The sequence below is a fragment of the Anomaloglossus baeobatrachus genome, chromosome 1, assembly GCF_048569485.1.
Source record: "Anomaloglossus baeobatrachus isolate aAnoBae1 chromosome 1, aAnoBae1.hap1, whole genome shotgun sequence".
NCBI lineage: Eukaryota > Metazoa > Chordata > Amphibia > Anura > Aromobatidae > Anomaloglossus > Anomaloglossus baeobatrachus.
The window spans coordinates 969,993,430-970,065,518 of NC_134353.1; the positions used below are offsets into that span (position 1 = coordinate 969,993,430).

At 47.1% G+C, this 72,089-nt stretch overlaps 1 protein-coding gene across 1 annotated transcript; it reads right to left on the reverse strand.

The window, feature by feature from the left end:
- Positions 1–20,615: 20,615 nt before the first annotated feature.
- Positions 20,616–44,319, reverse strand: LOC142302898 (chymotrypsinogen A-like). The gene is made up of 7 exons (XM_075344006.1): positions 44,268–44,319; positions 43,486–43,589; positions 21,939–22,018; positions 21,762–21,840; positions 21,464–21,644; positions 20,960–21,093; positions 20,616–20,777 (listed from the first exon to the last, which is right to left on the reverse strand). Exons 1-7 carry the CDS (start codon positions 44,317–44,319, stop codon positions 20,616–20,618), a joined length of 792 nt encoding a protein of 263 aa, XP_075200121.1.
- Between the last annotated feature and the right edge of the window lie 27,770 nt (positions 44,320–72,089).

The window sequence follows — 72,089 nt, forward strand, 5'->3', positions numbered from 1 at the left end:
GGGGGCGGGGATGTAAAAAAAAAAAAAAAAAAAAAAAAAAAAAAAAAATTATATATATTTTTTTTTTTTTTTTTTTTTTTGCTGCCAGAAAGTGCCGCCCCCCGCAACGTGCCGCCCTAGGCACGGGACCACGGGTGCCTAGTGGCAAATACGGCCCTGTGTGTAGGGAGGGGAGCAGACCTCCTACAGCTGTGTTCAATAATGAAGACCTCGGGATTCATTAGTTGTTGTGTGTAGGGAGGGGAGCAGACCTCCTACAGCTGTGTTCAATAATGAAGACCTCGGGATTCATTAGTTGTTGTGTATAGGGAGGGGAGCAGACCTCCTACAGCTGTGTTCAATAATGAAGACCTCGGGATTCATTAGTTGTGTGTAGGGAGGGGAGCAGAGCTCCTACAGCTGTGTTCAATAATGAAGACCTCGGGATTCATTTTTTGTTGTGTGTAGGGAGGGGAGCAGACCTCCTACAGCTGTGTTCAATAATGAAGACCTCGGGATTCATTAGTTGTGTGTAGGGAGGGGCGCAGACCTCCTACAGCTGTGCTCAATAATGAAGACCTCGGGATTCATTAGTTGTTGTGTGTAGGGAGGGGCGCAGACCTCCTACAGTTGTGTTCAATAATGAAGACCTCAGGATTCATTAGTTATGTGTAGGGAGGGGAGCAGACCTCCTACAGCTGTGCTCAATAATGAAGACCTCGGGATTCATTAGTTGTGTGTAGGGAGGGGCGCAGACCTCCTACAGCTGTGTTCAATAATGAAGACCTTGGGATTCATTAGTTGTTGTGTGTAGGGAGGGGAGCAGACCTCCTACAGCTGTGTTCAATAATGAAGACCTTGGGATTCATTAGTTGTTGTGTGTAGGGAGGGGGGCAGACCTCCTACAGCTGTGTTCAATAATGAAGACCTCGGGATTCATTAGTTGTTGTGTGTAGGGAGGGGAGCAGACCTCCTACAGCTGTGTTCAATAATGAAGACCTCGGGATTCATTAGTTGTTGTGTGTAGGGAGGGGGGCAGACCTCCTACAGCTGTGTTCAATAATGAAGACCTCGGGATTCATTAGTTGTTGTGTGTAGGGAGGGGAGCAGACCTCCTACAGCTGTGTTCAATAATGAAGACCTCGGGATTCATTAGTTGTTGTGTGTAGGGAGGGGAGCAGACCTCCTACAGCTGTGTTCAATAATGAAGACCTCGGGATTCATTAGTTGTTGTGTGTAGGGAGGGGAGCAGACCTCCTACAGCTGTGTTCAATAATGAAGACCTTGGGATTCATTAGTTGTTGTGTGTAGGGAGGGGAGCAGACCTCCTACAGCTGTGTTCAATAATGAAGACCTTGGGATTCATTAGTTGTTGTGTGTAGGGAGGGGGGCAGACCTCCTACAGCTGTGTTCAATAATGAAGACCTCGGGATTCATTAGTTGTTGTGTGTAGGGAGGGGAGCAGACCTCCTACAGCTGTGTTCAATAATGAAGACCTCGGGATTCATTAGTTGTTGTGTGTAGGGAGGGGGGCAGACCTCCTACAGCTGTGTTCAATAATGAAGACCTCGGGATTCATTAGTTGTTGTGTGTAGGGAGGGGAGCAAACCTCCTACAGCTGTGTTCAATAATGAAGACCTTGGGATTCATTAGTTGTTGTGTGTAGGGAGGGGAGCAGACCTCCTACAGCTGTGTTCAATAATGAAGACCTCGGGATTCATTAGTTGTTGTGTGTAGGGAGGGGAGCAGACCTCCTACAGCTGTGTTCAATAATGAAGACCTCGGGATTCATTAGTTGTTGTGTGTAGGGAGGGGAGCAGACCTCCTACAGCTGTGTTCAATAATGAAGACCTCGGGATTCATTAGTTGTTGTGTGTAGGGAGGGGTGCAGACCTCCTACAGCTGTGTTCAATAATGAAGACCTCGGGATTCATTAGTTGTTGTGTGTAGGGAGGGGAGCAGACCTCCTACAGCTGTGTTCAATAATGAAGACCTCGGGATTCATTAGTTGTTGTGTGTAGGGAGGGGAGCAGACCTCCTACAGCTGTGTTCAATAATGAAGACCTTGGGATTCATTAGTTGTGTGTAGGGAGGGGAGCATACCTCCTACAGCTGTGTTCAATGATGAAGACCTTGGGATTCATTAGTTGTGTGTAGGGAGGGGAGCAGACCTCCTAGAGCTGTGCTCAATAATGAAGACCTCGGGATTCATTAGTTGTGTGTAGGGAGGGGAGCAGACCTCCTACAGCTGTGTTCAATAATGAAGATCTCGGGATTCATTAGTTGTTGTGTGTAGGGAGGGGAGCAGACCTCCTACAGCTGTGTTCAATAATGAAGACCTCGGGATTCATTAGTTGTTGTGTGTAGGGAGGGGAGCAGACCTCCTACAGCTGTGTTCAATAATGAAGACCTCGGGATTCATTAGTTGTTGTGTGTAGGGAGGGGAGCAGACCTCCTACAGCTGTGTTCAATAATGAAGACCTCGGGATTCATTAGTTGTGTGTAGGGAGGGGAGCAGACCTCCTACAGCTGTGTTCAATAATGAAGACCTCGGGATTCATTTTTTGTTGTGTGTAGGGAGGGGAGCAGACCTCCTAGAGCTGTGCTCAATAATGAAGACCTCGGGTTTCATTAGTTGTTGTGTGTAGGGAGGGGAGCAGACCTCCTACAGCTGTGCTCAATAATGAAGACCTCGGGATTCATTAGTTGTGTGTAGGGAGGGGCGCAGACCTCCTACAGCTGTGTTCAATAATGAAGACCTTGGGATTCATTAGTTGTTGTGTGTAGGGAGGGGAGCAGACCTCCTACAGCTGTGTTCAATAATGAAGACCTTGGGATTCATTAGTTTTTGTGTGTAGGGAGGGGAGCAGACCTCCTACAGCTGTGTTCAATAATGAAGACCTTGGGATTCATTAGTTGTTGTGTGTAGGGAGGGGAGCAGACCTCCTACAGCTGTGTTCAATAATGAAGACCTTGGGATTCATTAGTTGTTGTGTGTAGGGAGGGGAGCAAACCTCCTACAGCTGTGTTCAATAATGAAGACCTCGGGATTCATTAGTTGTTGTGTGTAGGGAGGGGAGCAGACCTCCTACAGCTGTGCTCAATAATGAAGACCTCGGGATTCATTAGTTGTTTTGTGTAGGGAGGGGAGCAGACCTCCTACAGCTGTGTTCAATAATGAAGACCTCGGGATTCATTAGTTGTTGTGTGTAGGGAGGGGAGCAGACCTCCTACAGCTGTGTTCAATGATGAAGACCTCAGGATTCATTAGTTGTTGTGTGTAGGGAGGGGAGCAGACCTCCTACAGCTGTGCTCAAAAATGAAGACCTCGGGATTCATTAGTTGTTGTGTGTAGGGAGGGGAGCAGACCTCCTACAGCTGTGTTCAATAATGAAGACCTCGGGATTCATTAGTTGTTGTGTGTAGGGAGGGGAGCAGACCTCCTACAGCTGTGTTCAATGATGAAGACCTCGGGATTCATTAGTTGTGTGTAGGGAGGGGAGCAGACCTCCTACAGCTGTGTTCAATAATGAAGACCTCGGGATTCATTAGTTGTTGTGTGTAGGGAGGGGGGCAGACCTCCTACAGCTGTGTTCAATAATGAAGACCTCGGGATTCATTAGTTGTTGTGTGTAGGGAGGGGAGCAGACCTCCTACAGCTGTGTTCAATAATGAAGACCTTGTGATTCATTAGTTGTTGTGTGTAGGGAGGGGAGCAGACCTCCTACAGCTGTGTTCAATAATGAAGACCTCGGGATTCATTAGTTGTTGTGTGTAGGGAGGGGAGCAGACCTCCTACAGCTGTGTTCAATAATGAAGACCTCGGGATTCATTAGTTGTTGTGTGTAGGGAGGGGAGCAGACCTCCTACAGCTGTGTTCAATAATGAAGACCTCGGGATTCATTAGTTGTTGTGTGTAGGGAGGGGTGCAGACCTCCTACAGCTGTGTTCAATAATGAAGACCTCGGGATTCATTAGTTGTTGTGTGTAGGGAGGGGAGCAGACCTCCTACAGCTGTGTTCAATAATGAAGACCTCGGGATTCATTAGTTGTTGTGTGTAGGGAGGGGAGCAGACCTCCTACAGCTGTGTTCAATAATGAAGACCTTGGGATTCATTAGTTGTTGTGTGTAGGGAGGGGTGCATACCTCCTACAGCTGTGTTCAATGATGAAGACCTTGGGATTCATTAGTTGTGTGTAGGGAGGGGAGCAGACCTCCTACAGCTGTGTTCAATAATGAAGAGCTCGGGATTCATTAGTTGTTGTGTGTAGGGAGGGGAGCAGACCTCCTACAGCTGTGCTCAATAATGAAGACCTCGGGATTCATTAGTTGTTGTGTATAGGGAGGGGAGCAGACCTCCTACAGCTGTGTTCAGTAATGAAGACTTCGGGATTCATTAGTTGTGTGTAGGGAGGAGAGCAGACCTCCTACAGCTGTGTTCAATAATGAAGACCTCGGGATTAATTAGTTGTTGTGTGTAGGGAGGGGCGCAGACCTCCTACAGCTGTGTTCAATAATGAAGACCTCGGGATTCATTAGTTGTTGTGTGTAGTGAGGGGAGCAGACCTCCTACAGCTGTGTTCAATAATGAAGACCTCGGGATTCATTAGTTGTTGTGTGTAGGGAGGGGAGCAGACCTCCTACAGCTGTGTTCAATAATGAAGACCTCGGGATTCATTAGTTGTTGTGTGTAGGGAGGGGAGCAGACCTCCTACAGCTGTGTTCAATGATGAAGACCTCGGGATTCATTAGTTGTTGTGTGTAGGGAGGGGAGCAGACCTCCTACAGCTGTGTTCAATAATGAAGACCTCGGGATTCATTAGTTGTTGTGTGTAGGGAGGGGAGCAGACCTCCTACAGCTGTGCTCAATACTGAAGACCTCGGGATTCATTAGTTGTTGTGTGTAGGGAGGGGAGCAGACCTCCTACAGCTGTGTTCAATAATGAAGACCTCGGGATTCATTAGTTGTGTGTAGGGAGGGGAGCAGACCTCCTACAGCTGTGTTCAGTAATGAAGACCTCGGGATTCATTAGTTGTTGTGTGTAGGGAGGGGAGCAGACCTCCTACAGCTGTGTTCAATAATGAAGACCTCGGGATTCATTAGTTGTTGTGTGTAGGGAGGGGAGCAGACCTCCTACAGCTGTGTTCAGTAATGAAGAATTTGGGTTTCATTAGTTTTGTGTAGGGAGGGGAGCAGACCTCCTACAGCTGTGTTCAATAATGAAGACCTCGGGATTCATTAGTTGTTGTGTGTAGGGAGGGGAGCAGACCTCCTACAGCTGTGTTCAGTAATGAAGACCTCGGGATTCATTAGTTGTTGTATGTAGGGAGGGGAGCAGACCTCCTACAGCTGTGTTCAATAATGAAGACCTCGGGATTCATTAGTTGTTGTGTGTAGGGAGGGGAGCAGACCTCCTACAGCTGTGCTCAATAATGAAGATCTCGGGATTCATTAGTTGTTGTGTATAGGGAGGGGAGCAGACCTCCTACAGCTGTGTTCAGTAATGAAGACCTCGGGATTCATTAGTTGTTGTGTGTAGGGAGGGGAGCAGACCTCCTACAGCTGTGTTCAATAATGAAAACCTCGGGATTCATTAGTTGTTGTGTGTAGGGAGGGGAGCAGACCTCCTACAGCTGTGCTCAATACTGAAGACCTCGGGATTCATTAGTTGTTGTGTATAGGGAGGGGAGCAGAACTCCTACAGCTGTGTTCAGTAATGAAGACCTCGGGATTCATTAGTTGTTGTGTGTAGGGAGGGGCGCAGACCTCCTACAGCTGTGTTCAATAATGAAGACCTCGGGATTCATTAGTTGTTGTGTGTAGGGAGGGGAGCAGACCTCCTACAGCTGTGTTCAGTAATGAAGACCTCGGGATTCATTAGTTGTTGTGTGTAGGGAGGGGCGCAGACCTCCTACAGCTGTGTTCAATAATGAAGACCTCGGGATTCATTAGTTGTGTGTAGGGAAGGGAGCAGACCTCCTAGAGCTGTGCTCAATAATGAAGACCTCGGGATTCATTAGTTGTTGTGTGTAGGGAGGGGAGCAGACCTCCTACAGCTGTGTTCAGTAATGAAGACCTCGAGATTCATTAGTTGTTGTGTGTAGGGAGGGGAGCAGACCTCCTACAGCTGTGTTCAATAATGAAGACCTCGGGATTCATTAGTTGTTGTGCGTAGGGAGGGGAGCAGACCTCCTACAGCTGTGTTCAATAATGAAGACCTCGGGATTCATTAGTTGTTGTGTGTAGGGAGGGGAGCAGACCTCCTACAGCTGTGTTCAATAATGAAGACCTCGGGATTCATTAGTTGTTGTGTGTAGGGAGGGGTGCAGACCTCCTACAGCTGTGTTCAATAATGAAGACCTCGGGATTCATTAGTTGTTGTGTGTAGGGAGGGGAGCAGACCTCCTACAGCTGTGTTCAATAATGAAGACCTCGGGATTCATTAGTTGTTGTGTGTAGGGAGGGGAGCAGACCTCCTACAGCTGTGTTCAGTAATGAAGACCTCGGGATTCATTAGTTGTTGTGTGTAGGGAGGGGAGCAGACCTCCTACAGCTGTGTTCAATAATGAAAACCTCGGGATTCATTAGTTGTTGTGTGTAGGGAGGGGAGCAGACCTCCTACAGCTGTGCTCAATACTGAAGACCTCGGGATTCATTAGTTGTTGTGTATAGGGAGGGGAGCAGAACTCCTACAGCTGTGTTCAGTAATGAAGACCTCGGGATTCATTAGTTGTTGTGTGTAGGGAGGGGCGCAGACCTCCTACAGCTGTGTTCAATAATGAAGACCTCGGGATTCATTAGTTGTTGTGTGTAGGGAGGGGAGCAGACCTCCTACAGCTGTGTTCAGTAATGAAGACCTCGGGATTCATTAGTTGTTGTGTGTAGGGAGGGGCGCAGACCTCCTACAGCTGTGTTCAATAATGAAGACCTCGGGATTCATTAGTTGTGTGTAGGGAAGGGAGCAGACCTCCTAGAGCTGTGCTCAATAATGAAGACCTCGGGATTCATTAGTTGTTGTGTGTAGGGAGGGGAGCAGACCTCCTACAGCTGTGTTCAGTAATGAAGACCTCGAGATTCATTAGTTGTTGTGTGTAGGGAGGGGAGCAGACCTCCTACAGCTGTGTTCAATAATGAAGACCTCGGGATTCATTAGTTGTTGTGCGTAGGGAGGGGAGCAGACCTCCTACAGCTGTGTTCAATAATGAAGACCTCGGGATTCATTAGTTGTTGTGTGTAGGGAGGGGAGCAGACCTCCTACAGCTGTGTTCAATAATGAAGACCTCGGGATTCATTAGTTGTTGTGTGTAGGGAGGGGTGCAGACCTCCTACAGCTGTGTTCAATAATGAAGACCTCGGGATTCATTAGTTGTTGTGTGTAGGGAGGGGAGCAGACCTCCTACAGCTGTGTTCAATAATGAAGACCTCGGGATTCATTAGTTGTTGTGTGTAGGGAGGGGAGCAGACCTCCTACAGCTGTGTTCAATAATGAAGACCTCGGGATTCATTAGTTGTTGTGTGTAGGGAGGGGAGCAGACCTCCTACAGCTGTGTTCAATAATGAAGACCTTGGGATTCATTAGCTGTTGTGTGTAGGGAGGGGTGCATACCTCCTACAGCTATGTTCAATGATGAAGACCTTGGGATTCATTAGTTGTGTGTAGGGAGGGGAGCAGACCTCCTACAGCTGTGTTCAATAATGAAGACCTCAGGATTCATTAGTTGTTGTGTGTAGAGAGGGGAGCAGACCTCCTACAGCTGTGTTCAATAATGAAGACCTCGGGATTCATTAGTTATGTGTAGGGAGGGGAGTAGACCACCTACAGCTGTGTTCAATGATGAAGACCTCGGGATTCATTAGTTGTTGTGTGTAGGGAGGGGAGCAGACCTCCTACAGCTGTGTTCAATGATGAAGACCTCGGGATTCATTAGTTGTTGTGTGTAGGGAGGGGAGCAGACCTCCTACAGCTGTGTTCAATGATGAAGACCTCGGGATTCATTAGTTGTTGTGTGTAGGGAGGGGAGCAGACCTCCTACAGCTGTGTTCAATGATGAAGACCTCGGGATTCATTAGTTGTTGTGTGTAGGGAGGGGTGCAGACCTCCTACAGCTGTGTTCAATGATGAAGACCTCGGGATTCATTAGTTGTTGTGTGTTGGGAGGGGAGCAGACCTCCTACAGCTGTGTTCAATGATGAAGACTTTGGGTTTCATTAGTTGTGTGTAGAGAGGGGAGCAGACCTCCTACAGCTGTGTTCAATAATGAAGACCTCGGGATTCATTAGTTGTGTGTAGGGAGGGGAGCAGAGCTCCTACAGCTGTGTTCAATAATGAAGACCTCGGGATTCATTAGTTGTTGTGTGTAGGGAGGGGAGCAAACCTCCTACAGCTGTGTTCAATAATGAAGACCTTGGGATTCATTAGTTGTTGTGTGTAGGGAGGGGAGCAAACCTCCTACAGCTGTGTTCAATAATGAAGACCTCGGGATTCATTAGTTGTTGTGTGTAGGGAGGGGCGCAGACCTCCTACAGCTGTGTTCAATAATGAAGACCTTGGGATTCATTAGTTGTTGTGCGTAGGGAGGGGAGCAAACCTCCTACAGCTGTGTTCAATAATGAAGACCTTGGGATTCATTAGTTGTTGTGTGTAGGGAGGGGAGCAAACCTCCTACAGCTGTGTTCAATAATGAAGACCTCGGGATTCATTAGTTGTTGTGTGTAGGAAGGGGCCCAGACCTCCTACAGCTGTGTTCAATAATGAAGACCTTGGGATTCATTAGTTGTTGTGTGTAGGGAGGGGAGCAGACCTCCTACAGCTGTGTTCAATAATGAAGACCTTGGGATTCATTAGTTGTTGTGTGTAGGGAGGGGAGCAAACCTCCTACAGCTGTGTTCAATAATGAAGACCTCGGGATTCATTAGTTGTTGTGTGTAGGGAGGGGAGCAGACCTCCTACAGCTGTGCTCAATAATGAGGACCTCGGGATTCATTAGTTGTTGTGTGTAGGGAGGGGAGCAGACCTCCTACAGCTGTGCTCAATAATGAAGACCTCGGGATTCATTAGTTGTGTGTAGGGAGGGGCGCAGACCTCCTACAGCTGTGTTCAATAATGAAGACCTTGGGATTCATTAGTTGTTGTGTGTAGGGAGGGGAGCAGACCTCCTACAGCTGTGTTCAATAATGAAGACCTTGGGATTCATTAGTTTTTGTGTGTAGGGAGGGGAGCAGACCTCCTACAGCTGTGTTCAATAATGAAGACCTTGGGATTCATTAGTTGTTGTGTGTAGGGAGGGGAGCAGACCTCCTACAGCTGTGTTCAATAATGAAGACCTTGGGATTCATTAGTTATTGTGTGTAGGGAGGGGAGCAGACCTCCTACAGCTGTGTTCAATAAGGAAGACCTCGGGATTCATTAGTTGTTGTGTGTAGGGAGGGGAGCAGACCTCCTACAGCTGTGCTCAATAATGAAGACCTCGGGATTCATTAGTTGTTGTGTGTAGGGAGGGGAGCAGACCTCCTACAGCTGTGTTCAATAATGAAGACCTCTGGATTCATTAGTTGTTGTGTGTAGGGAGGGGAGCAGACCTCCTACAGCTGTGTTCAATGATGAAGACCTCGGAATTCATTAGTTGTGTGTAGGGAGGGGAGCAGACCTCCTACAGCTGTGTTCAATAATGAAGATCTCGGGATTCATTAGTTGTTGTGTGTAGGGAGGGGAGCAGACCTCCTACAGCTGTGTTCAATAATGAAGACCTCGGGATTCATTAGTTGTTGTGTGTAGGGAGGGGAGCAGACCTCCTACAGCTGTGTTCAATAATGAAGACCTCGGGATTCATTAGTTGTTGTGTGTAGGGAGGGGAGCAGACCTCCTACAGCTGTGTTCAATAATGAAGACCTCGGGATTCATTAGTTGTTGTGTGTAGGGAGGGGAGCAGACCTCCTACAGCTGTGTTCAATAATGAAGACCTCAGGATTCATTAGTTGTTGTGTGTAGGGAGGGGAGCAGACCTCCTACAGCTGTGTTCAATAATGAAGACCTCGGGATTCATTTTTTGTTGTGTGTAGGGAGGGGAGCAGACCTCCTAGAGCTGTGCTCAATAATGAAGACCTCGGGATTCATTAGTTGTTGTGTGTAGGGAGGGGAGCAGACCTCCTACAGCTGTGCTCAATAATGAAGACCTCGGGATTCATTAGTTGTGTGTAGGGAGGGGCGCAGACCTCCTACAGCTGTGTTCAATAATGAAGACCTTGGGATTCATTAGTTGTTGCGTGTAGGGAGGGGAGCAGACCTCCTAGAGCTGTGTTCAATAATGAAGACCTTGGGATTCATTAGTTTTTGTGTGTAGGGAGGGGAGCAGACCTCCTACAGCTGTGTTCAATAATGAAGACCTTGGGATTCATTAGTTGTTGTGTGTAGGGAGGGGAGCAGACCTCCTACAGCTGTGTTCAATAATGAAGACCTTGGGATTCATTAGTTGTTGTGTGTAGGGAGGGGAGCAGACCTCCTACAGCTGTGTTCAATAATGAAGACCTTGGGATTCATTAGTTGTTGTGTGTAGGGAGGGGAGCAGACCTCCTACAGCTGTGCTCAATAATGAAGACCTTGGGATTCATTAGTTGTTGTGTGTAGGGAGGGGAGCAGACCTCCTACAGCTGTGTTCAATAATGAAGACCTTGGGATTCATTAGTTGTTGTGTGTAAGGAGGGGAGCAGACCTCCTACAGCTGTGTTCAATAATGAAGACCTTGGGATTCATTAGTTGTTGTGTGTAGGGAGGGGAGCAGACCTCCTACAGCTGTGTTCAATAAGGAAGACCTCGGGATTCATTAGTTGTTGTGTGTAGGGAGGGGAGCAGACCTCCTACAGCTGTGCTCAATAATGAAGACCTCGGGATTCATTAGTTGTTGTGTGTAGGGAGGGGAGCAGACCTCCTACAGCTGTGTTCAATAATGAAGACCTCGGGATTCATTAGTTGTTGTGTGTAGGGAGGGGAGCAGACCTACTACAGCTGTGTTCAATGATGAAGACTTCGGGATTCATTAGTTGTGTGTAGGGAGGGGAGCAGACCTCCTACAGCTGTGTTCAATAATGAAGACCTCGGGATTCATTAGTTGTTGTGTGTAGGGAGGGGGGCAGACCTCCTACAGCTGTGTTCAATAATGAAGACCTCGGGATTCATTAGTTGTTGTGTGTAGGGAGGGGAGCAGACCTCCTACAGCTGTGTTCAATAATGAAGACCTTGGGATTCATTAGTTGTTGTGTGTAGGGAGGGGAGCAGACCTGCTACAGCTGTGTTCAATAATGAAGTCCTCGGGATTCATTAGTTGTTGTGTATAGGGAGGGGAGCAGACCTCCTACAGCTGTGTTCAATAATGAAGACCTCGGGATTCATTAGTTGTTGTGTGTAGGGAGGGGAGCAGAGCTCCTACAGCTGTGTTCAATAATGAAGACCTCGGGATTCATTAGTTGTTGTGTGTAGGGAGGGGAGCAGACCTCCTACAGCTGTGTTCAATAATGAAGACCTCGGGATTCATTAGTTGTTGTGTGTAGGGAGGGCTGCAGACCTCCTACAGCTGTGTTCAATAATGAAGACCTCGGGATTCATTAGTTGTTGTGTGTAGGGAGGGGAGCAGACCTCCTACAGCTGTGTTCAATAATGAAGACCTCGGGATTCATTAGTTGTTGTGTGTAGGGAGGGGAGCAGACCTCCTACAGCTGTGTTCAATAATGAAGACCTTGGGATTCATTAGTTGTTGTGTGTAGGGAGGGGAGCAGACCTCCTACAGCTGTGTTCAATAATGAAGACCTTGGGATTCATTAGTTGTTGTGTGTAGGGAGGGGAGCAAACCTCCTACAGCTGTGTTCAATAATGAAGACCTCGGGATTCATTAGTTGTTGTGTGTAGGGAGGGGAGCAGACCTCCTACAGCTGTGCTCAATAATGAAGACCTCGGGATTCATTAGTTGTTGTGTGTAGGGAGGGGAGCAGACCTCCTACAGCTGTGCTCAATAATGAAGACCTCGGGATTCATTAGTTGTGTGTAGGGAGGGGCGCAGACCTCCTACAGCTGTGTTCAATAATGAAGACCTTGGGATTCATTAGTTGTTGTGTGTAGGGAGGGGAGCAGACCTCCTACAGCTGTGTTCAATAATGAAGACCTTGGGATTCATTAGTTTTTGTGTGTAGGGAGGGGAGCAGACCTCCTACAGCTGTGTTCAATAATGAAGACCTTGGGATTCATTAGTTGTTGTGTGTAGGGAGGGGAGCAGACCTCCTACAGCTGTGTTCAATAATGAAGACCTTGGGATTCATTAGTTATTGTGTGTAGGGAGGGGAGCAGACCTCCTACAGCTGTGTTCAATAAGGAAGACCTCGGGATTCATTAGTTGTTGTGTGTAGGGAGGGGAGCAGACCTCCTACAGCTGTGCTCAATAATGAAGACCTCGGGATTCATTAGTTGTTGTGTGTAGGGAGGGGAGCAGACCTCCCACAGCTGTGTTCAATAATGAAGACCTTGGGATTCATTAGTTGTTGTGTGTAGGGAGGGGAGCAGACCTCCTACAGCTGTGTTCAATAATGAAGACCTTGGGATTCATTAGTTGTTGTGTGTAGGGAGGGGTGCATACCTCCTACAGCTGTGTTCAATGATGAAGACCTTGGGATTCATTAGTTGTGTGTAGGGAGGGGAGCAGACCTCCTACAGCTGTGTTCAATAATGAAGACCTCAGGATTCATTAGTTGTTGTGTGTAGGGAGGGGAGCAGACCTCCTACAGCTGTGTTCAATAATGAAGACCTCGGGATTCATTAGTTATGTGTAGGGAGGGGAGTAGACCACCTACAGCTGTGTTCAATGATGAAGACCTCGGGATTCATTAGTTGTTGTGTGTAGGGAGGGGAGCAGACCTCCTACAGCTGTGTTCAATGATGAAGACCTCGGGATTCATTAGTTGTTGTGTGTAGGGAGGGGAGCAGACCTCCTACAGCTGTGTTCAATGATGAAGACCTCGGGATTCATTAGTTGTTGTGTGTAGGGAGGGGAGCAGACCTCCTACAGCTGTGTTCAATGATGAAGACCTCGGGAATCATTAGTTGTTGTGTGTAGGGAGGGGTGCAGACCTCCTACAGCTGTGTTCAATGATGAAGACCTCGGGATTCATTAGTTGTTGTGTGTTGGGAGGGGAGCAGACCTCCTACAGCTGTGTTCAACGATGAAGACCTTGGGATTCATTAGTTGTTGTGTGTAGGGAGGGGAGCAGACCTCCTACAGCTGTGTTCAATAATGAAGACCTCGGGATTCATTAGTTGTGTGTAGGGAGGGGAGCAGACCTCCTACAGCTGTGTTCAATAATGAAGACCTCGGGATTCATTAGTTGTTGTGTGTAGGGAGGGGAGCAAACCTCCTACAGCTGTGTTCAATAATGAAGACCTTGGGATTCATTAGTTGTTGTGTGTAGGGAGGGGAGCAGACCTCCTACAGCTGTGTTCAATGATGAAGACCTCGGGATTCATTAGTTGTGTGTAGGGAGGGGAGCAGACCTCCTACAGCTGTGTTCAATAATGAAGACCTCGGGATTCATTAGTTGTTGTGTGTAGGGAGGGGGGCAGACCTCCTACAGCTGTGTTCAATAATGAAGACCTCGGGATTCATTAGTTGTTGTGTGTAGGGAGGGGAGCAGACCTCCTACAGCTGTGTTCAATAATGAAGACCTTGGGATTCATTAGTTGTTGTGTGTAGGGAGGGGAGCAGACCTCCTACAGCTGTGTTCAATAATGAAGACCTCGGGATTCATTAGTTGTTGTGTGTAGGGAGGGGAGCAGACCTCCTACAGCTGTGTTCAATAATGAAGACCTCGGGATTCATTAGTTGTTGTGTGTAGGGAGGGGAGCAGACCTCCTACAGCTGTGTTCAATAATGAAGACCTCGGGATTCATTAGTTGTTGTGTGTAGGGAGGGGTGCAGACCTCCTACAGCTGTGTTCAATAATGAAGACCTCGGGATTCATTAGTTGTTGTGTGTAGGGAGGGGAGCAGACCTCCTACAGCTGTGTTCAATAATGAAGACCTCGGGATTCATTAGTTGTTGTGTGTAGGGAGGGGAGCAGACCTCCTACAGCTGTGTTCAATAATGAAGACCTTGGGATTCATTAGTTGTTGTGTGTAGGGAGGGGAGCAGACCTCCTACAGCTGTGTTCAATAATGAAGACCTTGGGATTCATTAGTTGTTGTGTGTAGGGAGGGGAGCAAACCTCCTACAGCTGTGTTCAATAATGAAGACCTCGGGATTCATTAGTTGTTGTGTGTAGGGAGGGGAGCAGACCTCCTACAGCTGTGCTCAATAATGAAGACCTCGGGATTCATTAGTTGTTGTGTGTAGGGAGGGGAGCAGACCTCCTACAGCTGTGCTCAATAATGAAGACCTCGGGATTCATTAGTTGTGTGTAGGGAGGGGCGCAGACCTCCTACAGCTGTGTTCAATAATGAAGACCTTGGGATTCATTAGTTGTTGTGTGTAGGGAGGGGAGCAGACCTCCTACAGCTGTGTTCAATAATGAAGACCTTGGGATTCATTAGTTTTTGTGTGTAGGGAGGGGAGCAGACCTCCTACAGCTGTGTTCAATAATGAAGACCTTGGGATTCATTAGTTGTTGTGTGTAGGGAGGGGAGCAGACCTCCTACAGCTGTGTTCAATAATGAAGACCTTGGGATTCATTAGTTATTGTGTGTAGGGAGGGGAGCAGACCTCCTACAGCTGTGTTCAATAAGGAAGACCTCGGGATTCATTAGTTGTTGTGTGTAGGGAGGGGAGCAGACCTCCTACAGCTGTGCTCAATAATGAAGACCTCGGGATTCATTAGTTGTTGTGTGTAGGGAGGGGAGCAGACCTCCCACAGCTGTGTTCAATAATGAAGACCTTGGGATTCATTAGTTGTTGTGTGTAGGGAGGGGAGCAGACCTCCTACAGCTGTGTTCAATAATGAAGACCTTGGGATTCATTAGTTGTTGTGTGTAGGGAGGGGTGCATACCTCCTACAGCTGTGTTCAATGATGAAGACCTTGGGATTCATTAGTTGTGTGTAGGGAGGGGAGCAGACCTCCTACAGCTGTGTTCAATAATGAAGACCTCAGGATTCATTAGTTGTTGTGTGTAGGGAGGGGAGCAGACCTCCTACAGCTGTGTTCAATAATGAAGACCTCGGGATTCATTAGTTATGTGTAGGGAGGGGAGTAGACCACCTACAGCTGTGTTCAATGATGAAGACCTCGGGATTCATTAGTTGTTGTGTGTAGGGAGGGGAGCAGACCTCCTACAGCTGTGTTCAATGATGAAGACCTCGGGATTCATTAGTTGTTGTGTGTAGGGAGGGGAGCAGACCTCCTACAGCTGTGTTCAATGATGAAGACCTCGGGATTCATTAGTTGTTGTGTGTAGGGAGGGGAGCAGACCTCCTACAGCTGTGTTCAATGATGAAGACCTCGGGATTCATTAGTTGTTGTGTGTAGGGAGGGGTGCAGACCTCCTACAGCTGTGTTCAATGATGAAGACCTCGGGATTCATTAGTTGTTGTGTGTTGGGAGGGGAGCAGACCTCCTACAGCTGTGTTCAATGATGAAGACCTTGGGATTCATTAGTTGTTGTGTGTAGGGAGGGGAGCAGACCTCCTACAGCTGTGTTCAATAATGAAGACCTCGGGATTCATTAGTTGTGTGTAGGGAGGGGAGCAGACCTCCTACAGCTGTGTTCAATAATGAAGACCTCGGGATTCATTAGTTGTTGTGTGTAGGGAGGGGAGCAAACCTCCTACAGCTGTGTTCAATAATGAAGACCTTGGGATTCATTAGTTGTTGTGTGTAGGGAGGGGAGCAAACCTCCTACAGCTGTGTTCAATAATGAAGACCTCGGGATTCATTAGTTGTTGTATGTAGGGAGGAGAGCAGACCTCCTACAGCTGTGTTCAATAATGAAGACCTCGGGATTCATTAGTTGTTGTGTGTAGGGAGGGGCGCAGACCTCCTACAGCTGTGTTCAATAATGAAGACCTTGGGATTCATTAGTTGTTGTGTGTAGGGAGGGGAGCAGACCTCTTACAGCTGTGTTCAATAATGAAGACCTTGGGATTCATTAGTTGTTGTGTGTAGGGAGGGGAGCAAACCTCCTACAGCTGTGTTCAATAATGAAGACCTCGGGATTCATTAGTTGTTGTGTGTAGGGAGGGGAGCAGACCTCCTACAGCTGTGCTCAATAATGAAGACCTCGGGATTCATTAGTTGTTGTGTGTAGGGAGGGGAGCAGATCTCCTACAGCTGTGCTCAATAATGAAGACCTCGGGATTCATTAGTTGTGTGTAGGGAGGGGCGCAGACCTCCTACAGCTGTGTTCAATAATGAAGACCTTGGGATTCATTAGTTGTTGTGTGTAGGGAGGGGAGCAGACCTCCTACAGCTGTGTTCAATAATGAAGACCTTGGGATTCATTAGTTTTTGTGTGTAGGGAGGGGAGCAGACCTCCTACAGCTGTGTTCAATAATGAAGACCTTGGGATTCATTAGTTGTTGTGTGTAGGGAAGGGAGCAGACCTCCTACAGCTGTGTTCAATAATGAAGACCTTGGGATTCATTAGTAATTGTGTGTAGGGAAGGGAGCAGACCTCCTACAGCTGTGCTCAATAATGAAGACCTCGGGATTCATTAGTTGTTGTGTGTAGGGAGGGGAGCAGACCTCCTACAGCTGTGCTCAATAATGAAGACCTCGGGATTCATTAGTTGTTGTGTGTAGGGAGGGGAGCAGACCTCCTACAGCTGTGTTCAATAATGAAGACCTCGGGATTCATTAGTTGTTGTGTGTAGGGAGGGGAGCAGACCTCCTACAGCTGTGTTCAATGATGAAGACCTCGGGATTCATTAGTTGTGTGTAGGGAGGGGAGCAGACCTCCTACAGCTGTGTTCAATAATGAAGATCTCGGGATTCATTAGTTGTTGTGTGTAGGGAGGGGAGCAGACCTCCTACAGCTGTGTTCAATAATGAAGACCTCGGGATTCATTAGTTGTTGTGTGTAGGGAGGGGAGCAGACCTCCTACAGCTGTGTTCAATAATGAAGACCTCGGGATTCATTAGTTGTTGTGTGTAGGGAGGGGAGCAGACCTCCTACAGCTGTGTTCAATAATGAAGACCTCGGGATTCATTAGTTGTGTGTAGGGAGGGGAGCAGACCTCCTACAGCTGTGTTCAATAATGAAGACCTCGGGATTCATTTTTTGTTGTGTGTAGGGAGGGGAGCAGACCTCCTAGAGCTGTGCTCAATAATGAAGACCTCGGGATTCATTAGTTGTTGTGTGTAGGGAGGGGAGCAGACCTCCTACAGCTGTGCTCAATAATGAAGACCTCGGGATTCATTAGTTGTGTGTAGGGAGGGGCGCAGACCTCCTACAGCTGTGTTCAATAATGAAGACCTTGGGATTCATTAGTTGTTGTGTGTAGGGAGGGGAGCAGACCTCCTACAGCTGTGTTCAATAATGAAGACCTTGGGATTCATTAGTTTTTGTGTGTAGGGAGAGGAGCAGACCTCCTACAGCTGTGTTCAATAATGAAGACCTTGGGATTCATTAGTTGTTGTGTGTAGGGAGGGGAGCAGACCTCCTACAGCTGTGTTCAATAATGAAGACCTTGGGATTCATTAGTTGTTGTGTGTAGGGAGGGGAGCAGACCTCCTAGAGCTGTGTTCAATAAGGAAGACCTCGGGATTCATTAGTTGTTGTGTGTAGGGAGGGGAGCAGACCTCCTACAGCTGTGTTCAGTAATGAAGACCTCGGGATTCATTAGTTGTTGTGTGTAGGGAGGGGAGCAGACCTCCTACAGCTGTGTTCAATAATGAAGACCTTGGGATTCATTAGTTGTTGTGTGTAGGGAGGGGAGCAGACCTCCTACAGCTGTGTTCAATAATGAAGACCTTGGGATTCATTAGTTGTTGTGTGTAGGGAGGGGAGCAGACCTCCTACAGCTGTGTTCAATAAGGAAGACCTCGGGATTCATTAGTTGTTGTGTGTAGGGAGGGGAGCAGACCTCCTACAGCTGTGCTCAATAATGAAGACCTCGGGATTCATTAGTTGTTGTGTGTAGGGAGGGGAGCAGACCTCCTACAGCTGTGTTCAATAATGAAGACCTCGGGATTCATTAGTTGTTGTGTGTAGGGAGGGGAGCAGACCTCCTACAGCTGTGTTCAATGATGAAGACCTCGGGATTCATTAGTTGTGTGTAGGGAGGGGAGCAGACCTCCTACAGCTGTGTTCAATAATGAAGACCTCGGGATTCATTAGTTGTTGTGTGTAGGGAGGGGAGCAGACCTCCTACAGCTGTGTTCAATAATGAAGACCTTGGGATTCATTAGTTATTGTGTGTAGGGAGGGGAGCAGACCTCCTACAGCTGTGTTCAATAAGGAAGACCTCGGGATTCATTAGTTGTTGTGTGTAGGGAGGGGAGCAGACCTCCTACAGCTGTGCTCAATAATGAAGACCTCGGGATTCATTAGTTGTTGTGTGTAGGGAGGGGAGCAGACCTCCTACAGCTGTGTTCAATAATGAAGACCTCGGGATTCATTAGTTGTTGTGTGTAGGGAGGGGAGCAGACCTCCTACAGCTGTGTTCAATGATGAAGACCTCGGGATTCATTAGTTGTGTGTAGGGAGGGGAGCAGACCTCCTACAGCTGTGTTCAATAATGAAGATCTCGGGATTCATTAGTTGTTGTGTGTAGGGAGGGGAGCAGACCTCCTACAGCTGTGTTCAGTAATGAAGACCTCGGGATTCATTAGTTGTTGTGTGTAGGGAGGGGAGCAGACCTCCTACAGCTGTGTTCAATAATGAAGACCTCGGGATTCATTAGTTGTTGTGTGTAGGGAGGGGAGCAGACCTCCTACAGCTGTGTTCAATAATGAAGACCTCGGGATTCATTAGTTGTTGTGTGTAGGGAGGGGAGCAGACCTCCTACAGCTGTGTTCAATAATGAAGACCTCGGGATTCATTAGTTGTTGTGTGTAGGGAGGGGAGCAGACCTCCTACAGCTGTGTTCAATAATGAAGACCTCGGGATTCATTAGTTGTGTGTAGGGAGGGGAGCAGACCTCCTACAGCTGTGTTCAATAATGAAGACCTCGGGATTCATTTTTTGTTGTGTGTAGGGAGGGGAGCAGACCTCCTAGAGCTGTGCTCAATAATGAAGACCTCGGGATTCATTAGTTGTTGTGTGTAGGGAGGGGAGCAGACCTCCTACAGCTGTGCTCAATAATGAAGACCTCGGGATTCATTAGTTGTGTGTAGGGAGGGGCGCAGACCTCCTACAGCTGTGTTCAATAATGAAGACCTTGGGATTCATTAGTTGTTGTGTGTAGGGAGGGGAGCAGACCTCCTACAGCTGTGTTCAATAATGAAGACCTTGGGATTCATTAGTTTTTGTGTGTAGGGAGGGGAGCAGACCTCCTACAGCTGTGTTCAATAATGAAGACCTTGGGATTCATTAGTTGTTGTGTGTAGGGAGGGGAGCAGACCTCCTTCAGCTGTGTTCAATAATGAAGACCTCGGGATTCATTAGTTGTTGTGTGTAGGGAGGGGAGCAGACCTCCTACAGCTGTGTTCAATAATGAAGACCTTGGGATTCATTAGTTGTTGTGTGTAGGGAGGGGAGCAGACCTCCTAGAGCTGTGTTCAATAAGGAAGACCTCGGGATTCATTAGTTGTTGTGTGTAGGGAGGGGAGCAGACCTCCTACAGCTGTGTTCAATAAGGAAGACCTCGGGATTCATTAGTTGTTGTGTGTAGGGAGGGGAGCAGACCTCCTACAGCTGTGCTCAATAATGAAGACCTCGGGATTCATTAGTTGTTGTGTGTAGGGAGGGGAGCAGACCTCCTACAGCTGTGTTCAATAATGAAGACCTCGGGATTCATTAGTTGTTGTGTGTAGGGAGGGGAGCAGACCTCCTACAGCTGTGTTCAATGATGAAGACCTCGGGATTCATTAGTTGTGTGTAGGGAGGGGAGCAGACCTCCTACAGCTGTGTTCAATAATGAAGACCTCGGGATTCATTAGTTGTTGTGTGTAGGGAGGGGAGCAGACCTCCTACAGCTGTGTTCAATAATGAAGACCTCGGGATTCATTAGTTGTTGTGTGTAGGGAGGGGAGCAGACCTCCTACAGCTGTGTTCAATAATGAAGACCTCGGGATTCATTAGTTGTGTGTAGGGAGGGGAGCAAACCTCCTACAGCTGTGTTCAATAATGAAGACCTCGGGATTCATTTTTTGTTGTGTGTAGGGAGGGGAGCAGACCTCCTGTGCTCATACTGAAGCAGCTGAACATTTTCCTGACCTCGCATTGTGTGGACTGTTCGGAGCTGTCTGTTTTCTTTATGAGAGGCTGTGTTGGTTTGTTTTACTTTTGTATTGGTTTAAGTGAAAATCACTGCTGTGACCACCTCAAACATCAAGCGAGGGGTAATACCCAAACTAATACTTAGAAGAAAAGTCACAATGTCACATTATACAACACAATGCACGACTGTAAACTGGTTCTGTTGTTACAAACACATAAATAATTGTTCCACAATGAAGTCCTGGTGTAGAAAGTTTATTGATGTTTGTTAGTCAGAGAAACACATCTAGTTAGCGGCAACAGTCTGGTCCATCCAGGCTCTGAGAACGGTGACGCGAGCGTATACAGCGGGAGTGGACGTGGAGCAGGAGGAGCTTCCCCAGGACACGATACCAGCCAAGGTCCAAGCGCCACTTCTCTGGCACACGAGAGGTCCACCAGAGTCACCCTACCAATAAGTAAAGAAAAGCAGTTAGCAAACTATATATTACTATATATTACTAATTGGACTTGTTTTCATTTGGAAATACTTTAGCAAAATTATTCTGTTTCAAATCAGTAATAATCCTAAACATTCTGCAAATCTACTAAAGAAAACTGGAATTAGAAATATCCTGTAAAATGTGGTACCATGCAGGAGGAGGCTCTGGAGGCTCCAGCGCAGATCATGGTGCTCTGGATGTTGGATCCCCAGTATCTCTGGCAGTCACTTGTGGTCAGAAGAGGCAGGGCTACCTGCTGCAGTTTGCTTGGTGTAATTTGTGCTGCACAAAATGAAGAAATGTCATATTTAGAAAAGTCCTTGAGTCCTAATTAGTAATGAGCCAGCACCACCGTGCTCAGTACTCGAAACGGGCAGGTCGGACGCTCTGGCGGGCTCGACTCAAGTAGCGCACATAATGGAAGTCAAAGGGGAAATTGAGCATTTTCCCAAAAGATCTTATGGAAAAATCCTTGTTTTCCATTGGCTTCTATTATACTTGGTAGTTGAGTCGAGCCCGTCCAAGCAGCCCATCGGCTCGTTTCGAGCACCCTAGCATGGTCATGCTCACTCATCACTAGTCCTAATATTATGTGTTTGGCCAGTCATCTGAAGGTGTATTCTACATATCCTGAGGACTTATAAATTCTTACATGCAGCACTAACGTAGCCCCATCCAGTGGTGACGCATCTCTCTCCACCATTGAATACGTCAGCGGTAGCAGCAACGCACACTGGGGACACGCGGTTGTTAAAAGAGGCGGCGCTGGCGAGCTTGATGAGGGTGATATCGTTTACAATGGTATTGGAGTTGTAGTTGGGGTGTCTGAAGACCTGTTAAAATAAGCCCATTTTCAGGTCAATACTTCTCTTGATTACATAGAGCGTACACTTATTTTCATGAATCTATTAATATATGTCCTTCAATATTAGACATATAGCATCTCTTACTCTGGAGACGGTCATGGTCTGAATGGGTTCAGCATTGGAAGAGCGATCAAATTCACCCAGAATGACACGGTGGGCGGTTCTGTGCAGAAGAGTCAGGAAAATGGGTAAATAATAGAAGTCACGCGTGTGCTATATCTCTATCAGTATAATATAAACTGCGAGTTATAAATCCCTTACGTGACTCCGCAGTGAGCGGCGGTGGCCACCCACAGACTGTTGATCAGGGAACCACCACAGAAGTGGAATCCGGTCCTGTCCTGTAGGTGTAATCATACGTGTTACTACATCGCCATATTAATGCTGCAGAATCATGTGTTACTACATCGCCATATTAATGCTGCAGAATCATGTGTTACTACATCGCCATATTAATGCTGCAGAATCATGTGTTACTACATCTCCATATTAATGCTGCAGAATCATGTGTTACTACATCGCCATATTAATGCTGCAGAATCATGTGTTACTACATCGCCATATTAATGCTGCAGAATCATGTGTTACTACATCGCCATATTAATGCTGCAGAATCATGTTCTCTCACATTGCAAGAAACAAATGATGCATTAACAATTAAAAAAAAATTCAGGTGTGTGTACATCAGGAATAACATTATTTTTGGCCATAATTACTTGTATCCCACATTTTTCACCTGCTTTCTCCTCTGCAGTCATTATTTATAGTTTTCTGTTGTCTCTGAGCTACTGGGTGGAGACTATCTGTTTTTGATGTCTCCCATGCACAGCACACACAGACATGAGGGATTTCTGCTCTCCTGTTTCTAAGGGCATAATAATCGAGATCACAGAGAGTGCGACTGCAACCGGGACCATTCGGAAGGGTACAAAGGTAAGGTTTATTTTTTTATGTTTTGGAAAACAGAATGGAGATTATACACGGAAGGAGAACATTATACAAAGAAGAGGCACAGGCTGGTGGTCATTATACTGTACAAGGAAGAGGCGCAGGACGAAGAACATACCAGGATGGGGGTCATATACAAGGAAGAGGCACAGGATGGAAAACAACATACCAGGATGGGGGGGACATTATACCAGGATGGAGGTCATTACACAAGGAAGAGGCACAGGACCAAGAACAACATACCAGGATGGGGGGACATTATCCCAGGAAAGGGGTCATTATACCAGCAAGGAGCACAGGATGGAGACATTATACCATGATAACGAACATTGATATAGGATGAGGGACATTATAAAAGTAAGTGGCCTGTGACGGGAATTTTATAGCAGAATGGGAGACATTGTAATAAAAATGGTCCAGGATGGGAAAATGATTACAGTAAGGGGCCAAGGACATTGGACATTAAACCAGGATGGTGGACATTATTATAGGAAGAAGCCAGGACAGGGGACATTATACCAGGATAGTGGACATAATTACAGGAAGAAGCAAGGACAGGGGAGATTATACCAGGATGGTGGACATTATTACAGGAAGAAGCAAGGACAGGGGAGATTATACCAAGCTAGTGGAAATGATTACAGGAAGAAGCCAGGACAGGGGACATTATACCAAGCTAGTGGACATTATTACAGGAAGAAGCAAGGACAGGGGAGATTATACCAGGATGGTGGACATTATTATAGGAATAAGTCAGGACAGGGGACATTATACCAGGATGGTGGACATTATTACAGGAAGAAGCCAGGACAGGGGACATTATACCAGGATGGTGGAAATTATTACAGCAAGAAGCCAGGACAGGGGACATTATACCAAGGTAGTGGACATTATTACAGGAAGAAGCAAGGACAGGTGAGATTATACCAGGATGGTGGAAATTATTACAGGAAGAAGCCAGGACAGGGAACATTATACCAGGATGGTGGACATTATTACAGGAAGAAGCCAGGACAGGGGATATTAAACCAGAATGATGGACATTATTATAGGAATAAGCCAGGACAGGGGACATTATACCAGGATAGTGGACATTATTACAGGAAGAAGCCAGGACAGGGGAGATTATACCAGGATGATGGACATTATTACAGGAAGAAGCCAGGACAGGGGACATTATACCAGGATGGCGGACATTATTACAGGAAGAAGCCAGGACAGGGGACATTATACCAGGATGGTGGACATTATTACAGGAAGAAGCCAGGACAGGGGACATTATACCAGAATGGTGGACATTATTACAGGAAGAAGCCAGGACAGGGGACATTATACCAGGATAGTGGACATTATTATAGGAAGAAGCAAGGACAGGGGAGATTATACCAGGATGGTGGACATTATTACAGGAAGAAGCCAGGACAGGGGAGATTATACCAGGATGGTGGACATTATTACAGGAAGAAGCCAGGACAGGGGACATTATACCAGGATGGTGGACATTATTACAGGAAGAAGCCAGGACAGGGGACATTATACCAGGATGATGGACATTATTACAGGAAGAAGCCAGGACAGGGGAGATTATACCAGGATGATGGACATTATTACAGGAAGAAGCCAGGACAGGGGAAATAATACCAGGATGGTGGACATTATTACAGGAAGAAGCAAGGACAGGGGAGATTATACCAGGATGGTGGACATTATTACAGGAAGAAGCCAGGACAGGGGAGATTATACCAGGATAGTGGACATTATTACAGGAAGAAGCAAGGACAGGGGAAATAATACCAGGATGGTGGACATTATTACAGCAAGAAGCCAGGACAGGGGACATTATACCAGGATGGTGGACAATATTACAGCAAGAAGCCAGGACAGGGGACATTATACCAGGATGGTGGACATTATTATAGGAAGAAGCCAGGACAGGGGACATTATACCAAGATGGTGGACATTATTACAGGAAGAAGCCAGGACAGGGGACATTATACCAGGATAGTGGACATTATTACAGCAAGAAGCCAGGACTGGGGAGATTATACCAGGATGGTGGACATTATTACAGGAAGAAGCCAGGACAGGGGACATTATACCAGGATAGTGGACATTATTACAGGAAGAAGCCAGGACAGGGGAGATTATACCAGGATGATGGACATTATTACAGCAAGAAGCCAGGACAGGGGACATTATACCAGGATGGTGGACATTATTACAGGAAGAAGCCAGGACAGGGAACATTATACCAGGATGGTGGACATTATTATAGGAAGAAGCCAGGACAGGGGACATTATACCAGGATGGTGGACATTATTACAGGAAGAAGCCAGGACAGGGGACATTATACCAGGATAGTGGACATTATTATAGGAAGAAGCAAGGACAGGGGAGATTATACCAGGATGGTGGACATTATTACAGGAAGAAGCCAGGACAGGGGAGATTATACCAGGATGGTGGACATTATTACAGGAAGAAGCCAGGACAGGGGAGATTATACCAGGATGGTGGACATTATTACAGGAAGAAGCCAGGACAGGGGACATTATTCCAGGATAGTGGACATTATTATAGGAAGAAGCCAGGACAGGGGAGATTATACCAGGATGGTGGACATTATTATAGGAAGAAGCCAGGACAGGGGACATTATACCAGGATGGTGGACATTATTACAGGAAGAAGCCAGGACAGGGGACATTATACCAGGATAGTGGACATTATTACAGCAAGAAGCCAGGACAGGGGAGATTATACCAGGATGGTGGACATTATTATAGGAAGAAGCCAGGACAGGGGAGATTATACCAGGATGGTGGACATTATTACAGGAAGAAGCCAGGACAGGGGAGATTATACCAGGATGATGGACATTATTACAGCAAGAAGCCAGGACAGGGGAGATAATACCAGGATGGTGGACATTATTATAGGAATAAGCCAGGACAAGGGACATTATACCAGGATAGTGGACATTATTACAGGAAGAAGCCAGGACAGGGGACATTATACCAGGATGGTGGACATTATTATAGGAAGAAGCAAGGACAGGGGAGATTATACCAGGATAGTGGACATTATTACAGGAAGAAGCCAGGACAGGGGAGATTATACCAGGATGGTGGACATTATTACAGCAAGAAGCCAGGACAGGGGACATTATACCAGGATGGTGGACATTATTACAGGAAGAAGCCAGGACAGGGGACATTATACCAGGATGGTGGACATTATTACAGCAAGAAGCCAGGACAGGGGAGATTATACCAGGATGGTGGACATTATTATAGGAAGAAGCCAGGACAGGGGAGATTATACCAGGATGATGGACATTATTACAGCAAGAAGCCAGGACAGGGAACATTAAACCAGGATGGTGGACATTATTACAGGAAGAAGCAAAGACAGGGGAGATTATACCAGGATGGTGGACATTATTACAGGAAGAAGCCAGGACAGGGGACATTAAACCAGGATGGTGGACATTATTATAGGAAGAAACCAGGACAGGGGACATTATACCAGGATGGTTGACATTATTACAGGAAGTAGCCAGGACAGGGGAGATTATACCAGGATAGTGGACATTATTATAGGAAGAAGCAAAGACAGGGGAGATTATAAGAGGATGGTGGACATTATTACAGGAAGAAGCCAGGACAGGGGACATTTTACCAGGATGGTGGACATTATTACAGGAAGAAGCCAGGAGAGGGGAGATTATACCAGGATGGTGGACATTATTACAGGAAGAAGCCAGGACAGGAGTGGACATTTTTACAGAAATAAGCCAGGAGAGGGGAAATTATAGCAGGATGGTGGACATTACTACAGGAAGAAGCCAGGACAGGGGAGATTATACCAGGATGGTGGACATTATTACAGCAAGAAGCCAGGACAGGGGAGATTATACCAGGATGGTGGACATTATTATAGGAAGAAGCCAGGACAGGGGAGATTATACCAGGATGATGTACATTATTACAGCAAGAAGCCAGGACAGGGAACATTAAACCAGGATGGTGGACATTATTACAGGAAGAAGCAAAGACAGGGGAGATTATACCAGGATGGTGGACATTATTACAGGAAGAAGTTAGGACAGGGGACATTATACCAGGATGGTGAACATTATTACAGGAAGAAGCCAGGACAGGGGACATTATACCAGGATGGTGAACATTATTACAGGAAGAAGCCAGGACAGGGGACATTATACCAGGATGGTGGACGTTATTACAGGAAGAAGCCAGGACAGGGGACATTATACCAGGATGGTGGACATTATTATAGGAAGAAGCCAGGACAGGGAACATTATACCAGGATAGTGGACATTATTATAGGAAAAAGCAAGGACAGGGGAGATTATACCAGGATGGTGGACATTATTACAGGAAGAAGCAAGGACAGGGGAGATTATACCAGGATGGTGGACATTATTACAGCAAGAAACCAGGACAGGGGACATTATACCAGGATGGTGGACATTATTATAGGAAGAAGCCAGGACAGGGGAGATTATACCAGGTTGGTGAACATTATTACAGGAAGAAGCCAGGACAGGGGACATTATACCAGGATGGTGGACATTATTACAGGAAGAAGTTAGGACAGGGGACATTATACCAGGATGGTGAACATTATTACAGGAAGAAGCAAGGACAGGGGAGATTATACCAGGATGGTGGACATTATTACAGGAAGAAGCAAGGACAGGGGAGATTATACCAGGATGGTGGACATTATTACAGGAAGAAGCCAGGACAGGGGACATTATACCAGGATAGTGGACATTATTATAGGAAGAAGCCAGGACAGGGGAGATTATACCAGGATGGTGGACATTATTATAGGAAGAAGCCAGGACAGGGGACATTATAACAGGATGGTGGACATTATTACAGGAAGAAGCCAGGACAGGGGACATTATACCAGGATAGTGGACATTATTACAGCAAGAAGCCAGGACAGGGGAGATTATACCAGGATGGTGGACATTATTATAGGAAGAAGCCAGGACAGGGGAGATTATACCAGGATGGTGGACATTATTACAGCAAGAAGCCAGGACAGGGGAGATTATACCAGGATGGTGGACATTATTATAGGAAGAAGCCAGGACAGGGGAGATTATACCAGGATGGTGGACATTATTACAGGAAGAAGCTAGGAGAGGGGAGATTATACCAGGATGATGGACATTATTACAGCAAGAAGCCAGGACAGGGGAGATTATACCAGGATGATGGACATTATTACAGCAAGAAGCCAGGACAGGGGAGATTATACCAGGATGGTGGACATTATTATAGGAATAAGCCAGGACAAGGGACATTATACCAGGATAGTGGACATTATTACAGGAAGAAGCCAGGACAGGGGACATTATACCAGGATGGTGGACATTATTATAGGAAGAAGCAAGGACAGGGGAGATTATACCAGGATAGTGGACATTATTACAGGAAGAAGCAAGGACAGGGGAGATTATACCAGGATGGTGGACAATATTACAGCAAGAAGCCAGGACAGGGGACATTATACCAGGATGGTGGACATTATTACAGGAAGAAGCCAGGACAGGGGACATTATACCAGGATGGTGGACATTATTACAGCAAGAAGCCAGGACAGGGGAGATTATACCAGGATGGTGGACATTATTATAGGAAGAAGCCAGGACAGGGGAGATTATACCAGGATGGTGGACATTATTACAGGAAGAAGCCAGGACAGGGGAGATTATACCAGGATGATGGACATTATTACAGCAAGAAGCCAGGACAGGGAACATTAAACCAGGATGGTGGACATTATTACAGGAAGAAGCAAAGACAGGGGAGATTATACCAGGATGGTGGACATTATTACAGGAAGAAGCCAGGACAGGGGACATTAAACCAGGATGGTGGACATTATTATAGGAAGAAACCAGGACAGGGGACATTATACCAGGATGGTTGACATTATTACAGGAAGTAGCCAGGACAGGGGAGATTATACCAGGATGGTGGACATTATTATAGGAAGAAACCAGGACAGGGGACATTATACCAGGATGGTGGACATTATTACAGGAAGAAGCCAGGACAGGGGACATTTTACCAGGATGGTGGACATTATTACAGGAAGAAGCCAGGAGAGGGGAGATTATACCAGGATGGTGGACATTATTACAGGAAGAAGCCAGGACAGGAGTGGACATTTTTACAGAAATAAGCCAGGAGAGGGGAAATTATAGCAGGATGGTGGACATTACTACAGGAAGAAGCCAGGACAGGGGTGGACATTATTACAGGAAGAAGCCAGGACAGGGGAGATTATACCAGGATGGTGGACATTATTACAGCAAGAAGCCAGGACAGGGGAGATTATACCAGGATGGTGGACATTATTATAGGAAGAAGCCAGGACAGGGGAGATTATACCAGGATAATGGACATTATTACAGCAAGAAGCCAGGACAGGGAACATTAAACCAGGATGGTGGACATTATTACAGGAAGAAGCAAAGACAGGGGAGATTATACCAGGATGGTGGACATTATTACAGGAAGAAGCCAGGACAGGGGACATTATACCAGGATGGTGGACATTATTACAGGAAGAAGCCAGGACAGGGGAGATTATACCAGGATGGCGGACATTATTAAAGGAAGAAGCCAGGACAGGGGACATTATACCAGGATGGTGGACATTATTATAGGAAGAAGCCAGGACAGGGGACATTATACCAGGATAGTGGACATTATTATAGGAAAAAGCAAGGACAGGGGAGATTATACCAGGATAGTGGACATTATTACAGGAAGAATCAAGGACAGGGGAGATTATACCAGGATGGTGGACATTATTACAGCAAGAAGCCAGGACAGGGGACATTATACCAGGATGGTGGACATTATTACAGGAAGAAGCCAGGACAGGGGACATTATACCAGGATGCTGGACATTATTACAGCAAGAAGCCAGGACAGGGGAGATTATACCAGGATGGTGGACATTATTATAGGAAGAAGCCAGGACAGGGGAGATTATACCAGGATGATGGACATTATTACAGGAAGAAGCCAGGACAGGGAACATTAAACCAGGATGGTGGACATTATTACAGGAAGAAGCAAAGACAGGGGAGATTATACCAGGATGGTGGACATTATTACAGGAAGAAGCCAGGACAGGGGACATTATACCAGGATGGTGGACATTATTATAGGAAGAAACCAGGACAGGGGACATTATACCAGGATGGTGGACATTATTACAGGAAGAAGCCAGGACAGGGGAGATTATACCAGGATAGTGGACATTATTATAGGAAGATGCAAAGACAGGGGAGATTATACTAGGATGGTGGACATTATTACAGGAAGAAGCCAGGACAGGGGACATTATACCAGGATGGTGGACATTATCACAGGAAGAAGCCAGGAGAGGGGAGATTATACCAGGATGGTGGACATTATTACAGGAAGAAGCCAGGACAGGGGTGGACATTTTTACAGAAATAAGCCAGGAGAGGGAAAATTATAGCAGGATGGTGGACATTACAACAGGAAGAAGCCAGGACAGGGGTGGACATTATTACAGGAAGAAGCCAGGACAGGGGAGATTATACCAGGATGGTGGACATTATTACAGCAAGAAGCCAGGACAGGGGAGATTATACCAGGATGGTGGACATTATTATAGGAAGAAGCCAGGACAGGGGAGATTATACCAGGATGATGTACATTATTACAGCAAGAAGCCAGGACAGGGAACATTAAACCAGGATGGTGGACATTATTACAGGAAGAAGTTAGGACAGGGGACATTATACCAGGATGGTGGACATTATTACAGCAAGAAGCCAGGACAGGGGACATTATACCAGGATGGTGAACATTATTACAGGAAGAAGCCAGGACAGGGGACATTATACCAGGATGGTGGACGTTATTACAGGAAGAAGCCAGGACAGGGGACATTATACCAGGATGGTGGACATTATTATAGGAAGAAGCCAGGACAGGGGAGATTATACCAGGATGATGGACATTATTACAGGAAGAAGCCAGGACAGGGAAAATTAAACCAGGATGGTGGACATTATTACAGGAAGAAGCAAAGACAGGGGAGATTATACCAGGATGGTGGACATTATTACAGGAAGAAGCCAGGACAGGGGACATTATACCAGGATGGTGGACATTATTATAGGAAGAAGCCAGGACAGGGGACATTATACCAGGATAGTGGACATTATTACAGGAAGAATCAAGGACAGGGGAGATTATACCAGGATGCTGGACATTATTACAGCAAGAAGCCAGGACAGGGGACATTATACCAGGATGGTGGACATTATTACAGGAAGAAGCCAGGACAGGGGACATTATACCAGGATGCTGGACATTATTACAGCAAGAAGCCAGGACAGGGGAGATTATACCAGGATGGTGGACATTATTATAGGAAGAAGCCAGGACAGGGGAGATTATACCAGGATGATGGACATTATTACAGGAAGAAGCCAGGACAGGGAACATTAAACCAGGATGGTGGACATTATTACAGGAAGAAGCAAAGACAGGGGAGATTATACCAGGATGGTGGACATTATTACAGGAAGAAGCCAGGACAGGGGACATTATACCAGGATGGTGGACATTATTATAGGAAGAAACCAGGACAGGGGACATTATACCAGGATGGTGGACATTATTACAGGAAGAAGCCAGGACAGGGGAGATTATACCAGGATAGTGGACATTATTATAGGAAGAAGCAAAGACAGGGGAGATTATACTAGGATGGTGGACATTATTACAGGAAGAAGCCAGGACAGGGGACATTATACCAGGATGGTGGACATTATCACAGGAAGAAGCCAGGAGAGGGGAGATTATACCAGGATGGTGGACATTATTACAGGAAGAAGCCAGGACAGGGGTGGACATTTTTACAGAAATAAGCCAGGAGAGGGAAAATTATAGCAGGATGGTGGACATTACAACAGGAAGAAGCCAGGACAGGGGTGGACATTATTACAGGAAGAAGCCAGGACAGGGGAGATTATACCAGGATGGTGGACATTATTACAGCAAGAAGCCAGGACAGGGGAGATTATACCAGGATGGTGGACATTATTATAGGAAGAAGCCAGGACAGGGGAGATTATACCAGGATGATGTACATTATTACAGCAAGAAGCCAGGACAGGGAACATTAAACCAGGATGGTGGACATTATTACAGGAAGAAGTTAGGACAGGGGACATTATACCAGGATGGTGGACATTATTACAGCAAGAAGCCAGGACAGGGGACATTATACCAGGATGGTGAACATTATTACAGGAAGAAGCCAGGACAGGGGACATTATACCAGGATGGTGGACGTTATTACAGGAAGAAGCCAGGACAGGGGACATTATACCAGGATGGTGGACATTATTATAGGAAGAAGCCAGGACAGGGAACATTATACCAGGATAGTGGACATTATTATAGGAAAAAGCAAGGACAGGGGAGATTATACCAGGATGGTGGACATTATTACAGGAAGAAGCAAGGACAGGGGAGATTATACCAGGATGGTGGACATTATTACAGCAAGAAAACAGGACAGGGGACATTATACCAGGATGGTGGACATTATTACAGCAAGAAGCCAGGACAGGGGAGATTATACCAGGATGGTGGACATTATTATAGGAAGAAGCCAGGACAGGGGAGATTATACCAGGATGATGGACATTATTACAGGAAGAAGCCAGGACAGGGGAGATTATACCAGGATGGTGGACATTATTACAGGAAGAAGCAAAGACAGGGGAGATTATACCAGGATGGTGGACATTATTACAGGAAGAAGCCAGGACAGGGGACATTATACCAGGATGGTGGACATTATTACAGGAAGAAGCCAGGACAGGGGAGATTATACCAGGATAGTGGACATTATTATAGGAAGAAGCAAAGACAGGGGAGATTATACTAGGATGGTGGACATTATTACAGGAAGAAGCCAGGACAGGGGACATTATACCAGGATGGTGGACATTATTACAGGAAGAAGCCAGGAGAGGGGAGATTATACCAGGATGGTGGACATTATTACAGGAAGAAGCCAGGACAGGGGAGATTATACCAGGATGGTGGACATTATTATAGGAAGAAACCAGGACAGGGGACATTATACCAGGATGGTGGACATTATTATAGGAAGAAACCAGGACAGGGGACATTATACCAGGATGGTGGACATTATTACAGGAAGAAGCCAGGACAGGGGACATTATACCAGGATGGTGGACATTATTATAGGAAGAAGCCAGGACAGGGGACATTATACCAGGATGGTGGACATTATTACAGGAAGAAGCCAGGACAGGGGACATTATACCAGGATGGTGGACATTATTACAGGAAGAAGCCAGGACAGGGGACATTATACCAGGATAGTGGACATTATTATAGGAAGAAGCCAGGACAGGGGAGATTATACCAGGATGATGGACATTATTACAGGAAGAAGCCAGGACAGGGGAGATTATACCAGGATAGTGGACATTATTATAGGAAGAAGCCAGGACAGGGGAGATTATACCAGGATGATGGACATTATTACAGGAAGAAGCCAGGACAGGGAACATTAAACCAGGATGGTGGACATTATTACAGGAAGAAGCAAAGACAGGGGAGATTATACCAGGATGGTGGACATTATTACAGGAAGAAGCCAGGACAGGGGACATTATACCAGGATGGTGGACATTATTACAGGAAGAAGCCAGGACAGGGGAGATTATACCAGGATAGTGGACATTATTATAGGAAGAAGCAAAGACAGGGGAGATTATACTAGGATGGTGGACATTATTACAGGAAGAAGCCAGGACAGGGGACATTATACCAGGATGGTGGACATTATTACAGGAAGAAGCCAGGAGAGGGGAGATTATACCAGGATGGTGGACATTATTACAGGAAGAAGCCAGGACAGGGGAGATTATACCAGGATGGTGGACATTATTATAGGAAGAAACCAGGACAGGGGACATTATACCAGGATGGTGGACATTATTACAGGAAGAAGCCAGGACAGGGGAGATTATACCAGGATAGTGGACATTATTATAGGAAGAAGCCAGGACAGGGGAGATTATACCAGGATAGTGGACATTATTATAGGAAGAAGCAAAGACAGGGGAGATTATACTAGGATGGTGGACATTATTACAGGAAGAAGCCAGGACAGGGGACATTATACCAGGATGGTGGACATTATTACAGGAAGAAGCCAGGAGAGGGGAGATTATACCAGGATGGTGGACATTATTACAGGAAGAAGCCAGGACAGGGGTGGACATTTTTACAGAAATAAGCCAGGACAGGGGAGATTAAACCAGGATGGTGGACATTATAACAGCAAGAAGCCAGGACAGGGGAGATTATACCAGGATGGTGGACATTATTATAGGAAGAAGCCAGGACAGGGGAGATTATACCAGGATGATGGACATTATTACAGCAAGAAGCCAGGACAGGGAACATTAAACCAGGATGGTGGACATTATTACAGGAAGAAGCAAAGACAGGGGAGATTATACCAGGATGGTGGACATTATTACAGGAAGAAGCCAGGACAGGGGACATTATACCAGGATGGTGGACATTATTACAGGAAGAAGCCAGGACAGGGGACATTATACCAGGATGGCGGACATTATTATAGGAAGAAGCCAGGACAGGGGACATTATACCAGGATGGTGGACATTATTATAGGAAGAAGCAAAGACAGGGGAGATTATACTAGGATGGTGGACATTATTACAGGAAGAAGCCAGGACAGGGGAGATTATACCAGGATGGCGGACATTATTATAGGAAGAAGCCAGGACAGGGGACATTATACCAGGATGGTGGACATTATTACAGGAAGAAGCCTGGACAGGGGACATTATACCAGGATGGTGGACATTATTACAGGAAGAAGCCAGGAGAGGGGAGATTATACCAGGATGGTGGACATTATTATAGGAAGAAGCCAGGACAGGGGACATTATACCAGGATGGTGGACATTATTACAGGAAGAAGCCTGGACAGGGGACATTATACCAGGATGGTGGACATTATTACAGGAAGAAGCCAGGAGAGGGGAGATTATACCAGGATGGTGGACATTATTATAGGAAGAAGCCTGGACAGGGGACATTATACCAGGATGGTGGACATTATTACAGGAAGAAGCCAGGACAGGGGACATTATACCAGGATGGTGGACATTATTATAGGAAGAAGCCAGGACAGGGGAGATTATACCAGGATGGTGGACATTATTACAGGAAGAAGCCAGGACAGGGGACATTATACCAGGATGGTGGACATTATTACAGGAAGAAGCCAGGACAGGGGACATTATACCAGGATGGCGGACATTATTATAGGAAGAAGCCAGGACAGGGGACATTAAACCAGGATGGTGGACATTATTATAGGAAGAAGCAAAGACAGGGGAGATTATACTAGGATGGTGGACATTATTACAGGAAGAAGCCAGGACAGGGGACATTATACCAGGATGGCGGACATTATTATAGGAAGAAGCCAGGACAGGGGACATTATACCAGGATGGTGGACATTATTATAGGAAGAAGCAAAGACAGGGGAGATTATACTAGGATGGTGGACATTATTACAGGAAGAAGCCAGGACAGGGGAGATTATACCAGGATGGTGGACATTATTACAGCAAGAAGCCAGGACAGGGAACATTATACCAGGATGGTGGACAATATTACAGGAAGAAGCTAGGAGAGGGGAGATTATACCAGGATGGTGGACATTATAACAGGAAGAAGCCAGGACAGGGGTGGACATTATTACAGGAAGAAGCCAGGACAGGGAACATTATACCAGGATGGTGGACATTATTACAGGAAGAAGCCAGGACAGGGGACATTATACCAGGATAGTGGACATTATTACAGCAAGAAGCCAGGACAGGGGAGATTATACCAGGATGGTGGACATTATTATAGGAAGAAGCCAGGACAGGGGAGATTATACCAGGATGATGGACATTATTACAGCAAGAAGCCAGGACAGGGAACATTAAACCAGGATGGTGGACATTATTACAGGAAGAAGCAAAGACAGGGGAGATTATACCAGGATGGTTGACATTATTACAGGAAGAAGCCAGGACAGGGGACATTTTACCAGGATGGTGGACATTATTATAGGAAGAAACCAGGACAGGGGACATTATACCAGGATGGTGGACATTATTACAGGAAGAAGCCAGGACAGGGGAGATTATACCAGGATAGTGGACATTATTATAGGAAGAAGCAAAGACAGGGGAGATTATACTAGGATGGTGGACATTATTATAGGAAGAAGCCAGGACAGGGGACATTATACCAGGATGGTGGACATTATTACAGGAAGAAGCCAGGACAGGGGACATTATACCAGGATGATGGACATTATTACAGGAAGAAGCCAGGACAGGGGACATTATACCAGGATGGTGGACATTATTACAGGAAGAAGCCAGGAGAGGGGAGATTATACCAGGATGGTGGACATTATTACAGGAAGAAGCCAGGACAGGAGTGGACATTTTTACAGAAATAAGCCAGGAGAGGGGAAATTATAGCAGGATGGTGGACATTACTACAGGAAGAAGCCAGGACAGGGGTGGACATTATTACAGGAAGAAGCCAGGACAGGGGAGATTATACCAGGATGGTGGACATTATTACAGGAAGAAGCCAGGACAGGGGACATTATACCAGGATGATGGACATTATTACAGGAAGAAGCCAGGACAGGGGACATTATACCAGGATGGTGGACATTATTACAGGAAGAAGCCAGGACAGGGGACATTATACCAGGATGGTGGACATTATTACAGGAAGAAGCCAGGACAGGGGACATTATACCAGGATGGTGGACATTATTACAGCAAGAAGCCAGGAGAGGGGAGATTATACCAGGATGGTGGACATTATTACAGCAAGAAGCCAGGACAGGGGAGATTATACCAGGATGGTGGACATTATTATAGGAAGAAGCCAGGACAGGGGAGATTATACCAGGATGGTGGACATTATTACAGGAAGAAGCCAGGACAGGGGACATTATACCAGGATGATGGACATTATTACAGGAAGAAGCCAGGACAGGGGACATTATACCAGGATGGTGGACATTATTACAGGAAGAAGCCAGGACAGGGGACATTATACCAGGATGGTGGACGTTATTACAGGAAGAAGCCAGGACAGGGGATATTATACCAGGATGGTGGACATTATTATAGGAAGAAGCCAGGACAGGGGACATTATACCAGGATAGTGGACATTATTATAGGAAAAAGCAAGGACAGGGGAGATTATACCAGGATAGTGGACATTATTACAGGAAGAAGCAAGGACAGGGGAGATTATACCAGGATGGTGGACATTATTACAGCAAGAAGCCAGGACAGGGGACATTATACCAGGATGGTGGACATTATTACAGGAAGAAGCCAGGACAGGGGACATTATACCAGGATGGTGGACATTATTACAGGAAGAAGCCAGGACAGGGGACATTATACCAGGATGGTGGACATTATTACAGCAAGAAGCCAGGACAGGGGAGATTATACCAGGATGGTGGACATTATTATAGGAAGAAGCCAGGACAGGGGAGATTATACCAGGATGATGGACATTATTACAGGAAGAAGCCAGGACAGGGAACATTAAACCAGGATGGTGGACATTATTACAGGAAGAAGCCAGGACAGGGGAGATTATACCAGGATGGTGGACATTATTACAGGAAGAAGCCAGGAGAGGGGAGATTATACCAGGATGGTGGACATTATTACAGGAAGAAGCCAGGACAGGGGACATTATACCAGGATGGTGGACATTATTATAGGAAGAAACCAGGACAGGGGACATTATACCAGGATGGTGGACATTATTACAGGAAGAAGCCAGGACAGGGGAGATTATACCAGGATGGTGGACATTATTATAGGAAGAAGCCAGGACAGGGGAGATTATACCAGGATAATGGACATTATTACAGCAAGAAGCCAGGACAGGGAACATTAAACCAGGATGGTGGACATTATTACAGGAAGAAGCCAGGACAGGGGACATTATACCAGGATGGTGGACATTATTACAGGAAGAAGCCAGGAGAGGGGAGATTATACCAGGATGGTGGACATTATTACAGGAAGAAGCCAGGACAGGGGTGGACATTTTTACAGAAATAAGCCAGGAGAGGGGAAATTATAGCAGGATGGTGGACATTACTACAGGAAGAAGCCAGGACAGGGGTGGACATTATTACAGGAAGAAGCCAGGACAGGGGACATTATACCAGGATGGTGGACATTATTATAGGAAGAAGCCAGGACAGGGGAGATTATACCAGGATGATGGACATTATTACAGCAAGAAGCCAGGACAGGGAACATTAAACCAGGATGGTGGACATTATTACAGGAAGAAGCAAAGACAGGGGAGATTATACCAGGATGGTGGACATTATTACAGGAAGAAGCCAGGACAGGGGACATTATACCAGGATAGTGGACATTATTATAGGAAGAAGCAAAGACAGGGGAGATTATACTAGGATGGTGGACATTATTACAGGAAGAAGCCAGGACAGGGGAGATTATACCAGGATGGTGGACATTATTACAGCAAGAAGCCAGGACAGGGAACATTATACCAGGATGGTGGACATTATTATAGGAAGAAGCAAAGACAGGGGAGATTATACTAGGATGGTGGACATTATTACAGGAAGAAGCCAGGACAGGGGAGATTATACCAGGATGGTGGACAATTTTTATAGGAAGAAGCCAGGACAGGGGAGATTATACCAGGATGGTGGACATTATTATAGGAAGAAGCCAGGACAGGGGAGATTATACCAGGATGATGGACATTATTACAGGAAGAAGCCAGGACAGGGAACATTAAACCAGGATGGTGGACATTATTACAGGAAGAAGCAAAGACAGGGGAGATTATACCAGGATGGTGGACATTATTACAGGAAGAAGCCAGGACAGGGGACATTATACCAGGATGGTGGACATTATTATAGGAAGAAACCAGGACAGGGGACATTATACCAGGATGGTGGACATTATTACAGGAAGAAGCCAGGACAGGGGAGATTATACCAGGATAGTGGACATTATTATAGGAAGAAGCAAAGACAGGGGAGATTATACTAGGATGGTGGACATTATTACAGGAAGAAGCCAGGACAGGGGACATTATACCAGGATGGTGGACATTATTACAGGAAGAAGCCAGGAGAGGGGAGATTATACTAGGATGGTGGACATTATTACAGGAAGAAGTTAGGACAGGGGTGGACATTTTTACAGAAATAAGCCAGGAGAGGGGAAATTATAGCAGGATGGTGGACATTACTACAGGAAGAAGCCAGGACAGGGGTGGACATTATTACAGGAAGAAGCCAGGACAGGGGAGATTATACCAGGATGGTGGACATTATTACAGCAAGAAGCCAGGACAGGGGAGATTATACCAGGATGGTGGACATTATTATAGGAAGAAGCCAGGACAGGGGAGATTATACCAGGATAGTGGACATTATTACAGGAAGAAGCCAGGACAGGGAACATTATACCAGGATGGTGGACATTATTACAGGAAGAAGCCAGGAGAGGGGAGATTATACTAGGATGGTGGACATTATTACAGGAAGAAGTTAGGACAGGGGTGGACATTTTTACAGAAATAAGCCAGGAGAGGGGAAATTATAGCAGGATGGTGGACATTACTACAGGAAGAAGCCAGGACAGGGGAGATTATACCAGGATGGTGGACATTATTACAGCAAGAAGCCAGGACAGGGGAGATTATACCAGGATGATGGACATTATTACAGCAAGAAGCCAGGACAGGGAACATTAAACCAGGATGGTGGACATTATTACAGGAAGAAGCAAAGACAGGGGAGATTATACCAGGATGGTGGACATTATTACAGGAAGAAGCCAGGACAGGGGGCATTATACCAGGATAGTGGACATTATTATAGGAAGAAGCAAAGACAGGGGAGATTATACTAGGATGGTGGACATTATTACAGGAAGAAGCCAGGACAGGGGAGATTATACCAGGATGGTGGACATTATTACAGGAAGAAGCCAGGACAGGGGAGATTATACCAGGATGGTGGACATTATTATAGGAAGAAGCAAAGACAGGGGAGATTATACCAGGATGGTGGACATTATTACAGGAAGAAGCCAGGACAGGGGAGATTATACCAGGATGGTGGACATTATTACAGCAAGAAGCCAGGACAGGGGAGATTATACCAGGATGGTGGACATTATTACAGGAAGAAGCCAGGACAGGGGAGATTATACCAGGATGGTGGACATTATTACAGGAAGAAGCCAGGACAGGGGACATTATACCAGGATGGTGGACATTATTACAGGAAGAAGCCAGGACAGGGGAGATTATACCAGGATGGTGGACATTATTACAGGAAGAAGCCAGGACAGGGGACATTATACCAGGATGGTGGACATTATTACAGGAAGAAGCCAGGACAGGGGAGATTATACCAGGATGGTGGACATTATTATAGGAAGAAGCAAAGACAGGGGAGATTATACCAGGATGGTGGACATTATTACAGGAAGAAGCCAGGACAGGGGAGATTATACCAGGATAGTGGACATTATTATAGGAAGAAGCAAAGACAGGGGACATTATACCAGGATGGTGGACATTATTACAGGAAGAAGCCAGGACAGGGGACATTATACCAGGATAGTGGACTTTATTATAGGAAGAAGCAAGGACAGGGGAGATTATACTAGGATGGTGGACATTATTACAGGAAGAAGCCAGGACAGGGGAGATTATACCAGGATGGTGGACATTATTACAGGAAGAAGCCAGGACAGGGGAGATTATACCAGGATGGTGGACATTATTACAGGAAGAAGCCAGGACAGGGGAGATTATACCAGGATGGTGGACATTATTACAGGAAGAAGCCAGGACAGGGGAGATTATACCAGGATGGTGGACATTATTACAGGAAGAAGCCAGGACAGGGGAGATTATACCAGGATGGTGGACATTATTATAGGAAGAAGCAAAGACAGGGGAGATTATACCAGGATGGTGGACATTATTACAGGAAGAAGCCAGGACAGGGGAGATTATACCAGGATGGTGGACATTATTACAGCAAGAAGCCAGGACAGGGGAGATTATACCAGGATGGTGGACATTATTACAGGAAGAAGCCAGGACAGGGGAGATTATACCAGGATGGTGGACATTATTACAGGAAGAAGCCAGGACAGGGGACATTATACCAGGATGGTGGACATTATTACAGGAAGAAGCCAGGACAGGGGAGATTATACCAGGATGGTGGACATTATTACAGGAAGAAGCCAGGACAGGGGACATTATACCAGGATGGTGGACATTATTACAGGAAGAAGCCAGGACAGGGGAGATTATACCAGGATGGTGGACATTATTACAGGAAGAAGCCAGGACAGGGGAGATTATACCAGGATGGTGGACATTATTATAGGAAGAAGCAAAGACAGGGGAGATTATACCAGGATGGTGGACATTATTACAGGAAGAAGCCAGGACAGGGGAGATTATACCAGGATGGTGGACATTATTACAGCAAGAAGCCAGGACAGGGGAGATTATACCAGGATGGTGGACATTATTACAGGAAGAAGCCAGGACAGGGGAGATTATACCAGGATGGTGGACATTATTACAGGAAGAAGCCAGGACAGGGGACATTATACCAGGATGGTGGACATTATTACAGGAAGAAGCCAGGACAGGGGAGATTATACCAGGATGGTGGACATTATTACAGGAAGAAGCCAGGACAGGGGACATTATACCAGGATGGTGGACATTATTACAGGAAGAAGCCAGGACAGGGGAGATTATACCAGGATGGTGGACATTATTATAGGAAGAAGCAAAGACAGGGGAGATTATACCAGGATGGTGGACATTATTACAGGAAGAAGCCAGGACAGGGGACATTATACCAGGATAGTGGACATTATTATAGGAAGAAGCAAGGACAGGGGAGATTATACTAGGATGGTGGACATTATTACAGGAAGAAGCCAGGACAGGGGAGATTATACCAGGATGGTGGACATTATTACAGGAAGAAGCCAGGACAGGGGAGATTATACCAGGATGGTGGACATTATTACAGGAAGAAGCCAGGACAGGGGAGATTATACCAGGATGGTGGACATTATTACAGGAAGAAGCCAGGACAGGGGTGGACATTATTACAGGAAGAAGCCAGGACAGGGGAGATTATATCAGGATAAACAGAAGATTGATCCAGCTGAGTGCAAATGGGGATTTATTCGTGCATGATCAGACAGTGCACAGATAACGTTAACGCGTTTGTGGCTTGACGCCCGTAATCATAACCATGATTAAGGGAATCAAGACACAAACGCGTTAACGTTATCTGTGCACTGTCTGATCATGCACGAATAAATCACCATTTGCACTCAGCTGGATCAATCATCTTTTTATTGCTTTACAGCCAGGGCAGGACCGGTGTCCGAGACTGAGAAGCGGTGAGGTCAGGTGGCGGTGAGCTGGATATTCTGGATTATATCAGGATGGTGGACATTATTTCAGGAAGAACCCAGGAGAGGGGAGATTATACCAGGATGGTGGACATTATTACAGAAAAAGGCCAGGACAGGGAACACTATTACAGGAAGGTGCAATGATGGGGACACTATTACAACACATATTGAGACAACTCAGCATTATTTGGCCACTTTTGTGGGGGTGAATTATTCTTAATTATGCCAGATGTATTGTTCCTTTGTTCAGAGAGTCAAGGGGCAGGGGCCATTGTTTCATGTGGGACTGTCTAGTATCCTTTTTGTATGCTAATTCATGGAACTAGATTGCATACGCCCCCTGTGGTGTACTAGTCTGCATCACCTAGAGGACAATTCAACTATTAAACAATGAAGGAAACACAATGATTATCTTCCCCAAATCCTGTGGGGCACAATGCCCTGAAATGGGAGCTGAGGGATATAGATAGAGGACTGCTCCCATCAGTGGTGATTCTATAGGACTTCAGCCTAGGGACTATGGTTCCAGCTGGTGGCTTACAGAACTGCTCCAGTACCCAGCACTGAGTTCTCAAATTTTTTTGGATACTATTGGGTCACCTGGCCACATACTTCGCTGTGACCAGTTGGCATCCTAAGCTTGTCGCTATCTCCTCTTAGTGGGTGCCCACCAAAAGCGGGGTGCTGCTGGCTAGGGTAGTTTTCACTGGATGCCCTGAAATCGCAGAGGTTCTAATTACCAGTGTAATGGTGAAACTCTGTCATCTCGTGTCCTTGCTGGCATGTACTATCTGCTGTAGTCTGTTGGTGACCCAAAAAGGTGCTATCGGAGTATAGTACCATTACCCTGTGTTGTCTGAGCAGTGTTCTACCCATGAGGAAGGAGTGCAGGAGTTTAGTGAGTTGAGCCTCAGTCCATGCAGTCTTTCTAAAGACAGACAGGTCAGCGGACGAGACCACCCACTGACCCTCGCGTCTCCACACACACGTCTTTATAGGCTCTAGTAAAAGCAGCTCCATACAATGAGCGCGATAAATGTATAATGATAAAAGTATATTAAAATTAACAGTGCCTGGCATTCCAAAATAGTGAGGTTTACTTGTTTTCAGAAAAAAATGGTTAAAAGTAAGATTTACAATAAGAATATAAAGTCTTAAAATGTAAGAGTTACCTGGAGGGACACCTGCCATGGCCAGGAACCCGACACGGCATTTTCACCATTCACAATTCTGGCATAGCCGGAAATAATAGGCTTAATGGCCGGTACACCGCAGCCTGAACATTGAAAAAGAGAAGGAACAACACATTGTTCAGTAAAGGAAAGAGAAGGAACAACACGTTCTTCAGTAAAGGAAAGAAAAGGAACAACACATTCTTCAGTAAAGGAAAGAGAAGGAACAACCGTTCTTCAGTAAAGGAAAGAGAAGGAACAACACGTTCTTCAGTAAAGGAAAGAGAAGGAACAACCGTTCTTCAGTAAAGGAAAGAGAAGGAACAACACGTTCTTCAGTAAAGGAAAGAAAAGGAACAACACATTCTTCAGTAAAGGAAAGAGAAGGAATAACACATTCTTCAGTAAAGGAAAGAGAAGGAACAACACGTTCTTCAGTAAAGGAAAGAGAAGGAACAACATGTTCTTCAGTAAAGGAAAGAAAAGGAACAACACATTCTTTAATAAAGGAAAGAGAAGGAAAAACCGTTCTTGAGTAAAGGAAAGAGAAGGAACAACACGTTCTTCAGTAAAGGAAAGAGAAGGAACAACACGTTCCTCAATAAAGGAAAGAGAAGGAATAACACATTCTTCAGTAAAGGAAAGAGAAGGAACAAGTTCTTCAGTAAACGAAAAAGAAGGAACAACACATTCTTCAGTGAAGGAAAGAGAAGGAACAACACATTCTTCAGTGAAGGAAACACATTTAGGAAAGTAGTAAAATGCTTCTTATTTCATCTTACCGAAGGTTCCTCCCAGAAGGGCAAGGCAAGAAAGGAGCCACAGCATTGCCATGATTGTCCACTGCTTGGGTGATTGTTTTGAGTGTTGACTTGTCCACTTTATATACTCTCAAGTCACCAATCCCATTGCAGACCTTAGGTATTCACGTTCTTGTGTTATTCTGGTATTTTTGGCCCTTCTTATCATACAGCCTTGAGATAATATAGAACATTGTAAAACATACACTCGTAGAGAAAGTTAAATGGAAAGAAAACAGGTGTGAAACTGAGAACGGATCCCATATTCCAAGAAATGTACAGAACTTCTCAGAAACCAATGTCTTATCTCCTCATTGCCTCCAACAGCTCATGTCTTTAGGATATCATTAATATTTGTATTGCACAGATGATGGAATTATTGGCAAGGCATCAGAATTAGCCAAAGGTTCTCTCGAGAAGATCTCCTCAAATCGTCATGTGTTGGGAGCTTTGAAGAAGGGAGTTGAGAAACCTCGTTATAGACCACATATGACAATCTCTAGCCGTGGGTCAGATCTGACCTGCAGCATGATTATATGACCCGCGATGCCAGGAGTCCATCATTCTGTATGGAGGGCTATGTGGGGCACATTATTCTGTATGGAGGGCTATGTGGGGCACATTATACTGTATGGAGGGCTATGTGGGGCCCATTATTCTGTATGGAGGACTATGTGGGGCCCATTATTCTGTATGGAGGGCTATGTGGGGCCCATTATTCTGTATGGAGGGCTATGTGGGGCCCATTATTCTGTATGGAGGGCTATGTGGGGCCCATTATTCTGTATGGAGGGCTATGTGGGGCCCATTATTCTGTATGGAGGGCTATGTGGGGCCCATTATTCTGTATGGAGGGCTATGTGGGGCCCATTATTCTGTATGGAGGGCTATGTGGGGCCCATTATTCTGTATGGAGGGCTATGTGGGGCCCATTATTCTGTATGGAGGGCTATGTGGGGCCCATTATTCTGTATGGAGGGCTATGTGGGGCCCATTATTCTGTATGGAGGGCTATGTGGGGCCCATTATTCTGTATGGAGGGCTATGTGGGGCCCATTATTCTGTATGGAGGGCTATGTGGGGCCCATTATTCTGTATAGAGGACTATGTGGGGCACATTATTCTGTATGGAGGGCTATGTGGGGCACATTATTCTGTATGGAGGGCTATGTGGGGCCCATTATTCTGTATAGAGGGCTATGTGGGGCACATTATTCTGTATGGAGGGCTATGTGGGGCCCATTATTCTGTATAGAGGACTATGTGGGGCACATTATTCTGTATGGAGGGCTATGTGGGGCCCATTATTCTGTATGAAGGACTATGTGGGGCACATTATTCTGTATGGAGGGCTATGTGGGGCACATTATTCTGTATGGAGGGCTATGTGGGGCCCATTATTCTGTATAGAGGACTATGTGGGGCACATTATTCTGTATGGAGGGCTATGTGGGGCCCATTATTCTGTATAGAGGACTATGTGGGGCACATTATTCTGTATGGAGGGCTATGTGGGGCACATTATTCTGTATGGAGGGCTATGTGGGGCACATTATTCTGTATGGAGGGCTATGTGGGGCACATTATACTGTATGGAGGGCTATGTGGGGCCCATTATTCTGTATGGAGGACTATGTGGGGCACATTATTCTGTATGGAGGGCTATGTGGGGCCCATTATTCTGTATGGAGGACTATGTGGGGCACATTATTCTGTATGGAGGGCTATGTGGGGCACATTATTCTGTATGGAGGGCTATGTGGGGCACATTATACTGTATGGAGGGCTATGTGGGGCCCATTATACTGTATGGAGGGCTATGTGGGGCACATTATACTGTATGGAGGGCTATGTGGGGCACATTATACTGTATGGAGGGCTATGTGGGGCCCATTATTCTGTATAGAGGACTATGTGGGGCACATTATACTGTATGGAGGGCTATGTGGGGCACATTATTCTGTATGGAGGGCTATGTGGGTCACATTATTCTGTATGGACGGCTATGTGTGGCACATTATTCTGTATGGAGGGCTATGTGGGGCCCATTATTCTGTATGGAGGACTATGTGGGGACATTATTCTGTATGGAGGGCTATGTGGAGCACATTATTCTGTATGGAGGGCTATGTGGGGCCCATTATTCTGTATGGAGGGCTATGTGGGGCCCATTATTCTGTATGGAGGGCTATGTGGGGCCCATTATTCTGTATGGAGGGCTATGTGGGGCCCATTATTCTGTATTGAGGGCTATATGGGGCCCATTATTCTGTATGGAGGGCTATGTGGGGCCCATTATACTGTATGGAGGGCTATGTGGGGCACATTATTCTGTATGGAGGGCTATGTGGGGCCCATTATTCTGCATGGAGGGCTATGTGGGGCCCATTATTCTGTATGGAGGGCTATGTGGGGCCCATTATTCTGTATGGAGGGCTATGTGGGGCCCATTATTCTGCATGGAGGGCTATGTGGGGCCCATTATACTGTATGGAGGGCTATGTGGGGCACATTATTCTGTATGGAGGGCTATGTGGGGCCCATTATTCTGTATGGAGGGCTATGTGGGGCACATTATTCTGTATGGACGGCTATGTGGAGCACATTATTCTGTATGGAGGACTATGTGGGGCTCATTATACTGTATGGAGGGCTATGTGGGGCCATTATTCTGTATGGAGGACTATGTGGGGCCATTATTCTGTATGGAGGGCTATGTGGGGACATTATTCTGTATGGAGGGCTATGTGGGGCCATTATTCTGTATGGAGGGCTATGTGGGGACATTATTCTGTATGGAGGACTATGTGGGGCCATTATTCTGTATGGAGAGCTATGTGGGGCCCATTATTCTGTATAGAGGGCTATGTGGGGCACATTATTCTGTATGGAGGACTATGTGGGGACATTATTCTGTATGGAGGACTATGTGGGGCCCATTATTCTGTATGGAGGACTATGTGGAGCACATTATTCTGTATGGAGGGCTATGTGGGGCACATTATTCTGTATGGAGGACTATGTGGGGACATTATTCTGTATGGAGGACTATGTGGGGCCCATTATTCTGTATGGAGGACTATGTGGAGCACATTATTCTGTATGGAGGGCTATGTAGGGCCATAATTCTGTATGGAGGACTATGTGGGGTACATTATTCTGTATGGAGGGCTATGTGGGGCACATTCTGTATGGAGGGCTATGTTGGGCCCATTATTCTGTATGGAGGGCTATGTGGGGCCCATTATTCTGTATGGAGGGCTATGTGGGGCACATTATTCTGTATGGAGGGCTATGTGGGGCACATTCTGTATGGAGGGCTATGTTGGGCCCATTATTCTGTATGGAGGGCTATGTGGGGCCCATTATTCTGTATGGAGGGCTATGTGGGGACATTATTCTGTATGGAGGGCTATGTGGGGCCATTATTCTGTATGGAGGGCTATGTGGGGACATTATTCTGTATGGAGGGCTATGTGTGGCACATTCTGTATGGAGGGCTATGTTGGGCCCATTATTCTGTATGGAGGGCTATGTGGGGCCCATTATTCTGTATGGAGGGCTATGTGGGGCCCATTATTCTGTATGGAGGGCTATGTGGGGCCATTATTCTGTATGGAGAGCTATGTGGGGACATTATTCTGTATGGAGGGCTATGTGGGGCACATTATTCTGTATGGAGGGCTATGTGGGGCCCATTATTCTCTATGGAGGACTATGTGGGGCCCATTATTCTGTATGGACGGCTATGTGGAGCACATTATTCTGTATGGAGGACTATGTGGGGCTCATTATACTGTATGGAGGACTATGTGGGGCCATTATTCTGTATGAAGGGCTATGTGGAGCCATTATTCTGTATGGAGGGCTATGTGGGGCTCATTATACTGTATGGAGGACTATGTGGGGCCATTATTCTGTATGGAGGGCTATGTGGGGCTCATTATACTGTATGGAGGGCTATGTGGGGTACATTATACTGTATGGAGGGCTATGTGGGGCCCATTATTCTGTATGGAGGGCTATGTGGGGCACATTATTCTGTATGGAGGGCTATGTGGGGCCCATTATTCTGTATGGAGGGCTATGTGGGGCACATTATTCTGTATGGAGGGCTATGTGGGGCACATTATTCTGTATGGAGGACTATGTGGGGCTCATTATACTGTATGGAGGGCTATGTGGGGACATTATTCTGTATGGAGGGCTATATGGGGCCATTATTCTGTATGGAGGGCTATGTGGGGCACATTATTCTGTATGGAGGGCTATGTGGGGCACATTATTATGTATGGAGGGCTATGTGGAGCCATTATTCTGTATGGAGGGCTATGTGGGGCTCATTATTCTGTATGGAGGGCTTTATGGGGCCCATTATTCTGTATGGAGGGCTATGTGAGGACATTATTCTGTATGGAGGGCTATATGGGGCACATTATTCTGTATGGAGGACTATGTGGGGCACATTATTCTGTATGGAGGGCTATGTGGAGCCATTATTCTGTATGGAGGGCTATGTGGGGCCCATTATTCTGTATGGAGGGCTATGTGGGGCACATTATTCTGTATGGAGGGCTATGTGGGGCCATTATTCTGTATGGAGGGCTATGTGGGGCCCATTATTCTGTATGGAGGGCTATGTGGGCCCATCATTCTGTATGGAGGGCTATGTGGGGCACATTATGCTGTATGGACGACTATGTGGAGCCCATTATTCTGTATGGAGGGCTATGTGGGGCCCATTATTCTGTATGGAGGGCTATGTGGGGACATTATACTGTATGGAGGACTATGTGGGGCACATTATTCTGTATGGAGGGCTATGTACATTATTCTGTATGGAGGACTATGTGGGGTACATTATTCTGTATGGAGGGCTATATGAGGTACATTATTCTGTATGGAGGGCTATGTGGGGCCATTATTCTGTATTGAGGGCTATGTGGGGCCCATTATTCTGTATGGAGGGCTATGTAGGGCCCATTATACTGTATGGAGGGCTATGTGGGGCCCAATATTCTGTATGGAGGGCTATGTGGGGCACATTATTCTGTATGGAGGGCTATGTGGGGCCATTATTCTGTATGGAGGGCTATGTGGGGCACATTATTCTGTATTGAGGGCTATGTGGGGCCCATTATTCTGTATGGAGGGCTATGTGGGGTCCATTATTCTGTACGGAGGACTATGTGGGGCACATTATTGTGTATGGAGGGCTATGTGGGGCGCATTATTCTGTATGGACGGCTATGTGGAGCACATTATTCTGTATGGAGGGCTATGTGGAATACTTTATTCTGTATGGAGGGCTATGTGGAGTACATTATTCTGTATGGAGGGCTATGTGGAGCACATTATTCTGTATGGAGGGCTATGTGGGGCACATTATTCTGTATGGAGGGCTATGTGGGGCCCATTATTCTGTATGGAGGGCTATGTGGGGCACATTATTCTGTATGGAGGACTATGTGGGGCACATTATTCTATATGGAGGGCTATGTGGGGCACATTATTCTGTATTGAGGGCTATGTGGGGCCCATTATTCTGTATGGAGGGCTATGTGGGGCCCATTATTGTGTATGGAGGGCTATGTGGGGCACATTATGCTGTATGAAGGGCTATGTGGGCCCATCATTCTGTATGGAGGGTTATGTGGGGCACATTATTCTGTATTGAGGGATATGTGGGGCACATTATTATGTATGGAGGGTTGTGTGGGGCCCATTATTCTGTATGGAGGGCTATGTGGGGACATTATTCTGTATGGAGGGCTATGTGGGCCCATCATTCTGTATGGAGGGCTATGTGGGGCACATTATTATGTATGGAGGGTTGTGTGGGGCCCATTATTCTGTATGGAGGGCTATGTGGGGCCCATTATTCTATATGGAGGGCTATGTGGGGACATTATTCTGTATGGAGGGCTATGTGGGGCACATTATTCTGTATGGAGGGCTATGTGAGGACATTATTCTGTAAGGAGAGCTATGTGGGGCACATTATTCTGTATGGAGGGCTATGTGAGGACATTATTCTGTTTTGAGGGCTATGTGGGGTCCATTATTCTGTATGGAGGGCTATGTGGAGCCCATTATTCTGTATGGAGGACTATGTGGAGCACATTATTCTGTATGGAGGACTATGTGGGGACATTATTCTGTATGGAGGGCTATGTGGAGCCCATTATTCTGTATGGAGGACTATGTGGGACACATTGTTCTGTATGGAGGACAATGTGGGGACATTATTCTGTATGGAGGGCTATGTGGGGCCATTATTCTGTATGGAGGACTATGTGGGACCATTATTCTGTATGGAGGACTATGTGGGGTCCATTATTCTGTATGGAGGGCTATGTTGGGCCCATTATTCTGTATGGAGGGCTATGTGGAGCACATTATTCTGTATGGAGAGCTATGTGGGGCACAGTATTCTGTATGGAGGGCTATGTGGGGCACATTATTCTGTATGGAGGACAATGTGGGGACATTATTCTGTATGGAGGGCTATGTGAGGACAATATTTTGTATGGAGGGCTATGTGGGGTCCATTATTGCTTATGGAGGCTATGTGAGCCCATTATTCTGTATGGAGGACTATGTGGGGACATTATTCTGTATGGAGGGCTATGTGGGGCCATTATTCTGTATGGAGGACTATGTGGGGCACATTATTCTGTATGGAGGGCTATGTGGGGCACATTATTCTTATGGAGGGTGTGAGACTGTGACCGGGGTTATCTATGACGGCCGGTATGTCTCGACCCGGTTGTGCTCACTCCATGATAGAAAGTAAATCCACTATAGGGTTAATGCTGTTTCCCTACAGGCTGAAGGAAGGGTTACATGGAAACAGGAACGAGGGGCAGGTGTGCCGGGTGTGAAGGAGTGATCACAACTCCCTGAGTCTCTGCTGGAGAGACATGTATATTGCTGTGGATTTTTGTTTGGACATTAAACACCGTGTGCTGTGAAACTTAATGCCTGGATCCCGTGTCTTCTGCTGCGCAGCCGACCGCGCTACCTCACATATGGTGGAGAATCGGCGGGCATGCCAGCCCGGTGAGGTGTACTTCCTTTTCTGGTGATCCGGTAGCACATGTCCTGGATTCAAGCAGCTATACTACGGCCCAAACCCAGCGACGCCATGGAGGACATACTAAGGCATTTGGCTCAGGCTAATGCACAGCAGCAGCAGGCTAATGCACAACAACAAGAGGCTAATGCACAGCAACAACAGGTGAATACCCACCTGCTCCGGACGTTGGAGCAACAGCAGCAACAGCACCAGCAATCCTTGAAATTGCAGGAAAAAAGGCACCAAGAACAGATGGTTCTCCTGGCCAAGTCAATCCGTGCCGGACCGGCAGCAACAACCCCGGGACCGGGTGACGACGGCAGCGTCCGGAAAGCGGTGAGACAAGCGTTGCAAAAGATGACCCCGGGGGATGATGTGGAAGCGTTCCTGGCAGTGTTTGAGCGGGTGGCCGAGCGGGAAAAGCTGCCGACCCCCCAGTGGGCTGAGGTATTGTCGCCCTATCTGACGGGGGAACCCCAAAAAGCGTACCTGGACCTCTGTACCGAGGACGCCATTGACTATGTGACCCTGAAAGCCGAAATATTGGCTCGGTTGGGGGTGAATACCTATGTACGGGCTCAGCGGGTAAATCAGTGGTTCTATGAGGAAGCCAAACCCGTACGCTCCCAGGCCTATGACTTATTACATCTTGTAAAAAAGTGGTTGCAGCCTGACACTCTGAGCCCGGCGCAAATGGTGGAAAGGGTAGTAGTGGATCGTTTTGTGCGCACTTTACCCGTCACCGTTCAACGGTGGGTAGGACAGGGTGACCCGAGTACCCTGGACCAATTAGTGTCCCTGGTAGAGCGGCATGTGGCTACGCAGGACTTGATACGGGACACTGAGACTTTGCGTACCGCCCGTCGGTCCGGCCCCTCCAAGCCTAGGGCCAAGGACCCACCGCCGACACCGGTACAGGAGTCCGCTACCATCCCGGCTGAGGCCGCGCCCGCCGTTCCTGAGGTCCGGAAGGCCATGTACCCTAAACGACAACTTGTCAAGGGGGTTTCCTTCCCTATTAGATGTTGGCGGTGCCAGCGGGTGGGACATATGGAAGCCCAGTGTCCCCTGACCACGGAGCCCATGGATTGTGGGGTTACCCAGCGGGGTTCAATGTATGCTCAGGTGGTGTGTACCGCTGACCTGGTTCCCCCAGAGACTGAGCCCCACTTGTGCCAAATACAGGTGAATGGATGTCCGGTTACAGGATTGTTGGATTCCGGAAGCTTAGTGACCCTTGTGCGATCCACCTTGAGGGCTAAAGTAAAGGCCACAGGACGTACCGTGGGGGTGGTTTGCATACATGGGGACCGCCGAGACTATCCCACGGGGATTGTCACCATCACAGCACCTTGCGGTCAGGTGCAACATGAGGTGGGACTGCTTAACACTCTTCCTTATGACGTGATCCTAGGACGGGATCTGCCCTATTTTTGGACTTTATGGAAGGGAACCCCTAGGTCCCCTCCGATATTGGTCAGTCCGGGGCCTGAGCCCTACAATCCTGAATCCGGGACACCTGCCGTAGGGGTCCCCATGATAGGGACAGAATGTGAACCCGATAGGTCGCCCCTAGAGGTATTGGCAGGAGAGGCTGAGACGGTCGAGCCCATCCCGGACTTGGAGGCATCCCCGGATGCGTTTGGGACAGCCCAACTCCAGGACCCTACGTTAATACATGCCCGGAATAGGGTGTTAGTAATTGACGGGGTGGCCCAGCTGCCCGGTGCCCAGGTAAGGTACCCCCACTTCGCTCTTAAACAGGATTTACTCTACCGGGTAGATGAAATACGGGGCGTGGGGGTGGAGCAGTTGGTGGTGCCCCAGCCGTATTGCCGGCGGGTCCTCGACTTGGCTCATAAACATCTGATGAGTGGCCACCTAGGGGTCAAGAAAACGCAGGAGCGAATATTGCAACGGTTCTATTGGCCCGGGGTCTTTGGGGAGGTAAAACGGTTCTGCGAAACCTGCCCGGAGTGTCAGCTTACCGCACCACTGGTCCACTTTCGCAGTCCGTTGGTGCCGTTACCCATTATAGAAGTCCCTTTTGAACGGATAGGGATGGATCTGGTGGGGCCCCTCGTAAAGTCTGCTCGAGGGCACCAACACATCCTAGTGATCGTTGACTATGCCACCCGGTATCCAGAGGCGATACCTCTCAGACATACTGCGGCGAAGCTTATAGCTCGGGAGTTGTTTTCTGTGTTCTGCCAGGTGGGGTTGCCCAAGGAGATCCTTACGGATCAGGGGACCCCATTCATGTCTAAAGTGACCAAAGAACTATGCCGGCTACTCCAGATCAAGCAGTTGCGTACGTCTGTGTATCATCCTCAGACGGATGGGTTAGTAGAACGATTCAATAAAACCCTGAAAACCATGCTCAAAAGGGTGATCTCCAAAGACGGGAAGGACTGGGATATGATGCTTCCCTATTTGATGTTTGCCATCCGAGAGGTGCCACAGGCATCCACGGGGTTTTCGCCTTTTGAATTGTTATACGGGCGACATCCCCGGGGATTGTTGGACCTGGCAAAGGAAACATGGGAGCAAGAGCCCACCCCCCATAAAAGTGTGATTGAACACATTTTAGGAATGCAGAACCGCATAAGCGCGGTCATGCCAATTGTGAAGGAGCATTTACAGGAGGCTCAGGCCGCGCAAAGCGGCCGCTATAATAGACAAGCCACCGTGCGGACCTTTAAACCCGGGGATCGGGTGTTGGTATTAATCCCCACGGCGGAGAGTAAATTCCTGGCTCAGTGGCAAGGCCCCTACGAGATAAAGGAAAAAGTCGGGGTGGTCAACTATAAAGTATTGCAGCCCGGTAGGCGGAAACCTGAACAAATATACCATGTCAACCTATTAAAACCGTGGCAGGAACGGGAAAGCCTGATGGTTGAGTTTCCCCCATCTCCCTCCTCTTCGGGTCGTTCACTCCCGGCTTCAGCGACCTCCGGAGAGGACGAACCGGAAGTAAGGATCGGAGAAGCCCTCACCAAGCAACAGAGGCGAGAGGCCAGACGGCTGGTTCAGCAGAACCCCGATGTCTTCTCCGAGTTGCCGGGTAGGACCAGTCTGATACGACATGACATTGTCACCGAGCCCCACCTGAAGGTACGCCTGAAGTCATACCGCGTGCCGGAGGCTCGAAGACAAGCCATATCAGAAGAAGTGAAGACAATGCTACGCCTGGGGGTCATCGAAAAATCCCGGAGTGAATGGGCTAGTCCCATTGTCCTAATACCAAAACCCGATGGCTCCTTAAGGTTCTGCAATGACTTCCGGAGATTGAACGAAATATCCAAGTTCGATCTCTACCCCATGCCCCGGGTGGATGAGCTGATTGATAGGCTGGGACAGGCGCGATATTTTACCACGCTCGACCTGACCAAGGGGTACTGGCAGGTGCCACTGACGGAGTCCGCCAAGGAGAAAACCGCTTTTGTTACGCCGGAGGGTCTCTTCCACTATGTTGTCTTGCCTTTTGGGTTACATGGCGCTCCGGCCACGTTCCAGAGGTTGATGGACTTGGTGCTGGAACCCCACCAGGCGTATGCATCAGCGTACCTTGATGACATCATTATTTACAGCTCCGATTGGCAGACCCACTTGGAACAGGTACAAGCGGTGGTGGACGCGCTTCGAACAGCCGGATTGACAGCCAATCCCAAGAAATGTGCGTTGGGACTCACGGAAGCCCGCTACTTGGGCTACGTGATAGGCCAAGGAGTGATTAAGCCCCAAATTAACAAGGTTGAGGCGATCCAGAAGTGGCCTAGACCCCTGACCACGAAGCAGGTTAGGGCCTTCCTGGGTATCGTGGGGTACTACAGGAGGTTTGTAAAGGATTTTGCGGGACTATCAGCCCCCTTGACGGACCTTCTCAAAGGCAAGAAGTCCGTCATGGTACGCTGGACTCCGCAGGCCGAGGACTCCTTCCGGGCCCTGAAGGGGGTCCTGTGCGGACAGCCCGTTCTCGTACACCCTGATTTCCGGAAGGAGTTCATAGTACAGACTGACGCCTCAGAGGTCGGCCTGGGGGCAGTGCTGTCTCAGGTGGTTCAGGGGGAGGAACACCCCGTCACCTTCTTGAGTAGGAAGCTCACCCCTCCCGAGCGGAATTATAGCGTAGTGGAGAAGGAGTGTCTGGCGATCAAGTGGGCCTTGGAGTCCCTACGCTATTACCTGCTGGGACGGCAGTTTCGCTTGGTGACGGATCACTCTCCACTGGTCTGGATGAGGTCCGCCAAGGAACGGAATGCCCGGGTTACCCGGTGGTTCCTTTCTCTGCAGAACTTCCGGTTTACGGTTGAACACCGGGCCGGTAGGTTGCAGGGCAACGCCGATGCCTTGTCCCGCGGCCCGTGTTTGCTGGCAGGAGTTCAACCCCGCTCGCTTGAACTGAGGGGGGGGGGGTATGTGAGACTGTGACCGGGGTTATCTATGACGGCCGGTATGTCTCGCCCCGGTTGTGCTCACTCCATGATAGAAAGTAAATCCACTCTAGGGTTAATGCTGTTTCCCTACAGGCTGAAGGAAGGGTTAAATGAAAACAGGAACGAGGGGCAGGTGTGCCGGGTGTGAGGGAGTGATCACAACTCCCTGAGTCTCTGCTGGAGAGACATGTATATTGCTGTGGATTTTTGTTTGGACATTAAACACTGTGTGCTGTGAAACTTAATGCCTGGATCCCGTGTCTTCTGCTGCGCAGCCGACCGCGCTACCTCACAAGGGCTATGTGAGGACATTATTCTGTATGGAGGGCTATGTGGGGTCCGTTATTCTGTATGGAGGGCTATGTGAGCCCATTATTCTGTATGGAGGACTATGTGGGGACATTATTCTGTATGGAGGGCTATGTGGGGCCATTATTCTGTATGGAGGGCTATGTGGGGACATTATTCTGTATGGAGGGCTATGTGGGGACATTATTCTGTATGGAGGGCTATGTGGGGCACATTATTCTGTATGGAGGACTATGTGGGGCCCATTGTTCTGTATGGAGGGCTATGTGGGGCCCATTATTCTGTATGGAGGGCTATGTGGGGCCCATTATTCTGTATGGAGGGCTATGTGGGGCCCATTATTCTGTATGGAGGGCTATGTGGGGCACATTATTCTGTATGGAGGACTATGTGGGGCCCATTATTCTGTATGGAGGACTATGTGGGGCCCATTATTCTGTATGGAGGACTATGTGGGGCCCATTATTCTGTATGGAGGACTATGTGGAGCACATTATTCTGTATGGAGGGCTATGTGGGGCACATTATTCTGTATGGAGGACTATGTGGGGACATTATTCTGTATGGAGGACTATGTGGGGCCCATTATTCTGTATGGAGGGCTATGTGGGGCCCATTATTCTGTATGGAGGGCTATGTGGGGCCCATTATTCTGTATGGAGGGCTATGTGGGGCACATTATTCTGTATGGAGGACTATGTGGGGCCCATTATTCTGTATGGAGGACTATGTGGGGCCCATTATTCTGTATGGAGGACTATGTGGAGCACATTATTCTGTATGGAGGGCTATGTGGGGCCCATTATTCTGTATGGAGGGCTATGTGGGGACATTATTCTGTATGGAGGGCTATGTGGGGACATTATTCTGTATGGAGGGCTATGTGGGGACATTATTCTGTATGGAGGACTATGTGGGGACATTATTCTGTATGGAGGACTATGTGGGGACATTATTCTGTATGGAGGACTATGTGGGGCCCATTGTTCTGTATGGAGGACTATGTGGGGCACATTATTCTGTATGGAGGGCTATGTGGGGCCATTATTCTGTATGGAGAGCTATGTGGGGCCCATTATTCTGTATGGAGAGCTATGTGGGGCCCATTATTCTGTATGGAGGGCTATGTGGGGCCCATTATTCTGTATGGAGGGCTATGTGGGGACATTATTCTGTATGGAGGACTATGTGGGGCCCATTATTCTGTATGGAGGACTATGTGGAGCACATTATTCTGTATGGAGGGCTATGTGGGGCCCATTATTCTGTATGGAGGGCTATGTGGGGCACATTATTCTGTATGGAGGACTATGTGGGGCCCATTATTCTGTATGGAGGGCTATGTGGGGCACATTATTCTGTATGGAGGACTATGTGGGGCTCATTATACTGTATGGAGGGCTATGTGGGGACATTATTCTGTATGGAGGGCTATATGGGGCCATTATTCTGTATGGAGGGCTATGTGGGGCACATTATTCTGTATGGAGGGCTATGTGGGGCACATTATTATGTATGGAGGGCTATGTGGAGCCATTATTCTGTATGGAGGGCTATGTGGGGCTCATTATTCTGTATGGAGGGCTATATGGGGCCCATTATTCTGTATGGAGGGCTATGTGAGGACATTATTCTGTATGGAGGGCTATGTGAGGACATTATTCTGTATGGAGGGCTATGTGGGGCCCATTATTCTGTATGGAGGGCTATGTGGGGCACATTATTCTGTATGGAGGACTATGTGGGGCTCATTATACTGTATGGAGGGCTATGTGGGGACATTATTCTGTATGGAGGGCTATATGGGGCCATTATTCTGTATGGAGGGCTATGTGGGGCACATTATTCTGTATGGAGGGCTATGTGGGGCACATTATTATGTATGGAGGGCTATGTGGAGCCATTATTCTGTATGGAGGGCTATGTGGGGCTCATTATTCTGTATGGAGGGCTATATGGGGCCCATTATTCTGTATGGAGGGCTATGTGAGGACATTATTCTGTATGGAGGGCTATGTGAGGACATTATTCTGTATGGAGGGCTATGTGGGGCCCATTATTCTGTATGGAGGGCTATGTGGGGCCCATTATTCTGTATGGAGGGCTATGTGGGGCCCATTATTCTGTATGGAGGGCTATGTGGGGCACATTATTCTGTATGGAAGGCTATGTGGGGCACATTATTCTGTATGGAGGGCTATGTGGGGCACATTATTCTGTATGGAGGGCTATGTGGAGCCATTATTCTGTATGGAGGGCTATGTGGGGCTCATTATTCTGTATGGAGGGCCATATGGGGCCCATTATTCTGTATGGAGGGCTATGTGAGGACATTATTCTGTATGGAGGGCTATATGGGGCACATTATTCTGTATGGAGGACTATGTGGGGCACATTATTCTGTATGGAGGGCTATGTGGAGCCATTATTCTGTATGGAGGGCTATGTGGGGCCCATTATTCTGTATGGAGGGCTATGTGGGGCACATTATTCTGTATGGAGGGCTATGTGGGGCCATTATTCTGTATGGAGGGCTATGTGGGGCCCATTATTCTGTATGGAGGGCTATGTGGGCCCATCATTCTGTATGGAGGGCTATGTGGGGCACATTATGCTGTATGGACGACTATGTGGAGCCCATTATTCTGTATGGAGGGCTATGTGGGGCCCATTATTCTGTATGGAGGGCTATGTGGGGACATTATACTGTATGGAGGACTATGTGGGGCACATTATTCTGTATGGAGGGCTATGTACATTATTCTGTATGGAGGACTATGTGGGGTACATTATTCTGTATGGAGGGCTATATGAGGTACATTATTCTGTATGGAGGGCTATGTGGGGCCATTATTCTGTATTGAGGGCTATGTGGGGCCCATTATTCTGTATGGAGGGCTATGTGGGGCCCATTATACTGTATGGAGGGCTATGTGAGGCCCAATATTCTGTATGGAGGGCTATGTGGGGCACATTATTCTGTATGGAGGGCTATGTGGGGCCATTATTCTGTATGGAGGGCTATGTGGGGCACATTATTCTGTATTGAGGGCTATGTGGGGCCCATTATTCTGTATGGAGGGCTATGTGGGGTCCATTATTCTGTACGGAGGACTATGTGGGGCACATTATTGTGTATGGAGGGCTATGTGGGGCGCATTATTCTGTATGGACGGCTATGTGGAATACTTTATTCTGTATGGAGGGCTATGTGGAGTACATTATTCTGTATGGAGGGCTATGTGGGGCCCATTATTCTGTATGGAGGACTATGTGGGGCACATTATTCTATATGGAGGGCTATGTGGGGCACATTATTCTGTATTGAGGGCTATGTGGGGCCCATTATTCTGTATGGAAAGCTATGTGGGGCCCATTATTGTGTATGGAGGGCTATGTGGGGCCCATTATGCTGTATGAAGGGCTATGTGGGCCCATCATTCTGTATGGAGGGTTATGTGGGGCACATTATTCTGTATTGAGGGATATGTGGGGCACATTATTATGTATGGAGGGTTGTGTGGGGCCCATTATTCTGTATGGAGGGCTATGTGGGGACATTATTCTGTATGGAGGGCTATGTGGGCCCATCATTCTGTATGGAGGGCTATGTGGGGCACATTATTATGTATGGAGGGTTGTGTGGGGCCCATTATTCTGTATGGAGGGCTATGTGGGGCCCATTATTCTATATGGAGGGCTATGTGGGGCACATTATTCTGTATGGAGGGCTATGTGAGGACATTATTCTGTTTTGAGGGCTATGTGGGGTCCATTATTCTGTATGGAGGGCTATGTGGAGCCCATTATTCTGTATGGAGGACTATGTGGGACACATTGTTCTGTATGGAGGGCTATGTGAGGACATTATTCTGTTTTGAGGGCTATGTGGGGTCCATTATTCTGTATGGAGGGCTATGTGGAGCACATTATTCTGTATGGAAGGCTATGTGGGGCACATTATTCTTATGGAGGCTATGTGAGCCCATTATTCTGTATGGAGGACTATGTGGGGACATTATTCTGTATGGAGGGCTATGTGGGGCCATTATTCTGTATGGAGGACTATGTGGGGCACATTATTCTGTATGGAAGGCTATGTGGGGCACATTATTCTTATGGAGGGCTATGTGAGGACATTATTCTGTATGGAGGGCTATGTGGGGTCCGTTATTCTGTATGGAGGGCTATGTGAGCCCATTATTCTGTATGGAGGACTATGTGGGGACATTATTCTGTATGGAAGGCTATGTGGGGCCATTATTCTGTATGGAGGGCTATGTGGGGACATTATTCTGTATGGAGGGCTATGTGGGGACATTATTCTGTATGGAGGGCTATGTGGGGACATTATTCTGTATGGAGGGCTATGTGGGGCACATTATTCTGTATGGAGGACTATGTGGGGCCCATTGTTCTGTATGGAGGGCTATGTGGGGCCCATTGTTCTGTATGGAGGGCTATGTGGGGCCCATTGTTCTGTATGGAGGGCTATGTGGGGCCCATTGTTCTGTATGGAGGGCTATGTGGGGCCCATTGTTCTGTATGGAGGGCTATGTGGGGCCCATTGTTCTGTATGGAGGGCTATGTGGGGCCCATTATTCTGTATGGAGGGCTATGTGGGCCCATTATTCTGTATGGAGGGCTATGTGGGGCCCATTATTCTGTATGGAGGGTTATGTGGGGCCCATTATTCTGTATGGAGGACTATGTGGGGCACATTATTCTGTATGGAGGACTATGTGGGGCCCATTATTCTGTATGGAGGACTATGTGGAGCACATTATTCTTTATGGAGGGCTATGTGGGGCACATTATACTGTATGGAGGACTATGTGGGGCCATTATTCTGTATGGAGGGCTATGTGGAGCCATTATTCTGTATGGAGGGCTATGTGGGGCTCATTATACTGTATGGAGGACTATGTGGGGCCATTATTCTGTATGGAGGGCTATGTGGGGCTCATTATACTGTATGGAGGGCTATGTGGGGCCCATTATTCTGTATGGAGGGCTATGTGGGGCACATTATTCTGTATGGAGGGCTATGTGGGGCCCATTATTCTGTATGGAGGGCTATGTGGGGCCCATTATTCTGTATGGAGGGCTATGTGGGGCCCATTATTCTGTATGGAGGACTATGTGGGGCTCATTATACTGTATGGAGGGCTATGTGGGGACATTATTCTGTATGGAGGGCTATGTGGGGCCATTATTCTGTATGGAGGGCTATATGGGGCACATTATTCTGTATGGAAGACTATGTGGGGCACATTATTCTGTATGGAGGGCTATGTGGAGCCATTATTCTGTATGGAGGGCTATGTGGGGCCCATTATTCTGTATGGAGGGCTATGTGGGGCACATTATTCTGTATGGAGGGCTATGTGGGGCCATTATTCTGTATGGAGGGCTATGTGGGGCCCATTATTCTGTATGGAGGGCTATGTGGGCCCATCATTCTGTATGAAGGTCTATGTGGGGCACATTATGCTGTATGGACGACTATGTGGAGCCCATTATTCTGTATGGAGGGCTATGTGGGGCCCATTATTCTGTATGGAGGGCTATGTGGGGACATTATACTGTATGGAGGACTATGTGGGGCACATTATTCTGTATAAAGGGCTATGTACATTATTCTGTATGGAGGACTATGTGGGGTATATTATTCTGTATGGAGGGCTATATGGGGTACATTATTCTGTATGGAGGGCTATGTGGAGTACATTATTTTGTATGGAGGGCTATGTGGGGCCCATTATTCTGTATGGAGGGCTATGTGGGGTCCATTATTCTGTATGGAGGGCTATGTGGAGCACATTATTCTGTATGGAGGGCTATGTGGAGTACATTATTTTGTATGGAGGGCTATGTGGGGCACATTATTCTGTATGGAGGACTATGTGGAGCACATTATTCTGTATGGAGGGCTATGTGGGGCACATTATTCTGTATGGAGGGCTATGTGGGGACATTATTCTGTATGGAGGACTATGTGGGGACATTATTCTGTATGGAGGACTATGTGGGGCCCAATGTTCTGTATGGAGGACTATGTGGAGCACATTAGTCTGTATGGAGGGCTATGTGGGGCACATTATTCTGTATGGAGGGCTATGTGGGGCCATTATTCTGTATGGAGGGCTATGTGGGGACATTATTCTGTATGGAGGGCTATGTGGGGCCCATTATTCTGTATGGAGGGCTATGTGGGGCACATTATTCTGTATGGAGGGCTATGTGGAGCACATTATTCTGTATGGAGGACTATGTGGGGCCATTATTCTGTATGGAGGGCTATGTGGGGCCCATTATTCTGTATGGAGGGCTATGTGGGGCACATTATTCTGTATGGAGGGCTATGTACATTATTCTGTATGGAGGACTATGTGGGGCCCATTATTTTGTATGGAGGACTATGTGGGGTACATTATTCTGTATGGAGGGCTATGTGGGGCACATTCTGTATGGAGGGCTATGTTGGGCCCATTATTCTGTATGGAGGGCTATGTGGGGCACATTATTCTGTATGGTGGGCTATGTGGGGCACATTATTCTGTATGGAGGGCTATGTGGGGCACATTATTCTGTATGGAGGGCTATGTGGGGCCATTATTCTGTATGGAGAGCTATGTGGAGCACATTATTCTGTATGGAGGACTATGTGGGGCACATTATTCTGTATGGATGGTTATGTGGGGCCCATTATTCTGTATGGAGGACTATGTGGGGTACATTATTCTGTATGGAGGGCTATGTGGGGCACATTCTGTATGGAGGGCTATGTTGGGCCCATTATTCTGTATGGAGGGCTATGTGGGCCCATTATTCTGTATGGAGGACTATGTGGGGCACATTATTCTGTATGGAGGGCTATGTGGAGCACATTATTCTGTATGGAGGGCTATGTGGGGCCCATTATTCTGTATGGAGGGCTATGTGGGGCCCATTATTCTGTATGGAGGGTTATGTGGGGTACATTATTCTGTATGGAGGACTATGTGGAGCACATTATTCTGTATGGAGGACTATGTGGAGCACATTATTCTGTATGGAGGGCTATGTGGAGCACATTATTCTGTATGGAGGGCTATGTGGGGCACATTATTCTGTATGGAGGGCTATGTGGGGCACATTATTCTGTATGGAGGGCTATGTGGGGCACATTATTCTGTATGGAGGGCTATGTGGGGCCCATTATTCTGTATGGAGGGCTATGTGGGGCACATTATTCTGTATGGAGGGCTATGTGGAGCACATTATACTGTATGGAGGGCTATGTGGGGCCCATTATTCTGTATGGAGGACTATGTGGGGCACATTATTCTGTATGGAGGGCTATGTGAGGCCCATTATTCTGTATGGAGGGCTATGTGGAGCACATTATTCTGTATGGAGGGCTATGTGGAGCACATTATTCTGTATGGAGGGCTATGTGAGCCCATTATTCTGTATGGAGGACTATGTGGGGACATTATTCTGTATGGAGGGCTATGTGGGGCCCATTATTCTGTATGGAGGACTATGTGGGGCACATTATTCTGTATGGAGGGCTATGTGAGGCCCATTATTCTGTATGGAGGGCTATGTGGAGCACATTATTTTGTATGGAGGGCTATGTGGAGCACATTATTCTGTATGGAGGGCTATGTGAGCCCATTATTCTGTATGGAGGACTATGTGGGGACATTATTCTGTATGGAGGGCTATGTGGGGCCATTATTCTGTATGGAGGGCTATGTGGGGCCATTATTCTGTATGGAGGGCTATGTGGGGCCCATTATTCTGTATGGCGGGTTATGTGGGGCACATTATTCTGTATGGAGGACTATGTGGGGCACATTCTGTATGGAGGGCTATGTTGGGCCCATTATTCTGTATGGAGGGCTATGTGGGGCCCATTATTCTGTATGGAGGACTATGTGGGGCACATTATTCTGTATGGAGGACTATGTTGAGCACATTATTCTGTATGGAGGGCTATGTGGGGCCATTATTCTGTATGGAGAGCTATGTGGGGACATTATTCTGTATGGAGGGCTATGTGGGGCACATTATTCTGTATGGAGGGCTATGTGGGGCCCATTATTCTCTATGGAGGACTATGTGGGGCCCATTCTTCTGTATGGACGGCTATGTGGAGCACATTATTCTGTATGGAGGACTATGTGGGGCTCATTATACTGTATGTAGGACTATGTGGGGCCATTATTCTGTATGGAGGGCTATGTGGAGCCATTATTCTGTATGGAGGGCTATGTGGGGCTCATTATACTGTATGGAGGGCTATGTGGGGCCCATTATTCTGTATGGAGGGCTATGTGGGGCCCATTATTCTGTATGGAGGGCTATGTGGGGCCATTATTCTGTATGGAGGGCTATGTGGGGCTCATTATACTGTATGGAGGGCTATGTGGGGCTCATTATACTGTATGGAGGGCTATGTGGGGCCCATTATTCTGTATGGAGGGCTATGTGGGGCTCATTATACTGTATGGACGACTATGTGGGGCCATTATTCTGTATGGAGGGCTATGTGGGGCTCATTATACTGTATGGAGGGCTATGTGGGGCCCATTATTCTGTATGGAGGGCTATGTGCGGCACATTATTCTGTATGGAGGGCTATGTGGGGCCCATTATTCTGTATGGAGGGCTATGTGGGGCACATTATTCTGTATGGAGGACTATGTGGGGCTCATTATACTGTATGGAGGGCTATGTGGGGCCATTATTCTGTATGGAGGGCTATGTGGGGCACATTATTCTGTATGGAGGGCTATGTGGGGCACATTATTCTGTATGGAGGGCTATGTGGGGCACATTATTCTGTATGGAGGGCTATGTGGAGCCATTATTCTGTATGGAGGGCTATGTGGGGCTCATTATTCTGTATGGAGGGCTATATGGGGCCCATTATTCTGTATGGAGGGCTATGTGAGGACATTATTCTGTATGGAGGGCTATATGGGGCACATTATTCTGTATGGAGGACTATGTGGGGCACATTATTCTGTATGGAGGGCTATGTGGAGCCATTATTCTGTATGGAGGGCTATGTGGGGCCCATTATTCTGTATGGAGGGCTATGTGGGGCACATTATTCTGTATGGAGGGCTATGTGGGGCCATTATTCTGTATGGAGGGCTATGTGGGGCCCATTATTCTGTATGGAGGGCTATGTGGGCCCATCATTCTGTATGAAGGTCTATGTGGGGCACATTATGCTGTATGGACGACTATGTGGAGCCCATTATTCTGTATGGAGGGCTATGTGGGGACATTATACTGTATGGAGGACTATGTGGGGCACATTATTCTGTATGGAGGGCTATGTACATTATTCTGTATGGAGGACTATGTGGGGTATATTATTCTGTATGGAGGGCTATATGGGGTCCATTATTCTGTATGGAGGGCTATGTGGGGCACATTATTCTGTATTGAGGGCTATGTGGAGTACATTATTTTGTATGGAGGGCTATGTGGAGTACATTATTCTGTATGGAGGGCTATGTGGAGCACATTATTCTGTATGGAGGGCTATGTGAGCCCATTATTCTGTATGGAGGACTATGTGGGGACATTATTCTGTATGGAGGGCTATGTGGGGCCATTATTCTGTATGGAGGGCTATGTGGGGCCATTATTCTGTATGGAGGGCTATGTGGGGCCCATTATTCTGTATGGAGGACTATGTGGGGCACATTATTCTGTATGGAGGACTATGTGGGGACATTATACTGTATGTAGGACTATGTGGGGCCATTATTCTGTATGGAGGGCTATGTGGAGCCATTATTCTGTATGGAGGGCTATGTGGGGCTCATTATACTGTATGGAGGGCTATGTGGGGCCCATTATTCTGTATGGAGGGCTATGTGGGGCTCATTATACTGTATGGACGACTATGTGGGGCCATTATTCTGTATGGAGGGCTATGTGGGGCTCATTATACTGTATGGAGGGCTATGTGGGGCTCATTATACTGTATGGAGGGCTATGTGGGGCCCATTATTCTGTATGGAGGGCTATGTGGGGCTCATTATACTGTATGGACGACTATGTGGGGCCATTATTCTGTATGGAGGGCTATGTGGGGCTCATTATACTGTATGGAGGGCTATGTGGGGCCCATTATTCTGTATGGAGGGCTATGTGGGGCACATTATTCTGTATGGAGGGCTATGTGGGGCCCATTATTCTGTATGGAGGGCTATGTGGGGCACATTATTCTGTATGGAGGACTATGTTGGGCTCATTATACTGTATGGAGGGCTATGTGGGGCCATTATTCTGTATGGAGGGCTATGTGGGGCACATTATTCTGTATGGAGGGCTATGTGGGGCACATTATTCTGTATGGAGGGCTATGTGGGGCACATTATTCTGTATGGAGGGCTATGTGGAGCCATTATTCTGTATGGAGGGCTATGTGGGGCTCATTATTCTGTATGGAGGGCTATATGGGGCCCATTATTGTGTATGGAGGGCTATGTGAGGACATTATTCTGTATGGAGGGCTATGTGGGGCCATTATTCTGTATGGAGGGCTATGTGGGGCCCATTATTCTGTATGGAGGGCTATGTGGGCCCATCATTCTGTATGAAGGTCTATGTGGGGCACATTATGCTGTATGGACGACTATGTGGAGCCCATTATTCTGTATGGAGGGCTATGTGGGGACATTATACTGTATGGAGGACTATGTGGGGCACATTATTCTGTATGGAGGGCTATGTACATTATTCTGTATGGAGGACTATGTGGGGCACATTATTCTGTATGGAGGACTATGTGGGGTATATTATTCTGTATGGAGGGCTATATGGGGTCCATTATTCTGTATGGAGGGCTATGTGGAGTACATTATTTTGTATGGAGGGCTATGTGGAGTACATTATTCTGTATGGAGGGCTATGTGGGGCCCATTATTCTGTATGGAGGGCTATGTGGGGCCCATTATTCTGTATGGAGGGCTATGTGGAGCCATTATTCTGTATGGAGGGCTATGTGGGGCCCATTATTCTGTATGGAGGGCTATGTGGGGCACATTATTCTGTATGGAGGGCTATGTGGGGCCATTATTCTGTATGGAGGGCTATGTGGGGCCCATTATTCTGTATGGAGGGCTATGTGGGCCCATCATTCTGTATGAAGGTCTATGTGGGGCACATTATGCTGTATGGACGACTATGTGGAGCCCATTATTCTGTATGGAGGGCTATGTGGGGACATTATACTGTATGGAGGACTATGTGGGGCACATTATTCTGTATGGAGGGCTATGTACATTATTCTGTATGGAGGACTATGTGGGGTATATTATTCTGTATGGAGGGCTATATGGGGTCCATTATTCTGTATGGAGGGCTATGTGGGGCACATTATTCTGTATTGAGGGCTATGTGGAGTACATTATTTTGTATGGAGGGCTATGTGGAGTACATTATTCTGTATGGAGGGCTATGTGGAGCACATTATTCTGTATGGAGGGCTATGTGAGCCCATTATTCTGTATGGAGGACTATGTGGGGACATTATTCTGTATGGAGGGCTATGTGGGGCCATTATTCTGTATGGAGGGCTATGTGGGGCCATTATTCTGTATGGAGGGCTATGTGGGGCCCATTATTCTGTATGGAGGACTATGTGGGGCACATTATTCTGTATGGAGGACTATGTGGGGACATTATACTGTATGTAGGACTATGTGGGGCCATTATTCTGTATGGAGGGCTATGTGGAGCCATTATTCTGTATGGAGGGCTATGTGGGGCTCATTATACTGTATGGAGGGCTATGTGGGGCCCATTATTCTGTATGGAGGGCTATGTGGGGCTCATTATACTGTATGGACGACTATGTGGGGCCATTATTCTGTATGGAGGGCTATGTGGGGCTCATTATACTGTATGGAGGGCTATGTGGGGCTCATTATACTGTATGGAGGGCTATGTGGGGCCCATTATTCTGTATGGAGGGCTATGTGGGGCTCATTATACTGTATGGACGACTATGTGGGGCCATTATTCTGTATGGAGGGCTATGTGGGGCTCATTATACTGTATGGAGGGCTATGTGGGGCCCATTATTCTGTATGGAGGGCTATGTGGGGCACATTATTCTGTATGGAGGGCTATGTGGGGCCCATTATTCTGTATGGAGGGCTATGTGGGGCACATTATTCTGTATGGAGGACTATGTTGGGCTCATTATACTGTATGGAGGGCTATGTGGGGCCATTATTCTGTATGGAGGGCTATGTGGGGCACATTATTCTGTATGGAGGGCTATGTGGGGCACATTATTCTGTATGGAGGGCTATGTGGGGCACATTATTCTGTATGGAGGGCTATGTGGAGCCATTATTCTGTATGGAGGGCTATGTGGGGCTCATTATTCTGTATGGAGGGCTATATGGGGCCCATTATTGTGTATGGAGGGCTATGTGAGGACATTATTCTGTATGGAGGGCTATGTGGGGCCATTATTCTGTATGGAGGGCTATGTGGGGCCCATTATTCTGTATGGAGGGCTATGTGGGCCCATCATTCTGTATGAAGGTCTATGTGGGGCACATTATGCTGTATGGACGACTATGTGGAGCCCATTATTCTGTATGGAGGGCTATGTGGGGACATTATACTGTATGGAGGACTATGTGGGGCACATTATTCTGTATGGAGGGCTATGTACATTATTCTGTATGGAGGACTATGTGGGGCACATTATTCTGTATGGAGGACTATGTGGGGTATATTATTCTGTATGGAGGGCTATATGGGGTCCATTATTCTGTATGGAGGGCTATGTGGAGTACATTATTTTGTATGGAGGGCTATGTGGAGTACATTATTCTGTATGGAGGGCTATGTGGGGCCCATTATTCTGTATGGAGGGCTATGTGGGGCCCATTATTCTGTACGGAGGACTATGGGGCACATTATTGTGTATGGAGGGCTATGTGGGGCGCATTATTCTGTATGGACGGCTATGTGGAGCACATTATTCTGTATGGAGGGCTATGTGGAGTACATTATTTTGTATGGAGGGCTATGTGGGGCACATTTTTCTGTATGGAGGGCTATGTGGGGCCCATTCTGTATGGAGGGCTATGTGGGGACATTATTCTGTATGGAGGACTATGTGGAGCACATTAGTCTGTATGGAGGGCTATGTGGGGCACATTATTCTGTATGGAGGGCTATGTGGGGCCATTATTCTGTATGGAGGACTATGTGGAGCACATTATTCTGTATGGAGGACTATGTGGGGCCATTATTCTGTATGGAGGGCTATGTGGAGCACATTATTCTGTATGGAGGGCTATGTGGGGCACATTATTCTGTATGGAGGGCTATGTGGGGCACATTATTCTGTATGGAGGGCTATGTGGAGCACATTATTCTGTATGGAGGATTATGTGGGGCCCATTATTCTGTATGGAGGACTATGTGGGGCCATTATTCTGTATGGAGGGCTATGTGGGGCCCATTATTCTGTATGGAGGGCTATGTGGGGACATTATTCTGTATGGAGGACTATGTGGAGCACATTAGTCTGTATGGAGGGCTATGTGGGGCACATTATTCTGTATGGAGGGCTATGTGGGGCCATTATTCTGTATGGAGGACTATGTGGAGCACATTATTCTGTATGGAGGACTATGTGGGGCCATTATTCTGTATGGAGGGCTATGTGGGGCACATTATTCTGTATGGAGGGCTATGTGGAGCACATTATTCTGTATGGAGGGCTATGTGGGGCACATTATTCTGTATGGAGGACTATGTGGAGCACATTATTCTGTATGGAGGGCTATGTGGAGCACATTATTCTGTATGGAGGACTATGTGGAGCACATTATTCTGTATGGAGGGCTATGTGGGGCACATTATTCTGTATGGAGGACTATGTGGAGCACATTATTCTGTATGGAGGGCTATGTGGGGCACATTATTCTGTATGGAGGACTATGTGGAGCACATTATTCTGTATGGAGGGCTATGTGGGGCACATTATTCTGTATGGAGGACTATGTGGAGCACATTATTCTGTATGGAGGGCTATGTGGGGCACATTATTCTGTATGGAGGACTATGTGGAGCACATTATTCTGTATGGAGGGCTATGTGGGGCACATTATTCTGTATGGAGGGCTATGTGGAGCACATTATTCTGTATGGAGGATTATGTGGGGCCCATTATTCTGTATGGAGGACTATGTGGGGCCATTATTCTGTATGGAGGGCTATGTGGGGCCCATTATTCTGTATGGAGGGCTATGTGGGGACATTATTCTGTATGGAGGACTATGTGGAGCACATTAGTCTGTATGGAGGGCTATGTGGGGCACATTATTCTGTATGGAGGGCTATGTGGGGCCATTATTCTGTATGGAGGACTATGTGGAGCACATTATTCTGTATGGAGGACTATGTGGGGCCATTATTCTGTATGGAGGACTATGTGGGGCCCATTATTCTGTATGGAGGACTATGTGGAGCACATTATTCTGTATGGAGGATTATGTGGGGCCCATTATTCTGTATGGAGGGCTATGTGGGGCACATTATTCTGTATGGAGGGCTATGTACATTATTCTGTATGGAGGACTATGTGGGGCCCATTATTTTGTATGGAGGACTATGTGGGGTACATTATTCTGTATGGAGGGCTATGTGGGGTACATTATTCTGTATGGAGGGCTATGTGGGGCACATTATTCTGTATGGAGGGCTATGTTGGGCCCATTATTCTGTATGGAGGGCTATGTGGGGCACATTATTCTGTATGGTGGGCTATGTGGGGCACATTATTCTGTATGGAGGGCTATGTGGGGCACATTATTCTGTATGGAGGGCTATGTGGGGCTATTATTCTGTATGGAGAGCTATGTGGAGCACATTATTCTGTATGGAGGACTATGTGGGGCACATTATTCTGTATGGATGGCTATGTGGGGCCCATTATTCTGTATGGAGGACTATGTGGGGTACATTATTCTGTATGGAGGGCTATGTGGGGCACATTCTGTATGGAGGGCTATGTTGGGCCCATTATTCTGTATGGAGGGCTATGTGGAGCACATTATTCTGTATGGAGGGCTATGTGGGGCCCATTATTATGTATGGAGGGCTATGTGGAGCCATTATTCTGTATGGAGGGCTATGTGGGGCCCATTATTCTGTATGGAGGGTTATGTGGGGTACATTATTCTGTATGGAGGACTATGTGAGGACATTATTCTGTATGGAGGGCTATGTGGGCACATTATTCTGTATGGAGGGCTATGTGGGGCACATTATTCTGTATGGAGGGCTATGTGGGGCACATTATTCTGTATGGAGGGCTATGTGGGGCACATTATTCTGTATGGAGGGCTATGTGGGGCCATTATTCTGTATGGAAGGCTATGTGGGGACATTATTCTGTATGGAGGGCTATGTGGGGCACATTATTCTGTATGGAGGGCTATGTGGGGCCCATTATTCTGTATGGAGGGCTATGTGGAGCACATTATTCTGTATGGAGGGCTATGTGGAGCACATTATTCTGTATGGAGGGCTATGTGGGGCACATTATTCTGTATGGAGGGCTATGTGGGGCACATTATTCTGTATGGAGGGCTATGTGGGGCACATTATTCTGTATGGAGGGCTATGTGGGGCCCATTATTCTGTATGGAGGGCTATGTGGGGCACATTATTCTGTATGGAGGGCTATGTGGAGCACATTATACTGTATGGAGGGCTATGTGGGGCCCATTATTCTGTATGGAGGACTATGTGGGGCACATTATTCTGTATGGAGGACTATGTGGGGCACATTATTCTGTATGGAGGGCTATGTGAGGCCCATTATTCTGTATGGAGGGCTATGTGGAGCACATTATTCTGTATGGAGGGCTATGTGGAGCACATTATTCTGTATGGAGGGCTATGTGAGCCCATTATTCTGTATGGAGGACTATG

Excerpts from the sequence above, each read along its gene's own strand:
- LOC142302898 (XM_075344006.1), bottom strand. The coding sequence starts at position 44,319 with ATGGCAATGCTGTGGCTCCTTTCTTGCCTTGCCCTTCTGGGAGGAACC. Across the intron at positions 43,590-44,267 it reads CCTTCTGGGAGGAACCTTCG|GCTGCGGTGTACCGGCCATT; the intron begins GTAAGATGAAAT and ends TTCAATGTTCAG. Across the intron at positions 21,841-21,938 it reads GCCGCTCACTGCGGAGTCAC|AACCGCCCACCGTGTCATTC; the intron begins GTAAGGGATTTA and ends TCTTCTGCACAG.